Raw genomic sequence first — 61,170 nt, forward strand, 5'->3', positions numbered from 1 at the left:
CGTTACCTTCTTCCTACTGCTCCCCAGATCTGTCCCTCTTTTGAGATCCCCATCCTGGTTAATAATAATACAATTATCTAATAATACCACTAATAGCAATCATTTATAAAGCACACGTATCAGATATAATACCAGATATTTTTAAAAATCCTCTCACCTGGTCAGCATAACAACCTTATGGGATATGTATTATTCATTTTACAGATGTGGAAACTGAGGCTCAGAGACATTACGTCACTTGCTCAAGGTCTCTAGTAAACGGCAATCAGAATGAAAGAAAACAGGTCTATAAGGCTCCAAAGTCCTACCCTTTCCCATGAGCACACCACCGGCGAGCTCCCCTGCCCTAAAACTACCCATCTCTGACCCCATCTTTCTCTCACATCCCCCACCAGGTCAGCCATCACATTCTGTTTGTTCACCTCTGGCATGTCTCCCGTATCATTTGCTACTTCCTGCCACGCCCCTTCACCCCACTCCATGTTGCTGGATGGGTCCACCTCAACGTAAGCTCCATGAGGATAAGGATCATTATCTGTCCTGTTTTCTGTGGCGTCCTCAGGGCCTAGAACAGTGCCAGGTAAACACTATCTAACACTCAGTAGCTGTTGAGTGAAAAGATAGATGCCCATTGGGAGATAAATCTCCATGGGTGTCTCACATTTCTGCAAGTCTTGTGGGCAGAGGCACTGATGGCTTTTTGTTCCAGACTATCTTTTTGAGGATATTTGCATAGTGAACAGCTTTGGAAGACAGTTTCCCTCAGTGGAGGACAGGTTTGTTTGCTGTCTAAGATAATAATGTCTCTCTCCAGGGCAAAGGTTGGCAAATTTGCATGCAGTCCATTATAAAGGATTGGGGTTCCTAAACTTAGAATTCTTCAGAGTGTGCAGGAGCACCCAGAATCAGCCCCACGTCCTTCCCATGGGACTTGGGGGTCAAGGGAAACTGATTTGAAAGTGCAGCTCGCACTGCCTACTGCGTTATGGGTGATAAAATCCTTTGTCTCTGGCCCAGGAGTCTCATGTCTTCTGCCAGCATCCATGAAACCATGGCACCATGAAACCATGAAACCCTCCTTGCTCTGCAAGGGTAAAATCTCAGAGTCTTCACAGTTCATGGCACGGTGCTATCGCCTGTCAATAGGGCAACTGAGAAACAGCCCCCACCTCCGCCACCCCCTCCCAAACACTGCCTCTAATGCTAAGATCCCCTAGAGCAGAGAGAATTCATCCCAGACTCCCCACACAGCCCTCCAAGGCCCAGGAGGATAGCTCCCACCTCCCTAACCTCACCCCTGTTGCTCCACCCCTCCAGCTCAAGCAGTCACCGCCTGCACACTTCTCCACTCTCTGCTAGCTTTGCTCTTGTCATGCTCTCCCGTCCACAAGGGCCAACCTTCTCCCCTTGCATCTGTTGAAGTCCTATCCACCCTCTGAGGCCAGGATCCCAGCTCACATCCTTAAGGCCTGCCCAGAACCCAGTCAGAATTTTCCTCTCCCTTCATAGCCCCCCACTTTCCCCATCTTGTAGAGTTCCTCAGTCCTTTGGGCTGGTATTGTGGCTATCAAGGTAAAACCCCACTCTGCCGGTTCCAGAGGCGCGGCCCGCAGTTCGGCGATCTTCTCAACCCCTGCTGCCCACAGCATACCGTAGGAGCTCAACAGAGGAGTACTGTGGTGAAGTTGAAATGCACAGGGAATGGTCTTGCAAGATGGTAGGATGGAAGGACGGTGGAGTGGAAAAGGAATTGCAAGTAGGGGAAGAGTGAGCAAAGGCACGGGGGTGGAGGTGGCTACAGCAGGGGAGTAAGCACTTTGGGTGAAGCCCAATTCATGAAGGAGGGTCAAAGAGCTGCACCTGATAGGGTGACGAAATGGGGCCCAGGATCCCAGAGACCCTTGGCCATTGGGGCCCCATTCTTCTGATAATGGAAGCCACCGTGATGAAGCCCCAGGGTCTGGGTGTCCTGGGGAGGGGCCTCAAGAGGCCGCTCCTGGGTTAGCCCCTCTCCCTCTCCCTGCCCACCCCCTCCGCCTGCGTCGTCGGCCATCAGAGCCTCGCTTGCGGCCCCAGAGCCTCGCACTGACGCGGGCCCGAGCGTGAGTCAAGCCTGCGTCACGGCGCCCCGCCGCCAGGGTGGCCTTTCGGAAAGCGAGGGAACAGTGCGCGCTGCGCTCCGCCCAGCTCCGTTCCGCTCCGCAGAGCCGGCGCGGCCGGGGCGCGGGGAGGGCGACACTCGGCGCTGGCGCCTGCAGCCCCCACGCGCTCCCTCCGCCACGGAACCTGGGTCCCAGGGCTGCTCCCCAGAGAGGCTCGAGCGCGCCGCGGGCGGGATCTGAGTCGGAACCGGCGGCGAGGGAGGGAGCGAGGAGCGAGCAGAGTCGCGTGCGCGGACGCGCGGCTCCGGGTCCCCTCCCAGCCCCGGCCGGTGCCCGCCGCCGCCAGACTCGGGCTGCCCGCGGGAGGGGCTGTGAGCCGGCGACCCGTCGGGGACCGCAGCTGCTCGGCCGGAGTGCAGGGGGTCGAGTCCGCGCGACGGCTCACGCGGGACAGGTGAGTCTCGGGCCGCGCCCTGCCTGCCTGTACCCGGCCAGCCACCGCAACTTTAGCTGTTCTGGCCCCGCCCCAGCCTGGAAGGCCTAAGGACAGAGGTGCGAGGCGGCGCTGCCCGGTGCCCGCCCGGCCCTGCGCGGGCCCCGGGCTCCTCCCGCCGCTCCAGCCGCCGTTGCCTGGCGACGAAGCCCCGGGGCCCGCGCTCCTCCGGCGCATCGGGGGTGCCCAGCTCCGCGCTCATGGGTTCACCCAACGGGCTCCAGCTTCCAGGGCTCAGGAGGGCCCAAGAACTCCGGAGGTAATCCGGCAGAGCTGCAGAGGCAAACGCCCGCGGAGCACCGGGCGGGAGGCCCGGCCGGTTTGGCCGCCCGGAGCTGCGCGCCCAGGGCGCAGTTCCCGCGGGGAGGCTCTTGCGCGGCCGGAGACCCCAGCCTCAGCCGCTCGGCTTCAGGCCCATGACCTTGACAGTAACATTGGCAGGAGTAGCGGAGCGCTCACGCCCGAGATGAATATTTAATTCCGAGTCCGGGAGCTGGACCTCGCTGAATTCGGAGCTAGCGGGGAACCCATCTTCCCTCGAGGGAAGCGCATCTGGGAAGCGAATGGCTGAGATGGGGGACGTGCGCGGGGTGCAGGTCTGGAGAGGGCGCCGTCTCGGGAGAGGCCTCAGCCACATTTATACCTGTGCAACCAACGTCCTCCCAAGCTATGCTCACGGTAGTCGGGGGAGGGTCGCTCCCCCAGGGGCGCGGCTGCCGTGGAAGGAAGACTGGTGTTATCTTTTTAAAGGCCAAATAGCCCTTCGGAAATCCTGAGGCCAGTCACTTGAGGGGGCCCAGTGGCTGTCAAGTGGCGTTAAAAAAAAAAAATGTTTTTGTTTTGTTTTGTTTTTATTTATTTTTTAAAATTTCATTCCTCTTTCCTTCTTTGAGAAATTTGTAACGGATCCTTCGGATTAGGGAATTTCTAACCAGAACTACCTTTGGGGCAATTCAGCTGTGAAAGGGAGGCAGGTGGGTCGGGCTGGGAAGACAGGGTCGTGGTATAGAGAAGGAAGATTTTTCTGAGGGCACTGCCCTTGTTAACAGGAACTTCCAGGAACTAAGCAAATCCTGTAACGGCTCAAAAAAAAAAAATCAACCAAAACTGTAGTTCGAGCCTAACTGTAAGGCTGTCTTGCACATACTGATTGATGTCTGGAGAACAAGGTCAGAGTGTGTTGAGGTTAATGGTAAAGAAGTCTTGTATTTCATGCTGTGCTTACTTTACCCCATGGTCCAGCCAGGTGGACCCATCACCCAGGCAGGAGGAAGGGCTTCGAGGTCACACCCGATTGTCCTTGGCTGTGGCTCATCCATTGGGACCGTCAGAGGTCTTAGCTCCCATGCTGGCTTTTTCTCCAACCAAGCAGCTGTGGCTAAGTAGGTGGTGAGTCTCAGCAAATCCCTGCAGCTCAGCCTGGAGAGTGACTCAGTGCAGGAGGCAAATCGTGCCCACCAGCTCTGATTGGAGTGAGTTCGTTTGGCCTGAGTCACACAGAGTTGTGTGTCAGCTGTTTGTGAGCTGAATGGAGTTCTTTACCAGGGCTTGTAAGCAGCAATGGCCAGGGCTCCCGGAGTTTGGGGGCCACTGACTAGAGGTAGGCAAGTCCTCAGAGTGAGCCAAGCAAAACTCAGGCACTGGGCAGGTGTCCTAGAGCTCTGACCCCACAGGGAAGGCACGCAGAGCCAGGTTGGGGTTGGGGGATTGGAGCAGGGGCCCAGGGGGAGGCTGTGTGCTTGTGGTCGGAAGTGGGCCCAGGGCTCTGCCAGGTGCCAGGGCGGGGTGACCTTGGGCAAGTCACTTTACGTCCGGGGCCTTGGTTTCCTTGGTCATAGAAGAGGGATGGATGCCTGTGGTGCCTTTTCCTCAAGCTTATTTTGAGCCCAGTGCTGGACACGTGGCAGATGCTCTAAAATGTTAATTCCCCACCCCTTTCTTTATGGGCCTTAACCAGAGGTGGTTCTTTCTCTCCCTGCCCTTGTGCCTTGGTGTGAGAGGGGGTATGGAGACAAGTAAAAGTGTCAGGGCTTCACATGTGCTTGCGAAGGACCCCTAATTCAGCTTCACGTTGACCTCTTCCCAACCTTCAGGTCTCCCCAGGACACGCTGAGTAAGAGCAGGGTCATGGACCATGAAAGACTCTTAAATACGGAGAACAAACTGAGGGTTGATGGCGGGGGGTGTGGGGAGAGGGGAAAATGGGAGATGGGCATCGAGGAGGGCGCTTGTTGGGATGAGCACTGGGTGTTGTATGTGAGCGAAGAATCAGAAGAATCACCAGAATCTACTCCTGAAACCAAGAGCACACTGTATACGATGTATGTTAGCCAACTTGACAATAAATTATATGTAAAAAAAAAAAAGAACAGAGTTATGAAGGGTGGGGTGGAGGTGGTGGACATTGCTGTGCTGGGTCTGATGGGTGCCCTCAGCTGTCTCTGCAACAGCTCCAGGGGGAGACTCCAGCACAGGCCCTGACTCCTTAGAATTGTTCATGACCATGGCCTGGTCTCAAGTTGTGGCACTTGCCCGGTGGACTTTGGGGGCCCCTGCCATATGGCCAGATCTTGCCATCCTCCTCCCTCTTGTCCTATCCATCATGGAGTTGGAAGCTGCATGACAACCATCCTGGGGAGGTGAGGCTGGCCTTTCCTGGAGAGGAAAGGAGTGTGTCGCTTGCCTTCCCTGAGGGATCCTGGCCCCTTGCTGTCTCTTTCTGTAAGATGTCTAGGCTTGGTGCTGAGCTAAGATGTGTGTGCCTCAAGAGTGAAAGGCAATAATGGTGCAGCCAGAGAGGCCGTGCTGACCTAGGGGACTCCAGTCTACTACTGGCAGTGTGTGTGTGTGTGTGTGTGTGTGTGTGTGTGTGTGTGTGGTACATGCACCCTGGATTGATGCTCTCCCCACTGGACCTGGAAACAAATTTCAAAGATGATCGAGACAGAGATGAGAGGGTTCTTGAGAAGCAGGCTCCTACTGCCGGTGTGTCCCCCCTTCTCTCGAGCTCCTTTCCGATCTAAGTTTGCTGCGGCAGGACAATTCATCATGAATCCCTTTAAGGCTGTTAAGATAAGCAGCCACATAGTTTAAAGGGAAGGTGGATTTGGGCTTTTTTTCCTGGAAGCAGATGTGAGTTATCACTCACTCCTAGGCTGGGCTGCAAGAAGTTCTCACAGCCAAACATCTGGAGCACCAGGCAGGGAAAAGACTCTGTCACTCAGCCCCTACAAAGCCCTTGTGCATCACCCTCCCCCACCTAGCGTCCCAGACTGTGTTAGTGTGGGTCTGCGGGTCTGTGTTAGTGTGCTACCCTAGAATCAGGCAGGTCAGTGGCCTGTGGGGAAGCGCCTACTTTGTGTGCTTTTATGAGGGGCTGGTGCAGTTCTGGATTCCAGGAGCTCATGCCGTGCTTGGCAAACAGTGAGAATATCCAGGTTTTTCCTGAGGCTTCTGTGTTGCACTAAGTGCTTTATTCGTATACCACCTCGTTTAATCTTTGCTACAATCCCAGGAGATGGACATTGCTCTCTGCAGTTTACAGATGTGGGCCTTGAGGTTCAGAGAGGTTAAATCATTTGCTGAAGGTCACACCAGCAGTGAGTGGCAGTCTGAGAATTTGAACTCAGGTCTGGCAGATTCTTAACCACTTCACAGTAAGTTCTTAATAAATGTTTGCAGACCACCTAGGCATTTATACCCAAATGAGGCTGTCTAAACCTGTGGGTCTAGTTCTTTAAGCTAGCACCCTGAGGAAGGGAGAAATGGGCCTCCACCAATGGGAATTTGGTGGAGAATGAACATACCTAAACTTCTAAGGTCTGTGGTGCCAGGGGAGCTGGGATCCAGCGGGAGATCCTAGGCTCCATCATGCTGCTGCATTGTCCTATCTTGTCTTGCCCCATCCCCACCCCTACCCCGGCTCTACCACTCCTGACCTCATTCCTTAAAGTTTGTCCAAGTCAAGGGTTGGTGCTGGAAGCAGTGAGGGAAGAGTCAGAGCACAGTGGATGTCGCCCTGAGGATTTCCGCATCTGCAGAATCAAGGACGGTCAGTTGCTGTTGGGAGCTCTGGTGTGTCAGATTTCTCTGCTGGAGAGTGTGTGCCAGGGACGGGCAGCAGTTTCTGGTGAGGCCCCAGACTCCAGAGCAAAACTGCGAACACTCCAAGGTTATGCATGGCAGCCGCTGGCTGGCGTGGGCTGCTCAGAAGGACGCTGCTCGCTTCTTCATCTTGTCCCGTGGAGAGCCCACTCTCCTCACCCTTGGGGTTCTGCCACTGGAGTCTGGGGCTGTGCTGGGAAAGTTGGCATCAGATTCTTCCTGCTTCTTCATCTATTTCCTCTCTGAGAAACCACCATCCCTGGCAGGACAGGCCCGTATTGTCCTAGCCTGCGTGGTACGTCCAAACAACCCTTGATCTTGGTGGGGAAGTTCTTGTAAGTGAGGGTGGATAACTGGAATGTAAGCATTGATGTTCCCCCACCCCCAGAGGACAAAAACGGTTTTCCCAGAAGCCCTGGCTCCACAGGCAGCCATTTTGTGGAGACAGAGTCCTTTGAAAAGTCCCCCCATCCCCCACCCCCATGAGTTATTATTCAAGTTAAAACACTGTTCAACTATGGATACATCCAGTTGTTAAAAGAAATAGATATTCACCGTGCACAGAAAACTTACAGGTGAGCACATCAGCTCAGGTGCAAGATGGATTGCTGTACCCTATTGTTCTCATGTTCACAACCAGGTACATTTTGTTGGAGCATAATTCTGGGTCAGGGGAGTCCTGGGCAGCCTGAGTGTCTAACTTGGGAGTTGAGACTTAAAGCCCTATTTGCTCTGGGACCTCTTGTGGAGTGAGGGTGGGGCAGGCACGAATGGGAGGAAATAACGCCCCAGCTCCTGGGCCTTGGGGTCATCTCATCAGCTGCATTTGTGCCCCCGAGCTGCCTCTGTGCCTTCCAAGGCTACTCACAGTTCATTTGAAGATAACAAGTTGCCTCTCCGTGTACTCTGTCATTTCTAATTACTGGTTTCATGAGAATTTCCACTGGATTCTGTGCACCACTAATTTGCCACCTATTCTTTCACTTACAAATAGAATTCATTGGTCCACACCCCCAGATTCCTGCTGGTTGCATTTTCTCTTTAATTATAAGACTCCTGGGCTCCTGTGGTTTTAAATCCCACTCCAGGTCAGGAGTGCTGTTTGATAAAGCTACCTGTCAAGGGAAGTGAACAGTCACCTGCTGGAGCGGCTCCATCAGGTGCTGCCAGGTGAGTATCCAGTGGGGATGCAGACCTCCTCTTCCCTGGGGGGTTGGAAGGGAAGGAGAGCAGGTGCAACCCAGCACCGGAGTCCTGAATGGCCTGGTGGGCGCTGTCCACGGTCCTGGCACACCACCGAGACGACCTGCCTGCTAGTAATTTGGGGACTCCTCTAGAGCAGCTGGAAGGAACCTCCTTGACCAGTCCCCCAACTTGCATTGTGACATTGGCTTTGGGAAAGGACCTGGCCAGATGAAGAAGCTCCTAACCTCAGGGAGAAATGGTGGTAGATGGACTCACCTCACTGTTGACTTGCTGAATGAGATTCGGGTATATCACTTTGCACCGTGTCATGGTACATTGGAAAACTTCCTAACCAGTGCCGCAGATGGGTAGCGTGGGGTCCAGAAATAACGATGCCTCTATTCCTTGGAGTTGCCTGGAATGGCCTAGGGTGCCGGGACCACTTACCCCAGTGTGCCATATCAGTGTTCTCTTCTCCATGTGTCATGATGTACAAAAGATTGGAAAGCACTAGAATATCAGAAAGAAAATGGGCTACAGAGCTCAGGGGCCCACAGTGTGAATCTCCACTCTTTCACTTCATGGCAGGGTAATTTTGTACCTGATAGTTTTCTTCCCTCAGCCTGGGTTTCTTTGTAAAATGAGAATTACATTTTTATCCCAAGTTGTTGGGGGTATAAATAACATATGTAAGCATAGCAGCTTTTCAAAAATACTTGCTCCCTTCACTGCGATCGGCTGTCCTGTGACCTGTTCCCAGTAGCGGCACTTTTCTGCCCATCTCTCCACAAAGCTACACTGAGGGTTGATGAGGAAAGAGCCACAAACCCTTCTCATTCCCAGGAAAGAGACATCATGTTGGGACTGTAATTAAGGGTTTCTGATCACTATTCCTTCAAGTGCCCTTCAGCAGTCTGGTGGGTAACACAGGTAATTGGACACCCTTGGTTCCCTCTGTCTCTCTCTCTCTGAGGCAAGACAAAGTAGTGGCTTTAAGAAAATCCAGGTCCGGGGCGCCTAGCTGGCTCAGTCGGTTGAGCGTCCGACTTCAGGTCATGGTCTCGAAGTTCGTGAGTTCAAGCCCCGCATCAGGCTCTGTGCTAACAAATAGCTCAGAGCCTGGAGCCTGCTTCAGATTCTGTATCTCTTTCTCTCTCTCTCCCCCTCCCCCACACATGCTCTGCCTATCTCTGTCTCTCAAAAATAAATAAATGCTAAAAAAATTTTTTTTAATAAAAAAAGTTTTTTTAATTAAAAAAAAAACAGAAAAAGGGGCGCCTGGGTGGCGCAGTCGGTTAAGCGTCCGACTTCAGCTCAGGTCACGATCTCGCGGTCCGGGAGTTCGAGTCTCGCGTTGGGCTCTGGGCTGATGGCTCAGAGCCTGGAGCCTGCTTCCGATTCTGTGTCTCCTTCTCTCTCTGCCCCTCCCCCCTTCATGCTCTGTCTCTCTCTGTCTCAAAAATAAATAAACGTTAAAAAAAAAAAAAAAACAGAAAAGAAAATCCAGGTCAGAGAATTTGGACAGATACTGTGAGGACCCATCTGTTACCACCATGGGCCTCTCATGAATGAGGAAAGAAGGTAGTGAGGTTTTCACTCCTTGCTCCTGGAATTTTATTTTAACACGTGATTTTAAAAAACTTTTGTCTTTTTCCAAATTGGGACAGTCCCATAGGTTGTCTACCTGTCGGGGACCTGGTATGTTCTCCAGCACTCTGGGGCTCTATGTTTCCCTCTCTCTCTAAAACCTAAACCTCACCCACCGCCCCGGCTCAGGTCACCATCCCCTCTTACCTACCCTCCCTGTGTCTTCACTTGTCCTTCAGTCATCTTTTTAAAAACGGTTGAGTCACATCACTCTCCTGCTTGAAAACTTGAAACGGCTCCCTATGAGCCTTGAAAGGAAACCCAGTCCTTTCCATGCTCTGCAGGCCCTGCCTACTCTGGAGTCTAGCTATCCTCCTGAAGGCACTTCCCATTCTTCCCTTGTTTAGGATGCCCTAGGCCCAGGTCCTTCTTTCTAGTCCTCCTACTCACCAAGCAGGAGGCCTCAGGGCCTTTGCACTTCCTGTTCGCTCTGCCCTGAATGCTTTCTCAGGATATTCACATGGCCCATTCTCACCCTCCATCAGGTCTTTATCAGAGTGTGCCCTCCTAGTCCCTCTACATATTGTAGCACCCCTGTCTCACTCCGTCCCCTCACATTCAATATTACATATTTATGTGATATGTTTATATATACTGGAGATATATATCTATACATATGGCAGTAATTATATATTTGTCTGTTTTTAAATTTATTTATCTATCCTGGGAGAGACAGAGAGAGTGTGAGTGGGGAAGAGGCAGAGAGAGACAGAGAGAGAGAGACAGAGAGAGAGACTGACTTTCAAGCAGGCTCCATGTCACCAGTGCAGAGCCCAACACAGGGCTCGAACCCACGAAACCATGAGATCATGACCTGAGCCGAAACCAGGAGTTGGATGCTTAACCAACTGAGCCACTCAGGTGCCCCATATCTGTCTGATTTTTGTCACTTTACCCTAGAATATAAATCCCACAGGGGAGGGGCACTGCTTGCTCTGTTCTCTGCTGTGCTAGAACAGGGTCTGACACATAGTTAGTGTTCAATAAATATTGGTTGAAGGAAGTAAAGGAAGCGGGAAGTCAGTTGGAGCACCAACACCCCCTCCAGCCCCCCGCGTCCTCGGGCACCCACATGCTTGTCACACTCTGGTGCCAGGGCACCGCAGGACAGTGGGCAGCTATGCCCCTAGGCTTGGCCACACCCACTTTCCCCATGTGCTCACGTGAAGGGGCAGCTGGTGCCAGCTCACGGTATGCCGACTGCATCATCTCATCTTGTCCTCATGACCAAGAGGCCCTCACTTTTGGGGACTTCTCCATCTTTTCAGGTCCAGAAGCCAAGACCCTGAGATTCTGTGTTCTTTCCTGAAGACTCACAGCTAGTAAGTGGCAGCAGGACTCAAACCAGACCTCCCTGCCTCCAAAACCCATCTTTCTGTGATAGTGTTGTGGTTTAGAGTCAGATCCCAGAGTCAGACTGTGCTGGTGTGGACCCAGGGCCTCCAGTTTTTGACTTGTGCCCGTGGACCTGTCGCTTTGTTTCACCAGTTCCAAGATGCATTTTTTTTTTTTTTGGCACACCGTCACATCTTCAATTCAGGACACAATGTACAGTCAGTGGCATCTCAAAATGGCTGTTGATCAGGTGGCAGTGGTGACCTGGTTGGGTGAAAACCTTCCATTGAGCCTCTCCGGTAAGTTCAAGAAAGCACCAGCATCGCAGGGCCAGCGGTTCAATGAAATCAGCAACCAGTCCCGCTGAGCCTCTCCTTCTTCATCTGTAAGATAGCAGTAAGTGTGGTGCCAAACTCATACGGTTATGGGCAGGGTTTAAGGAGATAATGGCTGCTCCACACAGTGGCTGCTACAGAGCCAGCCCTCAAGAAGGATCCCTGTGTTGTTGTTTGTTGTTGTTGCTGCTGCTGCTGCTGCTGCTGTTAATGATGACACCCCCCCACCGCCTTCAGAAGTTCCCTTAGCGCCTAAGTTCTGGCACAAGGTTAATGCATCTGTGGGGTGGTCATGGCATTGCTCTTGCTTTCACAGCGACTAGGCATGCCTTTCCCCCTCCCATGAAATGGTAAAACTGAACCAAAAGATTTTGTTTGCACTGGCCCCACCCACATATTCCAGTGCCAGTTCCTCCCCCTCTGGACCATCTGCCCCTTTTCCTGCTTCCCTTCCTCCTTGACTAAGAAAACAAAATACCAACTGCAGAGAGCACGCTCGGCAAATGTAACAGGAAGGTGAGACGGGCCGCAGAAGGTTCTACTGGCTCCTCTGCCTGAGCTGCTGTTTGCAATGGTCCCACCAGCCTCGTGGAACACTCCGTGCCGAGACGGTGCCCATCCGGTGTGTACCTGTCTAAGGTGAAGGCAGACCCTGTCTACAAAGTGGAGAGAGTGAGGCACAAATAGTGGATCCTTTAGAAGAGGCAGAAAGTCAGCGAATGACGGCCAGACTTCTTAGCTTACCTTTGCTTTACACTGCCACGTGGGGCGTCTTTGGGACACTGTGTGTTTTGGGGATGGGAATATTGCACCAGAAAATAGGAAAGTTTTGAAGCTGGGGAATTATGTCAGGTTCTGGAAAACTGGGGGAATTCAGAATGCACCTGTCATTCATGCACTCATTCACTTCCTTCATATCGCATTCACTGAGCACGAACAATAGTAATACATGAGGATTTGGTCTACAACAAATCTGTGAAATGGAGTCAGAAATTCCTGTTCTGTTTATTTGGCTTCCCAAGAATCTTCTCTTTCTCTTGCTATCCATGTGGTAACCAGATGCAGTTGGTAGGTAAGCACTGTTCCCTGTTGTACAGATGATGACAGAACAGAAAGCTGGATTCCAAGTCCCAGGGTCCTCCCCACATGGGCTTCTGGGCTGCACTTCATTCATACCCCCCCCCCACGTCCCCCCCACCCCCCGCTCCCATGGCTGGGCCACGCAGGCATCTAGTAGGTTTAAATGTGACTCAGTCAAGTGTGTTAGCTTTTTGTCCTTGCTGCTGTTTCAAAGGTGAAGGCAGTGGTTAGGATTTCAACCTAGGAAGCAGGTTGCTCTTAGAGGGTGGGGTGGCAGGAGCCCTGGAACATCTGCAGGCGTCCTATTCCGCCCTGTGTGTGCCAGGCACCGGCTGGGCTGGGGGCAGTTGCGGGTGGACGCAAAGCTGGATATGCTTTGGTTCCTGCCTTCGGGGAGCTCCCTGTTTAGAGGATGAATCGGGGGTGTGCACAAGGAGTTATACTAGAAAGCCAAACATTCAAAGCGTGGAAGAGTATTACAGGTTGCGTGCCGAGAGGGGGAAAGAAAGGAGCATTACTTCTCACTTACAGCATCACAGAACGTGCGACAGAGGCGAGGTGGATCTTGAGCTGCACCTTCAAGGTCAGTCAGTGAAAGTATAGCTAGCCCCTCTGAGCCTTTGGTTCTTCATCTGTAAAATGGGAGTAAGTGTGGTTCCCTTCAAGGGAAGCTTCAGGAGGCAGACACCCGGGGAGGGTTTTCTGCACAGGGGCCCGGCGGAGAAGTGGCAGCTGAGGCTGGGGAATGGAGAAGTGGCAAATGTCTCTGGCAAGGGCCGTGGGCTCTCTCCCGTGGGAGTGGGGTGATGTGGTATTTCAGGAAGCTGCCTTTGAAGGCCCAGAGGACAGTGAGCCTGCTCCAGGCATCGAACTGAGAGAAGGGCTGAACCAGAGCACAGGGTGGGGGGGGGGGGGGGGGAGAGGACGGGCTCAAACGTACTGACGGGGCTCTGTGCCCTCGGCATGGAGGGGGAGGGAGGGAGGGGTCCAAATGGTGCTGGCCAAGAAAAACCAGGAGAGCAGCCATCACCAAGGCCGGTCAGGAGCAGTTTGCCCCAGGTGACTGCCAAGAGGTTTCAATAAAACAATTAAAAATAACTTGTAGGACAATTTGTATCTCTGATAACAGTCGACCTGCTTTAGGCTCAGCTGAAGCCCAGAGGCTCCGAGGTAATTAGGAGAATTGTTTGGGCCACCACGGCTTGTCTTGTCGCATGGAAATCAGGAAGCTGTGTAGTTGTGTGAGAGACAGAGAGACCCCGACCTTGCTTCCTTCTTACCTCTGATCAGCCTAGAGTTAGTTGGACCCTGGCTTTATGGCTGGGGCCACTGGGTGTCCTCCCACTGCTCCCCGCTCCTGGGGGCTCTTCCCAGCTCTCCGTTGTAGAGGTTTGCATTTAAGAATGTGCAGTACTGTCCCCAGAGCTGCGAGACCCAACAGTGGCAAGATACGGCGCTCCCCGTGGGGCTGAGGGAAGCAGGGCCCTGGGGTGGGGGGGGTCTGTCGTCATCTCTGCCGCCTGCTTTCCCAAAGATGGTGGCCTCACCACCCAGTCCCCCCCGGGGGGTCTGGCTTGGAAAAGAAGTGATTCCCTGGGGTTCGTCCCCGGGGTTACTGGTACAACCCTCCCGAACGAGAGAGACTGTGACCCCAAGAGGCGGGTGCTCAGGGGGCCGACTGGACACCGCGTTCCAGAAGGCCCCCACCTCGGGATGCTTGGAGCGGCGGGGCGGGGCCTGGCCCCAGTCACAGGGTGAGCGGCCTCCCCTCACCCCTGAGGTGATGGCCGAGTGCCACGCTTTGAAACTTGTGGTGGAGCCGTCAGCCCTCCGGCAGGGGATATTTTTACCTGTCTGCCTCCTAGTCGCACAATTTTTTTTTTTCTTTTTAAGGAGCTTCACTCCCTGGTGCTGCTTTTCTCACGCGAGCTTCTGAGCTGCAGGCTGCATCTGTTGCTAAGTGACAGGTCTGGCCCCAAGGGCTCTCTCAACTCTCGAGCCCCCCCTGCATTGTGCTTTGAGTAATTGAGGCCCTTCAGTGCCTCAGAGCTCCATCATCTGACGCGCTGCTCCTGGAATCAGCTTCACAGCCTACCCCAGCTCTTGAGCAGGGGCAAAATTGGAGTACGGCTGGCTGGCTGTCACAGCGTCCCCACGACACCCCAGTGAGCTCTCAACTGGCAGAGGTGGTAGGGCCTCGGAGATCATGAAGACCAACCCATTTTACACACGGGGAAACTGAGGCCTAGAGAGGTCAGGGCAATGGTGCCAGCTTGCATGGTTGGTTGGTGGGTGGTCGGGACCAGCACCTGGCCGGCCTCCTGATACCTGGATCACGGCTGGCTCCAAGCCCCGTAAAGTTAGGGGTAGAGAGGAATCCGCCCCTCCTGGATCCTTCTCTGACCCTGCTGCTCGTCCCAGGTAATGCGTCAGGGTTGTTGGCTGGGTACACGCTGGGTTCCCACGCCCTTGGTCTGCAAGCTTACCTTTCACCAGCCCAGGGGCTCCAAGGGAACTGGGGGTTGCGGGAAAGGATGATCCATACCACTGGTGCTGTGTCCTCTTTAAACCATGGAGGCAGCGGAGGCGCGAGGAGACTTGGGACTGCCAGCCATGTGATGTGAGTCAGGTGCTGTCCTGCCCTGGGGCGCAGCTGCCTCACCCGCTTCCCGGGCTGGCTGTGAATCCAGTGAGATGACGAGGAGAGGCAACATTTGTGAGCACTTGCTGGGCTCCTGCGTGGTTCTGAGACCTGTGCGACCTGTTCTGTCCACAACGTTGTGAGGTGGGAACTGCTGTCCTCCTTTGACGGCTGAGGAGATGCAGCTCTGTGGCCTTACGAAACCTGCGAAGCCAGGCAGCGGGTAAGCAGGGAGCTGGGATTCGAACCCGTGCAGTCTGGCTTCTGAGCAGTGTCACCACCCCATCCCGTGCCAGGAGACGGAGTACAAAATGTTTGCAAGTGATTTCAAACCATAACACATATGAGCTACAGCGTGACTAATAATATTGCTAGACTTTACTGCGAGGCCATGTTTTTTTTATTAGTAATAATGTTGCTGATCTTTAGACCCAAGACCAGGCCTTTACCTGCTTCTCTTTGACACCAGGTGAGGTGGGTGGGCTGGGCCTTGTGGGGTGCTGTCCCAGCAGCCTCAGGGTGGTGCCAGCTCTTGGTAACAAAACCCGACATTTCTGAGGTGGTGGTGTTGGAAAACGCTTCTCTCCATCTCCACCCCACTTCTGCCACAAACTGACTCTGGCTTTTGGCATTTATGTGACCAAACATAAATGGAGGGGGGTTTTTTACATTTTTTAAATGAAAAACAAAAAACAAAAAAGCAAACAATGCAGGGTTTCCCAGGAGCAGGGTCCTTCCTGGTGCCAGGCCCTGTGCTGGGCACTTTGGATGTGTCTGCTCATTGAGTCCCCAGGGCAGCCCTCCCTTGGAGGGGACAGCTGTCATTATGTAGACCCTCTGCACTCCCCCCCCCCCCAGAGGCCTGACGCCTGCATAATTAAAGCGAAGTGGCTGCCCACCTCTCTCAGAGCACCAGCCAGAGTCCTTACGGTCGGTTGTGGTGGTGGAGGACAGGGGCTTTGAAGACAGGCAGGCCAGGGGTTGAGCGTTTCCATTTATTCATTCACTCACTCACTCGACATCTGTTTCCTGAGTGCCTCTGCTTGAATGTCCCCTCCTCAGGGATGCCTTTCTGGACCATAAAATAACAGCCCTTCAGTTTGCAACACCCCCTCCCCCACCCCATGTTATTTGTCTTTATGTCACATATCACCACTGGCCTTTATATGTTTGTTTCTTTCTTTTTTTTTTTTTTAATTTTTTTTTCTTTTTTTCAACGTTTATTTATTTTTGGGACAGAGAGAGACAGAGCATGAACGGGGGAGGGGCAGAGAGAGAGGGAGACACAGAATCGGAAACAGGCTCCAGGCTCTGAGCCATCAGCCCAGAGCCTGACGCGGGGCTCGAACTCACGGGCCGTGAGATCGTGACCTGGCTGAAGTCGGACGCTTAACCGACTGCGCCACCCAGGCGCCCCTATGTTTGTTTCTTTCTTTAGTATCTGGCCCTTCCACAGGAAATATAAACTCCACGAGGGGAAACATTTTGCTTATTTTGTTCACTGCTCTATCCGTGAAACCTAGAACAGAGCCTGGCACAGAGAAGGCACTCGGTAAATGGATGTCAAGTGAGTGAGGGAATGAACGAATGAATGAAAGAAATGGGAGATCTCAGACCCAGGTCCATCTGATTGCGAAGCCCCTGCCCTCACCACCACTGTCTTCGTCCTGTTTCCCACCTCCCTGCTGAGTGTGACCCAGTGGCTTTGGGCAATTGGCTTCCTCTCTGGGCCTCAGTGTCCTCATACATGGAATGGGAATATTGCTAGGGCCCCTCAAGCTTTAATATTCTAAGTGTCAGACACTTTTGTCACCTGAGCATGTTCCTGGGCACAGAAGGTTCTAGTCATGATTGCAGCCCAGGCCAGTGCCTCCGCTTGTAAATTTGTGCTTTTCGTCCTGCAAACCTGACGGCACAGGGGGCCTTCTGGCACGCATCTTGGGAAGAAGGAAGAAGCTCCCATCGTGCCTGTGGTTTCTGTGATGCTGCTGTGGCTTTACCGGAATGTGCCGGTTTTGTCCTTGAGTCCTCCTCGTCTGAATGACGCTCTTCCCTCCTGCAGAACTTTCTCCTGTTGGTGACGAGAGCTGCCACTCTCTAGGCTATTTTTGGGAAAGCATGTTCTCCAGTTGGTCAGCGTCAGGATAAATTCTGCATGCTTGCGGGAATCCCCTTTGGTTTCCTCCAGTTGTGGGATGATGAGCAGTAAATCGTACTTAATGCATCGCGGACTGTTCTCATCAAATTCCACGGCAGGCAGAGTACCTGGAGACAGGCTCTGAGCTGGCACCCTGGTAACTGCAGTCTCCAGACGGACCCCAACCCTTCTCCCCAGTTCTAGTTTTTGCTTTTTAATTTTTTTAAGTGTTTATTTATTTTTGAGAGAGAGACAGCAAGTTGAGAGAGAGAGGTGGGGACAGAGGATCTGAAGCAGGCTCCGTGCTGACAGCAGAGAGCCCGATGTGGGCTCAGACTCCTAAACCATGAGATTATAACCTGAGCTGAAATCCAGAGTTGGACGCTTAACCCACTGAGCCACCCAGGTGCCCCCCACCCGCCCTCCAGTTCTAGTTTTTAATAACAACTCTTGTTTAAGGGGCACCTGGATAGCTCCGTGGGTTAAGTGTCTGACTCTGGATTTTGGCTCAGGTCATGATCTCACAGTTTGTGAGTTCAAGCCCCGCATCGGGCTCCATGCTGGCAGTGTGGAGGCTGCTTGGGATTCTTTCTCTTTCTGCCTCTCTCTCTCTCTCTCTCTCTCAAACTGCCATTGCCTGTGCTTAGGTTTTCTCCATTTGAGTGCCCTGGGGACAGGGATCTGCTGACCGGGGAAGGGGAAAGGGCTCATCCTGACAGTCCAGACAAGAACAAAAGCCTCCCCATTGCATAACTCCTAGGGGCACCATTCCCTTAGGTCGTGTGGGCAGGAGGAGGAGGGCTGAAAGGTCCCCAGACACACACTCCCTCCAGGACGCAGTGGAATGTTTGGCTGGCCCAATGTGAAGTGGAGTCCCAACAGAGAGCTGTGTTTATTTATTTATTTTTTTAATTTTTTTTCAACGTTTATTTATTTTTGGGACAGAGAGAGACAGAGCATGAACGGGGGAGGGGCAGAGAGAGAGGGAGACACAGAATCGGAAGCAGGCTCCAGGCTCTGAGCCATCAGCCCAGAGCCCGACGCGGGGCTCGAACTCATGGACCGCGAGATCGTGACCTGGCTGAAGTCGGACGCTTAACCGACTGCGCCACCCAGGCGCCCCGAGAGCTGTGTTTCTTATAGGGAATTCTGAGTTCTTTTTGGCAGGCTGGTTCTGTCTGGGTCACTGCAAAGCCCAACACCTCGACCGTTCCTGGAGTGGAAGGGGGAGTCACCAAAGACTCACGGTTTCCCTTCGGGGAGTTGTCACCTGCTGCTGTGGTCCATGGCCTGGCCCAGGGAGGACTGGCTAACCACACAGACCAGCGTGGACAGTCCCCGTCTGTCGGGTGTCCTAGCTTCACTACACGTGTAACAGGATCCGGCTGGCCAGGTTCCCTTGAAGTTTGGGGCTTTACTGGAGTCAGCCAGGAGGTCCGGGTCAAGCTTCTGCTGCACGGTGCCGTTGCCCGCGCTGTTCCGATGCTGCAGACCAGGAGGACAGACTTCCAGAGGCGGCTCCTTCCCCTAGTAAAGCGATTACCGAGCCGGGTAATTTACATCCCTAGAAAGACACAGGGCAACTGCAGGCCGGGGTGTACGTGTGTTTAATTTTAAATCCTCCAACCTCCCCTTAACGAGGAGGTGCTTTGAAACACAGCAGCATGTTGATATCCTTCAAAGGGCTCATTTCCTTGGTGCTTTATTTCTTTAAGGGAAAGCCTGAGAGACGGATGGGGAATGGCAGGAGCAGGGGAGGGTTTGCCTCCCCCGCTCGCATCGTGCAGACATTATCTGCTGTAAAACTGTCACCGGAGGATGGAGAACTGGCTCTTGGCTGCAGTGGCCCTCAGATAATGTCAGTGCTGAGCGATGACCCAGCATTTGTTGGCACTAAGCAAACACCTCTAGGGCTTTAGTGCCAGAATCCTTAGCAGAACCTGGTCAGCGCTCCTGCCTGGGGAATGAAGGTTCAGATGTGGGGCTGGTGTTCAGGGTCCCCAAGGTGAGAGCTCTAACCTTTTGGGTTTTTTTGTTTTGTTTATGTTTTATTGTTTTCTTGTTGTTGTTTGTTTGTTTTCTGTTTTTGTTTTGCAAGCATTAATGTCCCTTTTAATCACTAAGGGTTCTGTAAACATACAGAGAATGGTTCGGTAGGTCTGGGGTGGGCCTGGCATTCTGCATTTCTTTTCTTTTCTTTTTTTTAAGTTTTCTTTTATTCATTTTTGAGAGAGAAAGAGAGAGCAAGGGAGAGAGGCAGCGAAGGAGGGTGAGAGAGAGAATCCCAAGCAGGTTCCACACCATCAGCACAGAGTCCAGCGCAGGGCTAGAACCCACGAACCATGAGTTCACAACCCGGGCAGAAACCCAGAGTCGGACGCTTAATCAGCTGAGCCACCCAGGTGCCCTCTGCATTTCTAACAAGCTCCCTGTGATGCTGCTGGCCCATGCGCTGTATTTTTGAACAGAAAGACCCCAGAGAAGGCAGACACTGGTTTCCCAGGGTCCCATCAGATGGTTCGGCTACATAGCTAGAGCTCAGGAGGGCTAGGACTTGGCCACAAACCTGCACCACCTGGGAGGAGAGGGCTGTGGGGGCCTCCGAAGGGCCTGGAACACTTCAGGATATGTGGTTACGAAAGGGGGCAGTGGCATCATGGATGCCCCTTTATTTGGGTTGGGTGGGTGGGTTGGCCCCTCCTACCCCGTTATGTTTACCTTTCAGGCATGCTCAGGCAGGGCCTGTGAGAAAACGGAGTCTGCAGACTTGGAGCCCCTCGGTGGGTACCCCCTGACAGGGAGAAAGACAAACGCAACATTCCAGGCCACTCACAGCCCAGCCTCCGAGTATGTGCCCGGAGTGATGGCGGATCTGGGTCCGCTCGGGCTCCCCACCTCTGTGGGATGGTCAGCTGATCCTCCCCTGCTCACCTGGTCTCACAGGTCCCTGGATGAGAAGGAGCTGACAGCAGCTGAGCCCCACCTTCTCTGAGTGCCGGGGAGCGGGGCTGCGTGGCCCAGGCGGCACCAATGCCTAAGAACAGCAAGGTGACCCAGCGTGAGCACAGCAGTGAGCATGTCACGGAGTCGGTGGCCGACCTGCTGGCCCTCGAGGAGCCCGTGGACTACAAGCAGAGCATCCTGAACGTGGCAGGTGAGGCCGGCGGCAAGCAGAAGGCGGCAGAGGAGGAGCTGGACGCGGAGGACCGGCCGGCCTGGAACAGCAAGCTGCAGTACATCCTGGCCCAGATCGGCTTCTCCGTGGGCCTGGGCAACATCTGGAGGTTCCCCTACCTGTGCCAGAAAAATGGAGGCGGTAAGAGGCAGCCCTGCCTACCCCAGGGGGGCCTTGCAAAGGGGCCGGGCTGAGGGGTGGAAAGGGACGCCCCTTTGCTGATGCAGAATTGGAGCCCTCATAGGGTGGAGCTCGGGAGTCCAGAGGAAGGCTCCCCAGAAAGAGCTAATGGTTCATAGCTACCAAGAGGCTGTCAGGCATGATGATGCTAAGAACGTGGGCTCTGGCCCGGGACTGCCTGGGCACAAACCCCAGTGCAGCCAGCCGGCATTGCAGCCCTGTGCAAGTTGCTTGATCTCTCTGTGCCTCTCTGTCACCATCTGTAAAATGGGAATAACAGTAGATCCTGCCTTACAGCACGGTTGGGAGGATTCGGTGAGCCTTCTGTGTGGAATGCCTAACACTGTTATCTGACGCATAGTAAAGAGCAACTGTTGGCCATGACACTTAAAGGCTTAGCGGGTGCCAGGCACTGCTTAGCACTTACCGGATATTAGGCCGAAATGCATGAAACTGCTGATATTTAAGTGTCTGGGACCAACCAAAGCACCCATTTCATACAGTTCAGCCATCGAATCCCCCTAGTCCCTGTGTGAGGAAGGAGTTACTGTCATGGTAGAGACTGCAACATGGAGGCACAGAGAGGTTAGGTATCTCGCTCAAGGTCACACAGGTAGTGATAAAGTAAGGATTCTAACCAGAACAGCTTGGCCCCCAGAGTCTGAGCATACCTGCTGCCTCCCAGGTAGGAGGGGGCCTCGCACTGCCCCCCGAGTTTTAATCCGCCTACAGGATCTTGCCCCTGGAATCAAACCCCTTCTACTAACCACTTCTAGCCACCCAGGTGGGTAGCAGCCCCCCGGGCCCTTATCCTCCGGCCCGTCTGAGGCAGGCTGGAATGTTTCAAAGGTAATTTGGTTTGAAACCAGGGGAAAACTAACAGAAAATAAACACAGAAAAACCTAGCAGGCTGAAAACAAGGACATTTACAAGCTCAGACATCTGGTCCTGGGAAAGTGATTGGAGCCAGCAGAGAGCCCTTGTGCCTCCTAGTCCCTGTGGCCTGGGACTGCCACACTCCAGCCTGATGGGTGGCCACGGCTTTGTAGGCATTCTCACCTGACTCCTTTTCTCTCTGCTCTGTGGGACTCTGGCCATGTAGCCTCTCCCAGAGGTGCAGCCCCATTCAGGGATGCTCCCTCCTCTGCAGAACACTCTCTCGTCCAGAGGCCGAGCCTGGCTGGAGACTTCCCTTCTTTCCAATTTCTGTTGAAGGGTGGGAAGTGAGCATGCCCCCTTGAGCCGGTGTAACTGAGGCCAGAGGCTTTTATCTTGCCACTATGGCACCATTTATTCACTGTATGCTCTCCATGCTTTGCAAGGTCTTCCCCCCACCTCTAATAACTCAATAAATAGCTACCAATTAGAGCTTTTCGCCTATATGGCATGGCCAGACTCAGGTCACTGAGTTGATATAACTCTCAGGATTTTGAGCTCCCCATGACTCATTCCTGCCCCCATCCTTCCCCCCTCTCTGATTCCTAGAGTCCCTTTCTATCTCTGCCTTTGACTCCAGTATTCTATGGGGTTTATGATAAGTCATCTTAAATATTTTTGGAAGGAGATAAATTATCATGTTTCACATACAGGAAAGAGACAACTATTCGGTCCAAGAGTGGAAGCTCTGTGGTTCCGAGCCGTGAAGGATCCAGTTCGACTTTGCTTAAATCTGGGTGGGAACTCTGGAACTCTGCTTAGCGCGGCTAGATGCTGACCGTTTCTTTATTCCGTGTCCTCTTAGTTTGCTTTTTTTTCCTGTTTATCTTTATGAAAAGAGGCAAATGTTCATCAAGTGCTTACTAAGGGGTAAGGAAGTCAGTGAATCCTTGAAACAGCCCTGTGCCATAGGGGTAGAGTTGAAGCATGTGAAATGACCGTTTTTGTAAGTCAAAAATGGTCAGAGATCAGCAGTTTCATGTGGTTCTACCTAATGTTATTATCCTTTTTTAGGCAGAGGACAAAACAGTGGTGTAGAGAGATCAGGTAATTGGTCCAGAATCACACAGCTAGTAAGCGGCAGAGCTAGGATTCAAGCCCAGGGGGTCTGGCCCCCCCCAGATCTCAGCCCCTACTTAGTACGCATCTCACCAGGCTGAGACCAAGGTGGTGCTTCAAAGCCCAGAAATAACCTCAGGGTGTGCCGGAAGCAAGACCTAGACTATAGACCAGGACAGAGACTGGAGAGATCCAGGAGGCCTCAGAGATCACACAATCTTACCTTCCTAGAGCCATGTTCTGTGGAACTTCTAACACCGTGCACAGCACTCCTGGCTGTTCAGGCTGACGACCTGAAGCTCCCGAACGTCCCTGAAACGTCAAAGGAGATCAATCTAGTTGTGCCTCCAGGTTGTATTTTCTAAGGCGGTAGAGGGTGCGTTTCCAAATGATCTCAGCAAAGGTTGGTAAGAACAGTACCTCTGCCTAACCAGCAATTCTCACCCAGCCCCCAGCCCCCGAGCGCTGCGCGTGGCTAGGCCGTGGCCCGGTCAGGAGAATTGCAGCCAAGTCAGTGCCCTGGGCCTGGCGCAGGCGACCGGCCCGAGGGGCAGGTGGCGGGTTGCCAGGGACCGGTCTCTGCTGTGGGGCCGCTCTTTGGACAGCACGGATGTGGAAGCTTTCCCTGGTTCTTTGGGGCAGAGGAGAGAAGCATCCCCAGAGGATGCCAGCCTACTCTTCTGCTACCCCGAAACCCATCTTTCTGCACATCTTGCGCCACCCAAGGGTGTGTGGGTGAAATACGAAACTAGGGAGGCTGTGTCCCTGTGCTTTTCTGCATGTCACTTCTCTCCTCTCTCATTTCCCCGAACCCCGGACCAGGAGACAGAACCGCGAGTCCTTCGGGCCCACCCTCTTTTCAGGCTGCTTGTTAGCGACACGTGGAATTTACGTGTACGTGTGACTGTATGCGTGTGGATGTTTAACGAATCAGATGCTGTTGTGTAAGGTTTGGTGGGTAAGTCCTCCCCTGGAGGACTTTCCTGATGAGTTCTGTCTGACCCCTCCCTCAGCATGCGTGTGCTCGGTTGGCTGTGTGTGACTGGTCCGTGTGTGTGTGTGTGTGTTCATGTGCTGACGTTGCTCGTGTGAACCTGAGGGTCTTGCCTTCCAGACTGTGAGCTCTCCTGGGATAGCGGCTGTGCCTTCTTTCACCCAAGTACCCACCCCCCGCACCCCGCACATGCCAAGCGCATGGTAGGCCTACAGTCAACAGCTGACTGTTGCCGAGCGCTGGGTCTTGTGCCCAAGAGACGCCTGATCCCCCGGGGTTCTTTGGCAGATGGGACACATACGGATGTCATGTTATGGGGGCCAGAGCCATGTGGCTGGGGGTCTTCTGGATGCTCCAAGCTGGCAAGGCTCGGTCTGGGGGTGCTGGGTGGCCCTCATGGCACTGGTGACGGGGGCTGTGTGACAGCATTGCTAACAGGACTGGGTTGCTGGCACATCGCTCAGCAGGGATCGCTCATCTGTGTCCAGACACGATTTTAATTCTCCTGCTAACTGCCCTGTCACTTGGAATTGAGATTGTGTCTGCAGTGAGGCCAGGGACAGTGAGTTTAATTTCTCATCTGGAATCTTTATCAAGATCCATCCTGTCTATCCGTTATGATCCTCTCGGCCGTGCTTTTCTGAACTGCTAATTTCTCCCTCGTTCCTCCCAATTAGCTGTAGATTAATGGTGATGCTGGTCAGACTCTCTCTCCCTGGAGAGCTTCCAAAAGCTCCGCTTCCTGGAGCTAACCGGTCTGCTGTGTCAGCATCTGCTTCAGATGCGGGGAGGGCTGTGCCCCGGGGCTGTGCCTCTGGGGGACGAGGGAGCAGGGTCCACTCCATCTGGGGCTGCCTCTCTGTGGGCGGGAGGGGGTGTGAACAGGTGTCCACAGAGTACGTCGGGAGGGGAGAGTGTGTCTATTTGTGATTTGACGTGTGGATTCCTGAGAGTGCGGCATCTGTCTGTCTGTCTGTCCATCTCTGAATCCAACCTTGTGAGCGAGAGGCACGGACCTACATCTAGATCCCCCCTTAGCATTTCAGGGCAGAGGAGTCAAGGGGGGAGAAGGAGGGCCTGGGCGGCCAGTGTGTGGTGGGCCACACGTATGAGCCAGACCATTCCTGGAGGAGCACAGGACCGCTGGCACTTTGGGGGTGATCAGAGATGTGGGCAGGTCTGCAGGACATGGCCGTCCTCCTTTGCCCTGGTGCCGTGCTCCGGACACCCCGTGATGCTCCTCTCTCCTCCCCAGGTGCCTACCTGGTGCCCTACCTCGTGCTACTGATCATCATCGGGATCCCACTCTTCTTCCTGGAGCTGGCTGTGGGCCAGAGGATCCGCCGTGGCAGCATTGGTGTGTGGCACTACGTGTGCCCCCGCTTGGGGGGCATCGGCTTCTCCAGCTGCATAGTGAGTCGGAGGCAGACACTGGGCACTTAACCGGCAGGCAGAGGGGCCGCTCTGGGGTACGGGGCTTGTAGACCGGAGTCTTGGGCCAGGGCGAGGGCAGGAGGGAGACCCTCAGCGTGAGAATTGTTTCCAGCCGGTGTCTCAGGGCCACACAGTGCCTAAATTACTGCCCGAGGCAGGATATAATATTGGGAATTGTTGCCAAGGAGGAGAGGCTGGGACATCGTCTCGAGGGGGTGCCTGGGACATCTCAGCCGAAGTTCTCCGTGGACACGTGGACCAGTCCCAGATGCCTGTGCTTCCCAGCCCATCAGCTCCCCGTGAGAGAGGCCCTTCCTCTCTCCTTGACTGAGGAGTATTTCAGTTGGGCAGGTGTGTGGCGGGAAAAGGCAGTCCTGGGGCGTGGGGGTTCCTTGTCACTTTGCTGTGCACATGAGCAGCGTTGGAGAAGGTCTCAGTTGAGAGCCTGTGGCCGACCCGGCTTTGGAACAGCGGGAGCCGGGGACACCCCACGGGCCTGGAGGGGGAACTCCGTGAGGCTCATTTACGGGCCTGGAGGTGAGGTTCCGCTTAGCTCTCGAGGTGAGGAAACTGAGCTTCCTTTATGGGCAGAGCCCATGGGTGCACGTGTTCACACCTGCCTCTGGAAGGAACTGAGCATTCCGTTAGGCCTGGTAGCATGGCCAGCCCAAACCTGTCTCAGGCAGAGACTGGGGAGGGTCTGTGTGGCTCCCACAGTCATGGCGGGCATTACCTCTGCCCAGGGAGACACAGCCAAGTACAGCATACCCTGCCGGGGCTGGCCATGTGTACGCATGTGAGTGTGAATGGGTCTCCCCTTGGCCTGAAAGCACCCAAGTGAAAGAAGTGCGGGTCCCTCTCCCTCGATATTGCGGTTAAGGTGTGCCGCCCGAGCATCTGCTCCTGCACGCCAGGGCTTATGACATTGATGCGGTAAAGGGCCCTCGGTGCTCACGCCGATCAGCATTACCGAGCAGGCCGCTGGAGGCGGAAGGGGCCTCTCGGCATCCAGAGCGGATACGGCCAACCCCCGTGCGTGAAAGCATTGCTTTCTGAGAAACCACTCGGACCCTCGGTCAGAATCCGTGTACTCCTATCTCAAATGCAATTCTGCCAAGGGTAGCGATCATGTTTCCGAGACATGGAAAGTGACATCTTTCTGGAGGCGGGCTGCTGACAGTACCGAAGAGTGGGGTCCTGAGACGAGGGAGGACGTAGGAAACCAGGAAGAAACATCCACGAAAGCTCAAGGAACACTGCAGTCTGGGGCCATTGTCTGTAGAGGCAAAAAGCGAGCGGGCCTCCAGGGTCCCGGAGGGCGGCTCTGGGATTGTAATCCTGAGTCATCAGGAAATGATGGGGAAGTGCTTTAAGCATTTTTAGAAGAATTTCAAACTGGAAAGGATTACCATTTTAAGAGTTCATTGCTTAAAGGAGAGATCTTTAATATCTGAAACATTCTTTTGTGGATTCCCTGAATACCAGATGAAGGGAGGATTAGGAAGAGGCCCTCAGTGCCTGTGTCTCATCCCTCCTCCCCCTCCTCCTCCTCCTCTTCCTCCTCCTCTTCCTCCAAGACTGTGAGCAGTGTTGTGTGCAGTCAGCCGGAGCCTGGGCCTAGGATGGGGAGTGGGGGTGGGGTGGAGTTGCCTGCAGCCTTCATGACCCCTCCCCCGACCATCGACCATTGTCCCCAGGTCTGCCTGTTTGTTGGGCTATATTATAATGTGATCATCGGCTGGAGCATTTTCTACTTCTTCAAGTCCTTCCAGTACCCACTGCCCTGGAGCGAATGTCCTGTCACCAGGAATGGGACTGTGGCAGGCAAGTATAGGACCTCCTGAGTATGACCAACTGGGTTCTCCAGCCAGCCTGTCTCAGGAAGGGGTGGAAGGAGCCTCAGAGGCTCAGGCAGAGATTTGAGACTTCATTGACTTGCTGTGTCGCCTTGAATAAGACACCTACCTGACCCACGTTTCCTGTTCTGGTGATCCTTGCCAGCCTATCCCGTAGAGTTCTTATGGGGACTGAATGAAGTGAGTGTAGAGAAAACTCTAGAAATTGTGACTTGTGTTTAGTTGTTACAATCCTGTGTAACTCTAACACCATCCTGTCTGGAAACAGCCTTATTTTGCATGCCAGTCCTATAAAAGGCCAAATGATGTATCCCACCTCACAGAGGGGTAAACTGAGGTCCAGAAGCAACTTTCCTGTGGTTGCACTACTGATTTAACCAAGGATCTTGGATGAGAATCCAGATGTCTGGCTCCTAGCTCAGAACCTTTCCCAGGGAACTTGAGGCCAGTTCTGCCTAACCCTTGCTGTCCTCCACCGATGGAGGCGGGCAGGGAGTGGCATGTGTGAGAATGCAGCCAGGTCAGTGTGTCCCAAAGCCTCCTGGGCCCCATCTGGAGCCCCATCTGGAGGCTTCAGGGTCTGCCAGATCCTGGCTAGCCCAGAACGAGCACAGTCCCTCCCTGCTCCCCACACTCAGCTGGCCCCTCGCCCACTGCTGCCCTCGTTGGGGGTCAGGCAGAGGAGGGGGACCCAGAGCCCCGACTGAGGCACTGTGGCCTTTGCTGCTGTTTCAGTGGTGGAGGCAGAGTGTGAAAAGAGCTCAGCCACCACCTACTTCTGGTACCGAGAGGCCTTGGACATCTCCAATTCCATCTCGGAGAGCGGGGGCCTCAACTGGAAGATGACCCTGTGCCTCCTGGTGGCCTGGAGCATCGTGGGCATGGCTGTGGTCAAGGGCATCCAGTCCTCCGGGAAGGTGAGTCAGGAAGGGACTCGGGGCGGGGGGTAGAAGAGCATGGAAGGCAGGGGTCTGAGGACACTGGGATATGCTATGCAGGGTCTGTTGGGTGGGCTTGGCCTCTGAGTGGCTCAGGATGATGACACAGCCCCCCCCCCCCCCCGCCATGGAGGCGACGGGAGTGTCACTGCTGGATTATTGCCCACCAGGAGGGGGTTGGAGTGGGCTTGTGGAAAATCGTTGCTTTGAACGCTAGCCGCCTCTGTGCTCAGATAACTCAGGCCTGCTCTGCAGACTTGAAAGGAAGAAAAAGCTGGGAGTGCTGACCCAGGGACATTCGTCTACATCCTAACCCTTAAGGTTCCCAAGCAAAAGCCCTAGAAGCATCTGCTCTGAGCACTTTTTGGTAAAACTCAGCAGCTCGCCCTGTGGAAACGAAAGGGCTCTTTGAGCAGGTGCATGCTGTGAGTGCAGGCACCTTGGGGCCTCGAGGACAGCTCTCCGTGGCTCTCTCGAGGTGCAGTCCAGCCAGCCCCACACACCTTCTCCCAGGAGCTCAGACCCCTTTCAAGTAAGGGCCCTTTCTTCTTTGGCATGTACAGTATTCATGGACTGTCGGGGCCACAAAGGACATTAGGGACCCCGTGGCCTAATCCATTCATTCTACAGATGAGTGAACTGAGGTCCAGAGCGGGGAAGGCACCTCAGCTGCGATCAGGCGGCCAGTGCGTCCCAGAGCTGGAACTAGAGCCTTGGCCATCTGTCTGAGGCTCCAGGTGTTATAATGGACTCAAGAGTAAGGAAGTTGAGCCTTGGAAAAGTAGAGTGTTCTCCACCTCTTCCCTCTCCAAAGGCCACAAAAGTAGCTGAGACTTCGTGGCACTTATCAGGCACTGCCACATGTCTGACTGCTTTGGGTCCACAACACTCTTATGAGTTAGGAAGCATTACACCCATTTTATAGATGAGGAAATGGAGGCACACAGAGGTTAAGTGAATCGCTCGAGGTCACATGGTTGACAATGGTAGAGCCAGGATCAGGACTCAGGTGGTCTGGCTCTGGACACACCCGCTCTTTACCTCCAACACCATCCTGCCCAAACGACCCTCTTGATTTGTTTCAGCGCAGCAAACATTCCGTGAGCATCTCCTTTGTGTGAGGCTCTCTGCCAGGCACGTGGGGAATCTAGAAGTGTGCAAAAAATGCACATGCTAGAAAACAGCACACAATTTATGGTCATAAGAGGCAGGACCTTTTCTGATTTTTTGCTTGGGAGCCATGTCTGTAACCTCCGGGAAGGCTTCCGTCAAAGGAGTTCCAAGGACACAGGAGATCCTTAGGGGGTCCCCTGGAGTCAAGGATAGAAAAGCAGGCAGGAGACATGAAAACAGGAGGAGGGGAGAGGAGACGGTTCCTCACCCCCGTGGTGGCCCTTGGGGGCGGGGAGGCCACAGACCCAGCCCTACCAGCTCTTGAAAGGAGGAAACTGGCCCCAGGCACAGCCGCGCCGACTCCAGCTTGTCTGTGCTCCTGCCTTGGCTCGAGGCCAGATGTGGGGTGGGTTTGGCCCTGTGCCCAGGGGTCCCAGGGCTGCACTTTCTTCTGCCATCAGAGGAGGGCTCCTGTGCCCCAGCTGTGAGCAGGGAGGGGGGTGCCAGCTGCGGGAGGCATTCTGCCCCACAGCGGGTCCCTGTCTTCTCTGCAGGTGATGTATTTCAGCTCCCTCTTCCCCTATGTGGTGCTGGCCTGCTTCCTGGTCCGGGGGCTGCTGCTGCGAGGGGCTGTCGATGGCATCCTACACATGTTCACCCCCAAGGTAAGGGTCTGGGAGACACTGACCACGCCACTGAGCCCTGCCGGCTTCGTGCAGTTTGGCACTCACTGAGGCCCTGTTACGTGTCAGGCATAGTCACGGGCCCCGGTTCCAACAAGAGGGACATCACGTCAATTTGGGTGAAATCAGGAGAAGCTTCAGGGAACGGATGACCCGGAAGCAGATCCGATTTCAGCGAGTGGCAGTAGGACATTGCAGTGAAGGGAACCGCATGAGCAATTGAGGGAAAGCACTGGGCATGCTTGAGGCAAAGGTGGGACATCAGGTGGGACTGGGGCAGGGGGGCAGGGAGCAGTGGCAGGCTCCATCAGGTCAGCGCATCTGTGACAGCAGGAGCCAAGAAGATGCCTAAGAAAAGAGATCTCCCCCGCCCCGGGAATCACAGCTTGTACCCAAATCAGGGGAACGGTGTCACTGTTTAACTCAAGATAATAGGCCGTGTGGGTAGCGATTTTACCCTGACCAAATCCATCCGTATCTTCTCTCCTTTAATCCTCCCCATAGCCCAGTGGGGGACCACTGTGCACATGTCACAGGGCACTAGCAGGGCAGTAGACATCCCGAATGTGTACACACGGGTTTCTTAAGGGTGGTCTTTGCCCACCATGTGGCCTTGCCTCTCTGTTCCCCTTCAGACCACTGGCCACAGCTGGCAGAGCCAGTCCCCTGAGGAATAAGGGGATTTCAAATGCAGATTGGGATGTCCTTCAAGGTGCCCAAGCAATGTACGTTAGTAACTCCAGCTGGCAAGGCTGGGGAGGTCCACCTCCAAATGCCAGCTGATCAGTGAGCACCCAGCTCGTGGGTGAGACTCCAGTCTGTAGGCATGGGTCAGAACTCCACCGTGTTGAGCCCCTAACACTGCCATGGCACACACATGCTCACACACACCAGGGCTCACACAGACAGTTCATACAGATGAGACTGGGAGAAGAACCCAGATCTGGTGGGGATTGAGATCCCCATTCCCTCCCAGCTCTGCCCTGCAGCTGGGAACAGCCCCTGATGTTTGGAGGGTGGCAATGGGCAGGACACACACGGCTCTATATTCATCAGAGAGGGACTAAATTGGCCCCCAGCATTCTTAGCGGTAACATCTGAGGTTTCTATGTGAACAACCACAGAGGTCCTCTTTAGGAAGAGCTTAGCAAACCTCCTGAGGCAGGAGTGTGCCTCCCGAGCCACGTGGCTGGCATAAGGTTGTTGTGAACATGGGATGTCTGACAAAGAAGACAATAATGTGAATCTGGTTTCTTTGGGAGGGAAATGGCCGTGAGAAGAAAGCCAACAGTTTCTATGAATTACTTCAACTGTATTTTAGAATGATGATCTGTCCAACGTTTTCACTTGAATCTTTTAGTTATACTTTATTGAACCTTATGAGGAAACTGTATACTCTGGAGATGTTCATAAATGGGGAGATTCACACAGGTGTCCGGATGGGCCCCTGGGTGGGATCCATGTTGAGAGAGCCCAGTATGGAACAGATTCATGAGATGGGCTTCTGGTCCCAGCATACACAGTACCGCTCTCCATTTGATTCAGATGCTTTTTAAAACATCCTTTTTATTTATTTTGAGAGAGATAGAGAGAGCAAGTGGGGGAGGGGCAGAGAGAGAGGGAGACAGGATCCCAGGCAGGCCCTGGGCTGATGGGGGGCTCGAACTCACGCACCGCGAGATCATGACTTGAGCCAAAATCAAGAGTCGGATGCTTAACCAACCGAGCCACTGAGGCGCCCCTAAAACACCTTTTTAATTATGAAATATCTCAGGCATGTAACCACACATATATAATATAATAAACATTTTTAAGAGATCAAAATTACAGAGGCCATAAAAAATGCCCGTATAGCTTGACCTGATCCCATTTCTTTCCTCCCCTAAAGAAAACCACTATCCGGAATTTAGGCTTCATTCCCCTAGTACATTTTTTAAAACTCGTAATACATATTCGTGTGTGCATAAACAACGTATAGCATTTGTGCGTACTTTTAAACTTTACGTAAGTGGCATCGTATTTTATGCAACTTCCTGTGACATGCCTCAGCTTTTATTTTTGTCCCATGCTGTTATTTGAGGTTTATTTATAGTGCTGTTTGTAGTTTTGGTGTCTCCATCTCCCCTGGTGGACAGTATTCCACCATAGCACGGAACTTTATTTGTTCATTCTCTAGTTGATGATCACTTCTGTTGTTTCCAGCTTTCGCTATTGCTAGTAACACTACAGTAAACATTATCACACAGGTCTTCATGTGCACAGTTTTTTTCTAGGGTGTCTAGAAAAAATTCAGGAGTAAAATTGCCATCCCAAAGGATATGCATACCTTCAGTTTTACTAGATGGTGGCCAAATTGCTCTCCAAAGTGGTGGCAACAGGGCACCTGGGTGGCTCAAGTCAGTTAAGCATCCACTTTCAGCTCAGGTCATGGTCTCACAGTTCATGGGTTCGAGCCCCGTATTGGGCTCTGTGCTGACAGCTCAGATCCTAGAGTCTGCTTCAGATTCTGTGTCTCCCTCTCCCTCTCCCTCTCCCTCTCTCTCTGTCCTTCTCCTGCTCATGCTCTCTCTCTCTCTCTGCCTCTCAAAAATGAATAAACATTACAAAAATAGCAGCAAAGTAGTGGCAACGGTCGACACTCCCACCAGTTGTAGACAAGAGTCCTTGTTGCTCCACATTTGTTAGACCTCAATTTTTGCCAATCAGATGGATGCGAGATGGTTGATGTGTACTTTGCATAACAGAGGACATTCCTCTCCAAAACCTTTTGCTGGATGTTCAGGAAATGGTGTGATGTCATGTTAGCATGTATATGGGCCAGAGCCTCCGTGAAGTGCAGTTTAAAGTAACCTGGAGGAGCCAGGTTACCAAGACCCAGCAGGTGTGGTGCCTGGCCCATCTAGCTCTTGTGACTTTCAGTCTGGAAAGAGCCTGCAAGTTCATCTTGAGATCTTGCTCACTGAGCAGTTCTTTGGGGCAGCTCCCACTCTTGACCTTGGACGGATGTGTTGAATGGGGAAGGGGAGACCTAAGGGCCTCAAAGGCCAAACTCTTCCATCAAGGATGCCCTTCACACCCTGTGCTGCAGGTAAGGCCAGCAACGACGGCTGGGTGAGGGTGGACAGTTGTTCGACTGTCCATATGTGGCAGACCACTGTTGCAGAGCTGTGACTGTTCCAGGACAGGATTGGTGAGATGGGGAACCCTGAAACCATTTCAAGTCCTTGACCTAGAGCAGTGTTATAGAATGCTGGGGTCCTTGCACAGTCCTTCCCAGGCTATGCGCTGCTCCATTTAGACCGACCACCGTGCGAATGACATCTCCAGGGGTCATGCCATTTCGTAGCCATGGCAGAGTCCAAGAAGAGTTTTGGCCAGGGCATCTCAGAATCCACTCGAAAAGAGCACAAGCTGTCTGTGGATATGCTGAAAGTCCTCTTCTGAAGTCTTCCAATACCAGAAAGGATCCAAGCCATAGGATCTGGACTTTCAGTCCATGCCCCCAAGCAGTCACTGGACGTATGGCAAATGCAGTGTGGCCAGGATACCGTGATGACCCTCTAGCATTTTTGATGGGACAGTCATTCATGTTGACGGCTAGTTAACTTCTTGGATTCCTTGGGCAACATCTCTCCTGATTACTTTCTTTCCATTCAGTGAAAAACCCAAGTCAGCGTGGCGTGCCACACAGTTCACCATGTGACTTGCTCAACACAAAGTGGTAGATTGTGGTAGACTTACCACCAAAACTTGCGGAAAGTGTTTCTCAAAATCATAACTATTCGTGTCCTTTGACCCAGCAATTCCACTTCCAGTTATTTGCCCTGAAGATATATTCCCTCAAAACAAAAATGACCTGTGAACCATACTGGCCATTGTAGTACGTGTTTTAGTGGCCAAAGGTGGAAAACAATCCAAATGACTGTCATTAATTTATCCCTTCAGTCCTCAAAGGTTCGCTGAGTGCCTGTTAGGTTCCGGACTCTGTGGTGGGTCCTGGGATCCAGTGGTGAACCAAGCAGACGAACTTCCTAGCCCTCATGGGAATAATAAGATAATAGAAGATTAAGGACGTGCTGGGTGGTGTTGCTAAGGAGAAAAATAAAGCAGAGAAAGGAGGAGTAGGGACGCCGGGGAGAGGGGTTGCTTCAGGTAGTGTTCAAGGAAGACCTTCCTGAGAAAGCGGTCTTTGAGTGAAGAGGGGAGGTGGGAAGCAGGCTGTGTGGATATCTGAACGTAGCGCATTCCATTCCGGAGAGAACAATAAATGAAAAGGCCTCGAGGTTTGGAAGTGTTTGGCATCCAATTCAAGGAGGCTAAATGAGTCCGGAATGGGAGGGGAGAGAAGTAGGACATGCGGTCAAGGGGGCAGTGGGGAGCCAGAGCACGAGTGTGTTATGAGCCAAGTAGGCCTTTGGTGTCTACTCTTGGTGAAACGGGAGCCACTGGAGGTGCCGAGCAAAGTAGCAACGTGATCTGACTTCCATCTTCGAAAGACCCCTCTGGCTGCCGTAGACAATCTGAGGGAGCAAGGGTGGAACAGAACGACCTGCCAGAGGGCTCCATCCAGGTGAATCCAAGTTCTAGAATTCCTCCAGGTGAGAGGAGACTGTGATTTCAGCCCAGGTGATGGCAATAGGAGTGATGAGAAGTGGTCAGATTCAGGACATATTCGGGAAGCAGGGTCACACGATTTGTTGTGGAATTGGATGTGAGGGCTGAGAGAGGGACAGTGGTCAATTGGGGGATGACTCCACGGTCTTTGGCCTGAGCGACTAGAAGCACGGAGTTGAATTCGTGGAGATGAGGGCAGACGGTGAGGAGAGCAGACTGGTGGGGAACATCAAGACTACTGTTTTGGACACAGCAGGTCTAAAATGTCTAGTAGGTATCCAAGCGGAGATACTGAGTAGGCAGTCGGACAGCTGAGTCTGCAGGCCAAGCGGAGATATAAACTTGGGAATCAGAGACTTTAAAGCTGTGGACTAGTGACGGTCGCCTGGAGAGTGAACGCTGAGAAGAGGACTGAGCAGTGAGCACCAGGGCCCAGCATTTAGAGGTTGGGGGAAGGGTAGCCAATGTGGGAGGAGAAAGAGGAGGAGGAGGAGGGGAGGGAGACATGGATACATCAATCCCAGAGGCAAAGCAGAGAAACGTCTTTAAGGAGGGAATGATCTGCCATGTCCAAAGTTGCTGAGGTCAGGCAGGCGGTGAGGACTGGGAAATGAGCAGTGCACCTGGCATCAGGGGGGTCCCTGGAGAGAAAGAGAGTGCGCGCGCGTGCGCACACACACACACACACACACACATATGAGCCAGTGGGGGAGGGGCAGAGAGAGAGGGAGAGAGAGTCCCCAGCAGGGTCCTCACTGTCCGCGCAGAGCCCGATGCAGGGCTCAACCTCACAAACCGTGAGATCATGACCTGAGCCGAAACCAAGAGTCGAACGCTCCACTGACTGAGCCACCCAGGTGCAAACCCAGGCGTTTTACTATAAAAAAAAAAAAAGCAGAGAAATGAGAAATGGGTGGAAACTGGAGATATCCATGGGATCGAGGGTGTTATTTCAGAACTCGGTACTATGATGACAGAACTCCATCATACGCCGCTGGTGGGAATGTGGAATGGAGCAGCCGCTTTGGCAAACAGCCTGGCAGCATCTCCAAAGGTTAGACAGAGTTAGCGTATGAGCCAGCAACTCCACTCCCAGGCGCGTTTCCAAGAGAGCTAAAAAACGTGTTCACACAAAAACTTGTACACAAATGTTCATCGCAGCATCCTTCACAAGAGCCAAAAGGTAGAAACAGCTCAGATGTCTGTCAACTGACGAATGGAAGAATCGAGAGTCGTGTGTTTGTACGAGGGTGACTTCTTAGGCCATAAAGGGGAATGAAGTACTAACAGGTGCCACGACATTGCACGAACCTCTTTGGTCTTTGGTCTTTGGTCTTTGGTCACCAAAGACCACATGTTGTGTGATTCCGTTTACGTGAGATGGCCAGAATAGGCAAATCTGTAGAGACAGAAAGCAGATTAGTGGTTCCTTAGGGCTGGGTTTGTGAGGAGGCTGGGGGGAAAAGGGGAGTGACTGTTAATGAGGATGGGCTTTCTTTTCGGGGTGATGAAGAAGTTCGAAAATTGTGGCAATGGGGACACAACTCTGTGATGTGCTAAATACCATTAAACTTTATGCTTTTAAAATGTTTATTTTTGAGAGAGAGAGAGTGGGCATGTGGGAGGGGCAGAGAGAGAGAGACAGAGGGTCTGAAGTGGGCTCTGTGCTGACAGCAAAGTGCCCCATGCGGGGCTCGAACTCAAGACTCATGAACCGCGAGATCATGGCCTGAGCGGAAGTCATACACTTAACCTGCTGAGCCGCCTAGGTGCCCCAAATGGTACACTTAAAAAAAATAAAACAACCAAGAGTGGGAAATCAATGCTTTTGGGTGGAGGGGAACCAGAGTCCTTGAGTGAGCAGGGAGGGGGCACCCAGTGCCCACGTGGAGGAGTTGGTCTCATCAGGGAGGAACAGGTGGCAAGGGCCAGCCGGCGGGCACAGGGGCTGGCAGCTAAGAAGCTGTGGTGAGGAGCTCCTCATTGTGAGAGCTCTCTCTTCCCATCGTGTCATTTTCTTCTGTGAGGGAGGAAGCAAGGGCCTCAGTTGAGAGTCCGAATGGCAGAGCGTGGTGGACGCCTAAGGAGGAGCGAGTGTGAGGTGACCGTGCAGAAGACAGGGAGTGTGGGCAGCACGGAGGACAGGCTGGCGGTCAGGGGGCACACGAGTGTGCGGTGAAGCCAGCCAGCATGGCGTGGCTAACACTTCTCCAGTCCCAAGCTGGACAGTTCCCCCTAGTTTAACACCTCTGAAAGCACGCTATTTCCCACAGTTGGAGGGATACTGAGAACAATCATGTGTTTTACAGTGGATGATGCTTACGTGTGCCAGGCACCGTTACGTGCACCTGACGTACAGTCACTCACTGAAGCTCATAATAACCCTCAGGGCAGGTGTTATTTTAGCCAGTTTGCAGGGGGCGGGGGAGGTACTGATGCACAGAGAGGTTAAATAACTCATCAAAGGTCCCAAGGTGCGCCTTGCGTGATTTCTCCAGCTATGCCTAGCGGCTTGGGGGCAGGCCCAGAGTCGGTGGAAGGTTGGTTGGACTTCACCAGGGTCAGGAGGTGATAACAAGGGATGACCATGGGGAGAGGCGGCAGGCGAGTTAAGAGGGTAGCAAGGGAGCAACCAAATGATGGACCATCAACCAAGCCAATGAAGAAGGGAAGTTACGCTACAAACAGGATGGGGGTGGTGAAGGGCAGATAGTCCCAGTATGGGTGAAGAATTTTAGGAGTCAAGATACTAGAAGGAGTGAGCTGGGAAGACAGTGCTCTGGGGTTCAGGGTCCTTGACTTGGAGGTCCTAGGTGGCGCACCGCTCTTAGATATGACAGGGGCTATGGCACAATCCTAGGAGTGGGGTGAAGGACGATCTCAGTGGAAGGGAGGAGCTGAAGGGACCCAGAAATATGATAGCTGTAGAGCTGGACAGAGACAGTGTCCTTGGAATAGCGACAACGACCTGGAGGAACAGGGAGCCCGCTCTCCGCCTCCAGGCCCGATGGCAGCCTGGGCGTGTAAGAGGACAGCCTCTACTCGAGAGGGCTGCAGGGGAGGCCTCCGGATCGGGCCCACCCTCGACCAATCAGACTCCAGCCAACAGACTGAAAAATCAGGATCCCCAGGTGTGGTATCCAGGCAGTAGGAGCTCTTGAAAGCTCCCAGTGATTCTGATGTGTGGCCAGGCTGGAGAACCACCGAGTCGGAGCAAGAAGGCATGGGGGAGGGGGGCATCCAGGGAAGGCTTGTGGAGATGGGGGAGTGGGGGTGACAGACTGTGAGTTCCAGGGGCCGGCGGCAGGGTGCAGGCAGTTAGGGAGGGGCAGGGCGTGAGTCAGAGCAGGGGACAGACCCAGCCATCCTGAGATGAAGTCCGGATGAAGGACAACCCAGGAGTCGTGGGACCCTTGTAGCAGCCGAGGTAAACGGGGCCCTGGGACCGAGGGACCAGGCCCAGTGGTCCCTTAGGCACACTGTGGGAACAAGGCTGAGAGTGGGCAGGGGCTGAGGGGGGCAGCTTGCCAGAAGCCCCAGAACTCTGTGGGTTCCTAACTCAGCACGACGAGGAAGTGTCAGACTGGGGGCAGGAATACACACACACGCAGATATATATGTTGGGGTGTGTGTGTGTGTGTGTGTTACTGATATACACATAAAATGTCACTGGAAGGGCACGCAAGAATACGAACTGAGTGTCTGGATACGGGGTGGGGTAAAGGAGCCCTTACAGTGCCCTTTTGTGCCTTTTGAGTTTTAAACCATGTGTCATCGGTTGAGATGAGAGCACACGGTCTTCCGGGACAGGGGCCCGGCACAGCCTCAGCTACGTGCAGCTTTGGACATCTGCCTCTCGCTTCACCGCGTCTGGGGTCTAGACACATGAGCAGTCTTCACCAGTGAGCCAGACTGGCCCAGGGTCAAGGGTACGTGTTAACCCTTAGAGAAGTGGGGTCCTGGGAGGCACTCAGGCCCCAGGGGCAGAGATCAGTGCTAGAGCTCCTTGACCTCCACAAGCAGAGGAGGGCTTCTGGGCAGGATGACCAGGGCAAGCCAGCCTTGGGCGGGCTCCGGAGCCAGACAGTCTGGTTCCCGGCTCATCACTCAATGGTCGGAGGGCAAGATCCCTGTGGGAACTCACTCCGTTTACTCGGCTGCGAGATGGGGCAAACCATGGTGGCTTCCCCACAGCCTTGTCGGGAGAGCACGGGGGACCTGCTTTCCGGTGCGCAGAGAGCGCATGGTAAGCCTTAGCGATTATTATTCTCTCCCTCGTGAAGGTGACACTGTTCTTGGGCGCTGGGAACCCGGCGCTCCAGTGCCATCTGGTGTCTCGCGGCCCCAGCTGGCTGTTGCACCGGCAGGTGCCCAGCAGGGCTGAGGAGCAAAGGTGTGTGTGCTCCAGTCACGCACCAGGTCAGGCCAGGCGCTCAGGGGCTGCTTGTGGATTCCAAAAGCATCTTTGTGCCGCTGAGTCAAATGCGTGAAACACCTCGCTCTCCGCGTGACGAAGTGACTCAGCCCTCGTGCCAAGGAAATGGCAGGAAGCTCTTGCCGTATTTTAGGGCAGGCACCCCAAGGACGGCGCGAGCCTTGTCTTTTCGTAGGGAGAGCCCATTCCCCACCTCTCCTCTTGCGGTCACATCCTGATGTTTGGCAAGGACATTGGGCTTCCTGAGGTCTGGCCGCAGGTTCATCCTCTGTAGACCCCATGATCGGGGCCTTGTTGGAATTATGCACCAGCACCCCAGGAATCCTGATAGAGCCCCTTTAAATTCAAGGAACAACAGGCTTTCCTGTTGTTCTGAACAGTCCTGAAGGTGCCTGCCTCACTTTACCGCCAGGTGAACATTGGGCATCTGGTCATCTCCATCAGCAAGAGAGCCCCTCCAAGCTACAGGCTGGAGGGGTGTCCAGGGGCTGCTCACACAGGGCACGTGTGTCCTCAAAGGTCAAGCTTTGGCACAGACTATTTCCTGGGACCTCATTAATATCAGATTTGGAGCCACCAATTTTCTTCAAGATAATCTAGGGATGGGGAATGGGGCAAGAGGAGGTGAGATTGGCCATATGTTGGTAAATTGTTGAAACTGAGTGATGGGTACCTAGGGGCTCATTATATTTTCCTCTCCACCTTTTGTACCTTTTACAATCAATGTGCCATAATTTTTAAAAATTAGAAAAGAACAGCAAATAGATACAGTCTTAAAAACATAAACAAAATTCTTGTTCCCATCCCAGATCGTTGCATATAAGACTTGCCTACCCTGTCCTTGGAGAGTCTGTCCCCCAAGTTACAGGGTCAGCTCTGATGGTGCAGTTTGGGATTATGGTGGTCTCCCTAGGGTGTGGCTGCCTCCATTTATGGAACTTGGCCCTGAAAGTGGCTGGGCCTAGGAATTTACCCATTTTGAGGCTTAGAGAGTGATGAAAATCCTGACAATGACATGTGGTTGGACCTCACAGATGGTCCAGACCCTTTTGTAAAAACTTCGGTAATAACTGATGTAGATGAAAACTGAAAGAATCACCAGAAGAGGAGGAGGAGGAGGAGGGAGGAGGGAGGAGGGAGAGAAGGAAGAAGGAGGGTGGGGATGGGGGAGGGGGAGAAAAAAAGCAAGAGAGAAGAAAAGGAAAGGAAGCCAGCATTAAAATAGCCACGTTTGAGAAAGCAGAGGTTTAAAGCCCTAAGGATCTTCTTGTCCTAGAAGCCTGATCCTAGCACAGAAAGGCCGGTACAATTTCACAGCGCCTGGTGTGGTCCCTCCCGCGCAGTTCACCTTGAGGAAGCAGCCTTGTCCGTCTCTCTCTCTCTTGCTCCCAACGCTTTCCTTCTCTCCTGTGTGTCAGACACTGCTTACACAGTGGACAGGAGATGGGCTCCACCCCTAAGAAACACAGAGTGTTGAACAGAAGGCAGACATCTAAACCTGGAATGCAGGTATTGACTGGAGCTACAAGAGCCCGAGGGCTGTGGCTAGCTCTGCCAGAGGCATCAGGAAAAGCTTCAAAGAGGAGGTGATATTTATGCTGGCCTTTAAGAAAGAAGTAGGAGTTTCACCGGTGTGTGAGTAAGAGGAGCGGAATTCCAGGCAGAGGGAACAGCCTGGGCAAAGGCCAGAGGTATGAGACTGCGGGGCTTTGGAAGAGTTAGTTCGCTGCATTCGGAGTGGAAAAGAGTGGAAAAAGGTTTTTCAGCACACAGTGGGGAACCATCAAAGATTTTTCAGCATGCAAGGGGGACGGCCAGGGCGGTGTCCATCTCAACCTACCCTCTGTCACAAAATCTGGTGCTTCTTCCTGGTGGGAACTCACCAGACCGCCCAGAGCCCTGCCATCGTGTCTAGGTTCCTAGCCTGAGGGAAGTGCCCAGTTTCCAGCTGATTGGTAGAACTGTCATGAATGATCATTGGTGAGCGTCAGTGAATGCCAGCATACCTCCCAGGCATAAGTAATCCCCCACCCATTTCTAGAACTTTCTGGGAGGATCTTTTAAAAACCCACCCAGGAGAGGGGAGGTACAAAGGTCCTTGCCCCGTCGGGACAACGATTGTTTTGTTCTCCTGTTTAAAATAATCTTCAAATTTCCATGCAGGCCTCTGTCTCCTTACTCACAATGCCAAAATCCAAATAGCCCTGAAAAACAAAAGTTGTTTTTTCTTTCTCCCGGAACTCAGTTGGCGGCAAAATGACCTGAACAGATGTGAAGCTATTTATAGTCATTATTGATTCACTTGGTGTGAATTTTCATATTCTGCTACAGAAATACCAATGCGTTTGATTACAGGGTGCTGCCCCAGACCCTGCTGGGGGATTATGTAATTATGTGGCATATGCACCATATTACCTTTCTAAAATAAAGTTAGGAAGAAGAGCCCGAGTTCCAAAACCAGTCTGGCCTTGGGGCTTTTAGGTAAGGAAACGTGGGCCTGTCCTACTTTTTGTAAAGACGACATTGCAAACACAGTGGACCCTCGACAATGTGGGATAACGCTGCTCCATTTCTCCGTGCTCCACTGTGACCGATTTAAACCTCTTCCGCCTGTCTGAACGTGCCGGCTTCACCCCTAACAGGTGAGTCAGTCTTCTGCGTTACGGGGTGAACAGAGCCACCAAGACAGAAACCCCCTCAGAGACAGACGCGGAACATACAAACCCACCCTGCAGCTGCCCTGTCCTGTTCTCTTGTCCTGCTCCCTCCGTGAGCAGCTCCAGGGTTCCCTGTGGAAGACAGCCCCCCTCCCCTCTAGATCCCCTGTCCTCCATCGGCCTTTACATATCAAGTCACTGCATTAAAGACAAACACATGGGATGCCTGGGTGGCTCAGTCAGTTGAGTGTCCAACTTCGGCTCAGGTCATGATCTCATGGTTCGTGGCTTTGAGCCCCGTGTTGGGCTCTGGGCTGACAGCTCAGAGCCTGGAGCCTGCTTCGGATTCTGTGTCTCCCTCTCTGTCTGCCCCTCCCCCACTCGCAGTCTGTCTCTCTCTCTCTCTCTCTCTCAAAAATTAAAATTAAAATTAAAAAAGCAAAAACAAGATACCAAATAAAAAAGCCACACTTCCTTGATGGCCCGAACCTGCCACGTTTCTCCTCCCGTTCCAGGGCTAGCTTCTCCAAGGAGTAGATTATCTGCTTTGCCTTCATTTCTTCCCCTCTGCTTCTCACTTTTCCTGGCATCTACGTGACTCTGGCCACATCGCTTCCCGAACAGCTCTGACGGAGCCCACCCATGACCTGCTCACCGTAGCATATTTCTCTCGGTAGCCTCGGTCCCCCTCCAGCCAGGCTTGTGTCCTGTGACCTCCGGAGCCAGCCCTCTCTCGCGCTTCCTCCCGTCTGGGCTGCTGCACCTCCCTCTCTGCTGCACTGAACTTGGAGATGTTGCCCCGGCCCCTGGCTTGCCTCTTGTCCCCACCCCGGTGAGCCCTTCAGTTCCTTCCTGCACACCTACACCTCACGAGTTACATCTCTGGCTCAGCCTCTCTTCTCTGGGCTCCAGGCTCACTTGTCTGCCCGCCCACTTGACATCTCCTCTCGCCTATCGTAAAGACACATTAAACTCAGCATTTCTACAGCTGACGTCTCGATCGGCACCGTTCCAACCCCATCAAGACCTGCCCCTTCTCCTCGGTGTCCATCTCTACCCTCTCAGGCACGCAGGCCAGAAGCATGGCTGTCACCTTGGCATCTGACTCTCCAGCATCCCCCCACCACCAGTCCAGAGCGAAGGTCGACTTGGTTTTTCCTGCTGAAATCTCTCCACCCTGACCCTAGGCAAGGCCATCATTACCCTGCCTGGACCCCAGAGGTGCTTCCTAACAGGGCTGCCTCATTGGCTTTGGTTTCTGTTAGAAATGCACATCTGATCACTCCCCCCGCCCCCATTAAGTGCATTCTTGGGAGCCCTGTAAGACCTTTGATCTGACTCCTCTGACCCCTAGCCTCACCTGTACCTCTCACGCCTCATCCTTTCTGCTTCAGGCAGCCTGGCCTCTTTCTGTTCACTCGCCCTCCTCTATCCTGCCTTGCCTTGGGGCCTCAGCAGACGCTGTTCCCTCTGTCCGAATGCTCTTCCCTGCCCTCTTAACTTCGCTTTCTACCTCTCAGATGTCAGTTCGAGGATCCCTTCCTCAGGGGAAGCTGTCCCTGGCCTCCTGACTGGCTCAACCCCCCGCTTCCCCCCACCCAGTATTGGGTCCTGGCCTTCACAGCCCTTGTCACCTTTGCAACTTAACATCTGTTTGTGGGGTCATTTGACAATTAGAATATCAGCTCCACAGGAGCTGGGACCTTGCCTGCTCTTACTCTCTGTGGGTCCCCACACCTAGCCCCCGGCCTGACCCCCAGTAGGTGTTCCATGTTTGATGGATGAGTGGCTGCGTGTCATATTCACAGGGAGGCCACAACACATTACTATTGAGTGTGCGGAGACAAGGAGGGGATGGGGAAGGTGTCCCCTTCTCGTGGAAGTTGCGTACTGTTAGCTCCTTAAAGCCTGGGTTCTGGGTTTTCTTGGTGGACCAAAGATGACTTTATTTTGTGCAAGGAGAGGGGACCTTAATCTCCCCCAGAACACACATACTCGCCAGCCAGGCCTCCCTTTGTGCACTGACCCTGAAGACTCTACCACCGTGGTCCTCCTCTTCCTCCCCAGGCTGGGGCGAGGCTGGGGTGAGCCTGAGGGCGCCTCTCCCAGCCCTCCAAGCTTGCCAGCATCTTCTCAGCCAGTGGGGTGACTCCAGGCGCTCAGCTATGCCTAGGGAGCTGCTGAGGTGGCGGGAAGATGGGCCTCCATCCTGGGCGTTAGGGCTGTAAGGTAGCACTGGGCGGAGCCTCAAGTCCAAGGCCTCAGTACGCACACGGGGAGTGGACTTGGCCACAGGCACACAGCGAGGGGCGGCCAGGACAGGACCAGTTCGGGCTTGTGCCTGCAGGGAGAGCAAACTCTCTAGAACCTCCTTGCCTCCTCGGTCACTTGGGTCGACCTCAGCAGCACAGGCGCAGGAGGATATGGTCTGGGAAGGGGGGGTGCTAGGAGGGTGTCAGGGGCCAGCATCAGAGCATCTGTACTCGAGTCACTCGGAGCGAGTAATTTTCACCTTGGGGTGTCTGTTCACTCTTTCAAAATGTGAACAGTAATTCCTTCCCTCCACCAAAAAAAACCACAAAAAAACCAAAAACCTGTCCTGACCAAGTCAGAGGCACTTTGTCAGGATTAACTTGTTATTTATGTGCCAGGCATTACTTGTTGCTGCACATCTGATCCTCACAACTGCCGTGGGAGGGATACTCTATTATTGTTCCCATTGTTCAGATGAGAAAACTGAGGCTCATAAAACAGGCACTGTCATTTTTCTAACCCTTCTAAGCTATTTAAGGATGGGCGTCAGGTTTAGGCCTGGGTCCATCTAACTCTACAGCCCCGTGCTGGGTCCAAGCCACGGTCCCTGTCGTGAGGGGCAAACAGTAAAAGGAAAATGGCTACGAAAAGCACTTTGGGAATTGCCCTGTACCCTCTACAGGCTGTTGTGGTGCAGGGTTCCATCAGGTCTGAAGGCAGATGGAAGGTCAGGAAGGGGGTTTCCCCTCTCTAGGAAGTGTCTGGGTTCTGTGCTTCAAGTTGGTTGGGTGGGAGGGGGGAAGGGTCTTTCTGTGACCTAGAACATGTAGAAGTGCAAGAATGAACACGGGGCCCTTCTTTTTTTCCTGGGAAAAGAAGATCAGGTGGGCAGGAGGGAGGAGCTGGTGTCCTTTTTCATGGTTTGAAGTGGAGAAGGTATCGGGGAAATACTCGTGTTCTCAGTTCTCTAGTGCTGTTGTGCAGGTTGTACACTGCACAACTCAAAGAGGCACCATTCACACTATAGTCCAAGTGAATGGCCCTCCCTCGAGCTGTGCACCACACATCATACCTAATGGCCCTGAAGATATTCCTCAGCATAATAGCCCCATGGTTAGCAAAGGTGGCAGTTCAAATGAACTGAGAAGTTACTAAGCACACAGCATTTATTTTATCTCACTTAAGCCTCACAACAATCCTCTGAAGTTAATGCTCTTGTTATCTGTGTTATACACGTGGGCATCTGAAGTTCAGAGGGGTCAGGGGAAAACCCAAGGTCACCCAACCACAGCTTTCCCACCATGCCATGCGGCCTCTGAACTCCGGTGAGGGTGAGGAAGGGGCCGAGGTGGGAGCGCCACTGTGCGTGAATAAAACCATCGTCTGTGTGTCTCTCGTCCTCCCCCGACAGCTGGACAAGATGCTGGACCCCCAGGTGTGGCGGGAGGCAGCCACACAGGTCTTCTTCGCCCTGGGGCTGGGCTTCGGGGGTGTCATCGCCTTCTCCAGCTACAACAAGCAAGATAACAACTGTCACTTCGATGCTGCACTGGTGTCCTTCATTAACTTCTTCACCTCGGTGCTGGCCACCCTCGTGGTGTTTGCCGTGCTGGGCTTCAAGGCCAACATCATGAACGAGAAGTGTGTGGTCGAGTAGGTGGCATCTTGGCTGCTGTCCCTTCTTCTCCCTGTCCACCTTACCCAGGCGGGGCAGGTGGGTTACGGAGGCAGAGTCCCCATCCGCCCCGGGCTGATGGCTGGACATCAGAGGACCTCTCTCCGGCCCCGGCCCTGGATCCCAGGGATGGGTTCAGAGATGTCTCTGTCAATGGCCCGTGTGGGCTCCTGCCTGGGTGTCTGGGAGGGGCCTCAGGGACTGTGCCCACTCCTGCCTCTTTACCTGGCCCTCCCCTTTTCGTGCTGCAGGAATGCCGAGAAAATCCTGGGGTACCTCCACACCAATGTCCTGAGCCGGGACCTCATCCCTCCACACGTCAACTTCTCGCACCTGACTGCCAAGGACTACACGGAGATGTACAAAGTCATCATGGCCGTGAAGGAGGACCACTTCTCAGCTCTGGGCCTCGACCCCTGCCTCCTGGAGGACGAGCTGGACAAGGTGTGAGGCAGGCTGCCCTTCCTGGGGTGGGCAGGAAGGCATACGTGGGAGTGTGGGACCCAGAGACAGGCCAGGGGTGGCTGGAGCCTGGATGCAGGCCTCAGAAGGCCGCCAGGGACTCATTTGCTTGCTTGATAAACCAGGACCCACGATGTGTCCAGGGAGGGAGAGAGGAAAGGTTTCAGCCAAACCTTTGGCACGAGGCACACACACACATCCCAGAGATCACAGGAATCGTGCGGAATGACTTTCAGATGCGTTGCACAGGCTTCCTGCACGTGGGTCACGGTCATACATGATGTACTTGCAACAGGGCTTTGTACACGGCTCACAGAAAAGAAGCGCTTCCATTACTGAGTGCGCTCTGCTGTCTGTCCCCTCTGGCCCTCACGACAGTGCTGTGAGTGGAGTATTAATACGGCCCCCTATTTTGCAGCTGTGTAGCCTGTAAATTGGGAGCTTGCTCCAGGTCTCACAGCTAGTAAGGGGAGCCAGGGTTCAAGTCCCCATGTTCTGAGTCGCCCCTTGATGCTTCGGTTCCCTCCCCCGGCTGTCCCCACTCACTGCAGCTCCCACTGCTGCAATGACCCTTAGTCCCTGGGACAGAGCAAGTGACTACCCCTCCCTCCTTAATGCTCAGGCCCAAGTTTGGTCGCCTTGCTTCTATTCCCACTTGCACAGCTGGAAACTTTCAAAGGGACTGTTCTGTTAGTAGGGGTAACAGGATAGAGACATGCCCACAGGGTCTTGGGACCCAGCTGGTGCCAAGATTTCCATGGGGCAGAGCCAGCTCCCTTCAGCCCAGGCCAACTCTGCCCTCTTTATGAAGCTAGGGAAGATGAGCTTTCCCTGTCCTGATGCCTGAGCTCGATGTGAAGTCCTCTGCATGCTGCTGGCACTATACTAATGCCAAGGGAGCCGTGTCCTGTACCCTCTGCCTCTTTCCATGTGATCGAGAGCAAACGATCCAGTCTGGTTTCTGCCCCCAGGTGACTGGCAGCACAAAGGGCCCCTCCCTTCCGTGAGATCCCGCCCCATTTTCCTGGGCATGGCCCAGTCCTCTGAATAAAACTAGGATTGGAGCCAGGTTTTTTTTCCTTATACGATCCGTCGTCGATAACATCCAAGTGACAAGAATTATACACTCACGCAGTTGGGGGAGGTGTTTCCCCACGATCACGGGTCCCTACGGGACAGCGTAGAAGTGATGTCCATGGGCAGTGTGTGGTCACTTGCCCCATGAGCAGGGGCCCAGGCATGGGTGCAGTGGCTCTCCACCTTGATACCCATTGGAGTCCCCTGGGGGCTTAATAAAACCCACATACCCAGCTTTTAGCGCCAGACCAATCAAATGATCATTTCCGGGGGGGGGGGGGCGGGGGGCGGGGAGTACTCAGGCATTGGTGTTTTAAAGGCTCCGGTGTAGTTCCATTAGGCACTGGAGGCTGGGCCCACTACCTTAAAGTCTGGAGCTCAGAACGGGGTGCTCCCAAAGTTGTGGCTGGAGCCATCAGGGAAGACTTTTTAGAGGAGGAGGGTCTCAGGCTGGGCTAAATATGAGCATCTTCATCTAGATCACCTGGGATCCCTAGACAGCTCATAGCTCCCAGATCCCACAGGTGAACTTCTTGAAACGGTACCTTGCTCCCTGGGGGAGGGGGGGCTGCTGATGCTCACTCAAGTTTGAGACCCGCTGGCCAAAGACGAGATTTAGGTGGGGGCAGGGATTCCTGTGAAGGAGGGAATCGTTATTCTTAAAGCTGCAGGGGCAGAGATGAGGAAGCAAGGGGCTCCCAGGAGTGGTGTGGGCTTCGCTGAGCCCTCGCCCTCCACCCCGTCCTCAGTCCGTGCAGGGCACAGGGCTGGCCTTCATCGCCTTCACTGAGGCCATGACGCACTTCCCGGCCTCCCCGTTCTGGTCTGTCATGTTCTTCCTGATGCTCATCAACCTGGGTCTGGGCAGCATGATTGGGACCATGGCCGGCATCACCACGCCCATCATCGACACCTTCAAGGTGCCCAAGGAGATGTTCACAGGTAACTCTTCCGGGAAAGCGCCCCGGCCCCGGCCCTGTGGGCTGCCCTCAGGGGCGACCATTGTGCCTCTGACTTTAGGAAGACTCCATACTGAGAAGGCTCCCTGCTGCCCCCCAGGATGCAGTTGGGGCCTGGCTTACCACCCAGAGGAGAGCACTCAAGAGCCAGGAGAGGGCTGTTGGGGAATCTGTGCCAAACCCGAGCTGGAGGATGGCCTCTTTCTTGGGTCACGTGGCCCTCTCTCTGAGGGCCTGCTGAACCCCCCTTGGGGGGTGCCCTCCCTCCACGTTGGCCTTGCGCCCTGCTCTGCCTCCGCCACTCCCAGCCCTGGGCCGCTCCTCTCCTGGTAGAGTGGGAGCTCAGAAGCTCAGCATCTGGATCCCTCCCTTGAAGGCCTTCAGGGAGGAGGGGTGGGAAGGGAGGGGCCTGGGTGCCCCCCAAGACCCCTGGGCCCCGCCCACCCTGCACCTGTGCCCCCACACCGGCCTCCCGGCTCTCTGTAGTGGGCTGCTGTGTCTTTGCATTCTTCGTGGGGCTGTTGTTCGTCCAGCGCTCCGGAAACTACTTTGTCACCATGTTTGACGACTACTCTGCCACCCTGCCGCTCACCGTCATCGTCATCCTTGAGAACATTGCTGTGGCCTGGATCTATGGAACCAAGAAGTAAGGGGGGGGGGGGGGGACATGGGGAAGGTGTGGGACAGGAGGAGGGGTCTGTCCTATTATGACCTCCTGGAGAGTGCCATGTCCCCAGGGCTGCTTCTGAGTGGGCTAGGAGATCACAGAGTCAGAATGTTAACACTCAAAGTGCCCTTAGAGATCTGGGACTCAGAGGGAGGACGTGACTCCCCAAGGCCACTTGGCTGGTAAGAGGCAGAGCCGGGCTGAGGGCGTGAGTCTCCTGGGTTCAGGTCCTGGCATCACCCTAAACTGCCTTAAATTACTGTAGCCCCTTACCTGAGTACCAGCTCTTCAGACTTCTGTTAAGCTTGTTAAGCACTTAGCGGCTGTACAAGAGGCCCCCCCCCCTCAGAGAGAACTGTAGGACTTCAGCAGCCCGACTCAGTGTTGGGGTGAGCAATCTGGGGGTGCGAGATGAGGTGCGGTTGGGGACCTGTCTGGGGGGTGAGGTAAGGGAATTCAGCAGTAAGGAAGCAGTGGGGCTCGTGGCCCGAGCCCACGGCAGAGCCACATCCACCGTCAGCCCCCCGGCCTCATTCCTCGTTTAACAAATCTGTGGGCCTGGGGAGCCCCAGGACCGGGCCCCTCCCACTCTGTCCACAAGGCCAGAGCCTCCGCTCATGTCTGGACCTGGTCTTGGAATCAGGCTCTGTCACGGCCCTGCTACAGCCATCTTCTTCCTACAAGAGCGCAGGCAGGGACGCGGGGTAAGACAGGAACAGCCCTGGGAGCCGGGGCTGGAAGAGGCTGCTCCTGCAGAAGAGGCTTCTGCAGTCAGGTGAAGCCCCAGAATATTATTCTCAAGTGGATAAGATAAAATATGTAAGATACAGGAAATGAATGAAGTTGAAAACTAGGAAAGTGCTGTTGAAAATCGGATACAGTGACGCACAGGTACCTTATTTTTACTGCATGAAGTTACACGACCTAGCTATGGCAATCATCGTGAGATAGCGGTGGACATAAATGGCGTTTGTAGGCGGCTTCGATTGTAACGTGATGGGAAGGTGTCTGTGATGTAATGATTTGGTGACAAAGTCTCAGGTACTGCCAATTCCGCTGTGGTGGCTTGCATTTACGACAGTAAGAAATGGAAGATAGCACTTAGGTGTTATTGAAGTAGAAATGATGTTTTTTTCATGACATTCATGTACACAGCCTGACGGCTATTGTAATTCTACCCACAGACCCAGGCGTTAGAACCCCTCAAGTCAGGGCCCCTGGACGCTAGAGAAGCGCCCTTCACCTCTCTTCCAGCAGGGGGCGTGTGGAGCCAGACCAGTGTGAGTGGGGTGGGGTGCAAGGCGCACACAGAAGTCCTGCGGCGCCTGTCCAGCTGCCCAGGCATGTCCCGTGAACAGCAGCAAATCCCTGGATGGGGTGAGCTGTTAGGTATTCAGGGGAGGTCAGCAGAGGGCACCAGAGCCTGCGCAGAGGCCAGCTGGGCCACTGAATAATAAACTGGGAGCGCTGGATGTGAAGAATGGAAGAGCCTGGGAGGGAGGGACTGGTCACTGAAGGCTTCCTGGAGGAGGCAGTTGTGGGGGGATACGCAGGCGCGGTGGGGGTGTCGAAGCTGGGCTCTCTGTGCACCTGGCAGGTTCATGCAGGAGCTGACAGAGATGCTGGGCTTCCGGCCCTATCGCTTCTATTTCTACATGTGGAAGTTCGTGTCTCCACTGTGCATGGCTGTGCTCACCACGGCGAGCATCATCCAGCTGGGGGTCACACCCCCCGGGTACAGCGCCTGGATCAAGGAGGAGGTGAGGGGGGACCTGAAACCCCAGGGTCACTGGCATCTCCCCAGGCAATAGAGATAAACCCTTCTAGGGGAGCTGCTGTGTGCCAGGCCCCTCCAGGGCCTTTGCACACCTGATCTGTAATCTTTACAATGGCCCAGAGAGAGAGGTGGCATTACCCCTAGAGCACAAAGGGGGAGACTGGGGGTCGGAAAGTTTGGTGCACCTGTCCAGTCTTCCCAACCCGTGTTCTCTGTCCGTGTCTGTAGAGCAGAATTACCCATCCACTTTCCAGATGTAGAAACCGAGACCCAGGGGAGCTCGGGCCCTTAACCAAGGCGACCAGCTAACTCGAGTAGCCACCCCGATTCCTTCCATCTCTGCTGGCACCTGGCCAGGATGGCGCGTGGGGATGGGAGAGGGCAGGAGGAGTCAGGCCTGGAGGTCCCGGGAGGGTGAGGTGGTCACAGCGTCGGACAGCAGCCCTCGCCCCCGTCCACCCCTAGGCTGCGGAACGCTACCTGTACTTCCCTAACTGGGCCATGGCGCTCCTGATCACCCTCATCGTCGTGGCGACCTTGCCCATCCCCGTGGTGTTCATCCTCCGGCACTTCCACCTGCTCTCTGATGGCTCCAACACCCTCTCCGTGTCCTACAAGAAGGGCCGCATGATGAAGGACATCTCCAACCTGGAGGAGAACGATGAGACCCGCTTCATCCTCAGCAAGGTGCCCAGCGAGGCGCCCTCCCCCATGCCCACTCACCGCTCCTACCTGGGGCCCGGCAGCACGTCGCCCCTGGAGACCAGTGGCAACCCCAATGGACGCTATGGGAGCAGCTACCTCCTGGCCAGCACCCCCGAGTCGGAGCTGTGACCACCGCCCCACCCTGCCCTGCCCACCTCTCCCCCGACACCCATCCAGCCTGCTCGTCCCGGCCTGGCCTCGCTTCCTAGGCCAGGCCCTCTGCCCACGGAGAGGGGGGGTGCCCTCCCTCATCCCCCACCCCAGTCCCGGCCAGCTCCTCCCTAGACCTGAGCAGGGGCCAGGAGAAACTCTGTCCCCAGTGCAGGCTCCCAGCCCATCTCACCTCCTGAGATCCGCTCACCAAATTGCAGCTGATTAACGAGAACAATCCAGAAGTCCGGATTCCCAGCACAGTGGAGACTGCAAGTGGCCACTGTAGGGGTCACTCTCCCTACCCGCTCCCTGTAACCTGGCACCTGTTGTTCTTAGGTCCTGGGCATCCCTCCGTGCCGCCAGGTGGTGGTGAGAGGCTCGGCGTCGGGTAGGACGGGGTGTGGGGCAGCCCAGAGGCTGATGAATTCAAGGTTGGGGACGGGACGATTGTGTCAGGACTCAGGGCTCAGACCTGGGACGGAATCTTGTGGAAGTCCCCAGGTTCTGTCTTGTGGGCTGGGCACGGGGGCCCTTGGCCTGGGCTCTAGGTGGAATCTCCATGTTCCCGACCCTGCCTGGGGCAGCGTGTGTCCCGCGTCCTGCCTGGGAGGGTGACAACTGTCCGGAACCCTTGCCCGCCTCCATGAGGGCTTGGCCGGCCCTCTCCGTCCCCACCCTGGAGCCCACAGTCCTGGCCTGTGCCTCTTTCCTCTAGAGAGGAGGGGACAGTACACAGAGAGGTTTCCAGAGCACACTTGATGGTTCACAGCACAATTCAGATGGTTTGGAGCACAATTGCGAAGCACACTCCCTCTCTCACCCGGGGGCCCAACTTTCTCACTAGCGGCAGCTTCTCCCCTGGAATGGGGGTCCCTGGAGTTCAGGGGCTCGTACCCAGCAAACCTCATCCCTAGGGAAAGACGGATAACTTCACTGCCCCTTTGGGCTGCCACTCACTCTCCTTGTTCGAGCACAACCAGCGCCGTGTGCATGTCATGTGTGAATATCTCGGGAACCTTCCCCAAGCCGCCCGGCCCGTGACAGGGAGGGCACGGGCAGTGCTGTGGGCACCGGGTTGCCCAGGAGAAGGGCCGGGTCTCTGTCCTGGGGCCCAGCCCCCGCCGCATCCCCACCCACCCCTACCTGAGGCCTCCCCCAGAAGAGGGCTGCCCTCGGAGTGCAGGCTGGGAGGACTGGAGTCTGGCTGGAGAATAATGTCTGCAGAGCGCTGGATGGGCTCGCGGAAGGATGGTCGCGTGGATGCACGGGCATGGATGGATGGAAGGCAGGCAGCCTGGCGGGGATGGCAGAACTCCAATTGTGAGAGCTGAGGTACACGGGGCAGCAGCGGGCCACAGTGCTAGGCCCGGGCACCTTCACGCAACGTCCCGAGTCACTCCCGTGTTCTCAGCGCTGGGAGGGACAGGCCACGCCCAGGGTTCCCTCCTTCATCACCTAGCACCATGGTCCCCCCCACCAACTTGCCAAGGGGTCCCTCCCCCCGCATCTGCTCCCATTTCCAGCCCTCTGGCCACACCTGTCCTTTCTCAGTGTGAGGGGGGGAAGGAGACCCACATGTCCCCGAAGACATGAGCTTTTGGGGCACAGCATCCCGCCTCAGGCACCTCACCAACACCTCCTACCTGGCCCCATGCCCAATCCCAGCAGACTTAGCAACAGGAAAAGCAAGGCCCCAGGAGAGACACTCTACTATATATACTCCTCTATATATTCTATTTCTATTGTATATTCAATCTGTACATGTGGGTGTAAATGCTGTTAAATGACAAACCCAATATTATACTGTGGCTGGTGGACTATTTTCATCCTCAGTGCTGTACAGATCTATTTTCATTGTATATTTGATATATTTTTAATTTTGTAGCGTGTGGCTGGGCCAGGCCCCAGCCTGCCAGCCTGCACCAGGGCGGTTGAGCGGGGCCGTCTGCTTGGTTCTTACGGGCTGGGTAGTGCTTGTAGCCTTTGGCTGCAGGCCGGGCCCCGTCCCGGCTGTGGCTCTGCTGTGTTAGACGTAAGGCCTGGAGCTTGGTGCGTGCGTGTGCGTGCGTGTGTGTGTGTGGTGCGTGCCCCTACCTGGGTGTGGGTGCGTGTAGGTGATTCGTGCCGGCCCGTGTTCACCACATCCCTGCAGACCACACTGGCCCTCTCCCTGCCTCCCCCCTCGGCTCTGTCAGGCAAGGCCTCGGGGCAGGGTGCTGTGGGGAAAGGCAGGTGTTTCTTGCTGGTGGCCCATTACCTTCCTACCCCTGGGCTTGCCAGAAACAGGGAAGGAGGGGCTTTGGGGTGGGGGGGGGACAGCCCCCAAATTTATTTTCTAGCCAACTTCTTGCTGTTCCCTCTGGAGCCACAAGGTTTTCATCCTGAGGAAAAGTGCTGGGTTTCTTGAGATGGGGAGACCCCAGGAGAGCCTCTCCCAGCGCCTCTGTCCCGTGTTCGTCCTTGAGACAGTCCTGAGAGGGCTCAGAAAGGAACAGCTTCCCTTTCCCTGCGCTTTTGACACACACTCCTCACTCCTCAGGGGGGCTGGGAGCGGTTGGTCGAGGCCAGAAGAGGTGAGGCATCTGACAAGGTGAGCTCCAGCCCCAGATTCCCTGGAGGAGTGGGAGGGGCAGGCCCCCACATCCCTGTGCCGGGTCCGCGTCCCTTACTGGCTTTGGTGCTGTCCATGCAGTGCCCACAGGAGACAGCGGACTCAGGGCAGGCAGGGCGGGGGGGGGGGTGCCTGAAAGTGTCCCCCGGTCCCTGCTCCTGCCTGTCCTCCAGCCCCGGTCACCAGCTTCTTCCTCGGGGAGCCCTACTCCGCTGAGGCGATGCGAAGCCTGGGCTCCAGATGGGGGTGGACAGGTGGGGCATACTGGCGAGGGGTTGGCTTTTCCCCTCCAGCAATAAATCTGAGGGGACGTCTTTCCTAGTGCCAGGAGAAGCCTTCCTGAGTCAGCCTGCCATAGGTGGTGAGGCTGGGGGCCACAAGCTGCGTGGTGCCAGGCCCTCAGCAGGCCTGTAGTATTATAGGCAGGGGGCTCCCCCTCTGCCCTTCCTCACAGCTATACCCGCCTGTCCCCCCAGAGTACTCCCACGGTGGGAGAGAGCAGAGACATGAAGTCCGTGTGCCCCGTGACTGGCCAGGGCCCTGGGTCCAGACCGCTCAGCCCAGGGGAGGGGCCGAGGCATCGTCATCCCCCGACCCCCTCCTTCCTTTCTACTCCCCCCACCCACGGTGTACAATAAAGTGTTCTTACCAAACCCCTCTTGCCTTTCTGACCCGCCTCAGGCTCAGGGAGAGGGGATGGGGGAAGCCTTAGAGGCCAGCAGCAGCTCCGGGGGAGAAGCTTGGACAGGATGGGGAAAAGAGGGTTGCCGTGGGTTGTGGGTGCTGGCTGGCTGAGGAGTTTGGGGGAAGGCTGAGGAGGGATGCGTGTTTCTTTGCCTAAGCGTTGCCCTGGGTGTTGAACACACACGCTTCTAGGAGGCCTTATTGGGGTCCGAGTACTCCATACATCTAATCTCATGTGAACAGCACGCTCTAAATTCTGATCTTTTGCAAACTTTAGTGGAAGGTAAAGGCCCCCCTACCGCACCCCACTCCAGTCTGAAATGCTGCTGCCTGATCTGCACACGCAGCCCAGGCCCCCAGCCACCCTCTATTTCCTTCTCCTTAGAAGTAAAAGGTGTCATTCCAGAAACAGCCACTAGATGGCAGGAAAACCTTTCTCTCCAGATCTTTGGTCCCCTACCCTCCTCTCCGACTCCAGCACTTCCGCCTTGTGGGTTGTTAGTGAACAATTAAGCGTCCACGGTGACAGGTTCTGTGCCAGCTATGGACACGCAAACATAGGTAAATCAACCCCTGCTGTCCTGAGTTTTCCAGAGGGAAACCACCCTCTATGTCCCCAGACTCTATATCACCCCATGTACCTCTTAATTGAGAAAGTCCCTGTGCTGAAAACGTCCCTCCTTGTAAATTCATTCGATCCTTTGGTTGAAGGTAGTGTTTTGGATTGAAATGTCAATTTTCCTGCCACGAGGCACGCATAAACCCACTAAGAAGCAGTGGGTTTGAAGGAGCTATGGAGTCACAGACTTTCCAAGTCCAAGTTCAAATGTCAGCTACCCCCCCCCCCTGGTTCCTAGGAGACCTAGAGCAAGTTATTTTATCTCTCTTATATCTCATGATTTTGGGGGTAAGGAATTCAGGCAGGGCATGTCTGAGGGATCGTTCTGGTGGCAACTGAGGTCACTTAGTGGTGTTAAATTGGCAGAAGAGCTGGTCTGGAGGGTCCAAGGCAGCCTCACTCACATTCATCCGAGTGGCTGACACCTCAGTAAGAATGGCTGGAAGGCTGGGCTCAGCTGGGACTGTCACCAGAAGAGTGTCTACACCTGGCCTCTCCAGCATGGTTCATCTCCGGGTGGCCAGACTTCTTTTTCTTTTCTTTTCTTTTTTTTTTTTTTTAATTTTTTTTTCAATGTTTATTTATTTTTGGGACAGAGAGAGACAGAGCATGAATGGGGGAGGGGCAGAGAGAGAGGGAGACACAGAATCGGAAGCAGGCTCCAGGCTCCGAGCCATCAGCCCAGAGCCCGACGCGGGGCTCGAACTCACGGACTGCGAGATCGTGACCTGGCTGAAGTCGGACGCTTAACCGACTGTGCCACCCAGGCACCCCTTTTCTTTTCTTTTTTAATGTTTTTTATTTATTTTTGAGAGAGAGACAGAGACAGAGACAGAGAGAGAGACAGAGCACAAGTTGGGGAGGGGCAGATAGAAGGGGAAACACAGAATCCGAAGCAGACTCCAGGCTCCAATCTGTCAGCACAGAGCCCAACGTGGGGCTCAAACCCACGAGCTGCGAGACCATGACCTGAGCCAAAGTCAGCTGCTCAACCGACTGAGCCACCCAGGTGCCCCTATTTATTTATTTATTTTTGAGAGAGAGACAGAGAGTGAGCGGGGGAGGGGCAGAGAGAGGGAGAGAGAGAGAATCCCAGGCAGGCTCTGCACTGTCAGCAGGAGCCCGATGCGGGGCTCAAACTCACAAACTGTGAGATCATGACCTGAGCTGAAGCCAAGAGTCGGATGCCTCACCAGCTGAACCACCCAGGCGCCCCGAGAACAGCTTCTTCTGAGTCACGGCTTTGTCACCGATCGTTTGACCTTGGGCAAGTCACAAACCTGTGAAACTTCATTTCCTAATCTGTAAAAGGAGGATGACGATCAAATCTCTTCCTTGCGGAGATTGCTGTGAGGAAAAACTGACGCTTCTGGAACCCCTCCTAGAACACAGTACAGAACTCTTTCCGTACTGAAATATAATAGGTGCTCATTAAATAGTAGCTCCCTTCCTTTTTGCAGCTGGAGTAGGTCCATGGGGCCTGTTTCATTCCGAGGGCCCCATTACCCATGCAATGAGCCATTCTCGCAGAGCTATTCAGAAAAGACGGATTCAGCCTAAAACCCAAAGAAACTAAGAAAGGAGGGGAGAGAAGGCGTTGTTTCCAAAGAAGGGAGTATCACAGATCCTGTACACTGCTCCCCCCCCACCCCCCCCCCCCCCCAAAAAAAACACCAGCCTCAACAAGCCACAGAGTCTCAGCCAACCATAAGGGCTTGGGCCAGGGTTGAAGGATTCTACAAACCACAGGGATGTGGTGGTTCAAAAAAAAAAAGCCCCCAAGTTCTTTAATGCTTCAAGTGGAGTCCATGCTCCTCCCCTGGAATCAGGGTGAGTAAACGTCTCCTTCGACCAACAGAGTATGGTAGAAGTGACACTAGATGGCTTGTGAGGCTAGCTCAGGAAAAGTCATGCCATGTCTAGGGATGCATTCTAGGGATGGTGGTCCTGGGGGATCCCAGCTGCCGTATAAGAAGTCTATCCGCCCTGAGACTGCCAGTGCTAGAGAAACTGTGTGTTTGTAGGTGGTCCCATGAAGTTTCAGCTCAATTCCCAGCTGACAGCCACTATCACCTGCCAGCCACATGAACATACCACAGCGAGCACTCAGTCGAGCTGAGCTGGAGAGGTCTGAGGCTCCAGTGGACATTGGACTGCAGCTGCATGAGGGACCCTAAACGAGAACGGTCCCACTGAGCCCTTCGGATCTGCCGGACCAGTAGTATCCGAAGCAAAATAGGATGTTCTTTGTATTTACACCGCTAAATTTGGGGGGTAATTTGCTTCAGAGTGATAGCAACCAGAACATGAACCCTACTGATTATGTGGCCCAAGCTCCTCATAGGACGATTGGAGAAACTCGAGCCCAGAGAGGGGAAGAGATCTACCCAGACTTCCCACAAGCAGACAGGGGGAAAACCAGGGCCAAAGCCTAGACTCCCAATCTAGGTACTGCAAGTACTTACAAGGAAAGCTTCCCCCCTTGCCCACCCTCATCCCACCAACATTAATTCCCTGCCTCAAGCATGACCTGAGCGTCTGAGTCCTAGGGGTGTGCCAAGCGCTGAGAAGATACAAATAAGGGTCAGGCGGGGGCACCTGCCTCATGCAGGGTAGTCATCATGTGACTTGGAATGTCCTGCCACTGTCATGCCCGCTGGCTGGTTCCAGGCACATGGATGCATTCTTCACAACACTGTCTTATGTGGGAGGAAACCCAGGAAATGGGGAGAAGATGACGTCTGTCACTCAACAACAAACAAACCATTATTACGATTACTCCGTGCCAGCCACAGAGCCAGCTGCAGAGCAGAGAGACTCTGCGGAGATCCCCCCTGTGGCTCCCTGGGGCAGAGTTGGCTGGCTTCTGGGTCTCTCTGTTCTTCCCAAGACTGACCCAAATGGGGAAGGATCCCTGGGCTTCATGAGCATCCAAGAGGAGCGAGTGTTTGGTCTGCCTCTCCAGACGACTGCGTCGTCTTTCCCCAGGACACTGCTGGAGGGGGCTGGGCCCATAAGAACTAATTAACCACTCTAATGGAATGAACCAATTTTGCTGGAATTTAGCCCAGGTGGGAGGAAACTGTACTTTTCTAGATGGAGAGATGCTGAGTGCCAAGGAGTCCTGCCAGGTGGGCCCTGATTTAGGGGGTGTGTGTGTGTGTGTCTGCATGTGCACTTGTGCGCTCTGTCTCTGGACACAGGCGGAGTGTCTATCCCAGCAACTTTGAGCAAAGAGAGCTCTGGGGGTCTACTGAGCTGGTCCTGGTACTGTGACTCCCATGAATACTGTTCTACGGGCAGAGGCCACACTCGACCCCATATCATTCTGTACCCCTGGCCCAACCACAGGCCCAGCTCAGTCTCCCAGAGCTCATTGCTGCTCCTTAGGCCAGAAATCTCTCAAGGAGAATGTACGTGTGAGGTAGCACTCAGGTCCCTGCCAGCCCTATGACTCGGGGTCCATGATTTATGAGGCTCTGAGTCTTGGCCAGGCCTGAGCTTGTGGCCTGCACCCTGTTGGCACTTTAAGAGCTGGGACATTAAAGTCCATCTTCTGAGTTCCCTAGGGCCCTAAACACACCTTCGCTGGGATTATCACAGCCACCCAACCCTGCCTCCTGCCCCTGTGAGGAAGAACCATTACAGCTGACCTCCACAGGGCCCCGAGGGCTGTCCTCTATGCTTGGCTCTCCCTGGATCCCACTTGGGAAGGCTCTCAGCATTTCACCTGGAGCCTGTTAGTCTCTGCAGGCTGCCTGCGGTGGGGGTGGGAGGCAGGGTTAAATGAACTGATAAGCAAACAAGAGACTTCCAGCCTCCTCTGGCTCTCTTCCCTAGTCCCTCCATGAGAGCGAGGGAAAGGCTCTGTCACCCTCCCCGCAGTGATGAGATGATGGCTGATAAGACAATTCAATTAATTGGGCTGGGGAGCAGAGCAGGCTGGGAAAGGATGCTGGCTCCTTGACCTGGGCCTCAGGGAGAAAGGGTCAGTCCCTGGCCAGAGCTGCAATGCCAAAAGGGGGTCATGTGAGTATCATTGGAGAGATCCTTGCTTGACAGCAGTGGGACTTGCTCCTAGGCCTGGAACCCTTCAACACAAGTGGAGTCCAAAGCAAGAAGACAGAGAGGATATTGGGTGGCTCCTGTCACCCCAAGGTGACTGAGCCCCACTCCAAGCCGCAGTAGGGAAAGGGGAAGGGCAAAGGGCTTTGATGTCAGGCTCTCCAGCTTTGGGTCGGCGGGGTCAGCCTCAGCTCTCAGAGACCAAGGGCCTTATTTGAAGGGCTATAGAAAGGCTTGCCAGCCCTCATCAGTGTCACCCTGGAAGCAGACATTGCCCTGTTTTCCTACACTTTTGCCACACCTTTTATTGCTGGTGAGGGAAGCCCACTGTGGCTGCCACTTTCGTGTGAACTAGCACCCAGATGGGTGCTCTTTTCTGACTGCTAGAAGAAACCACAGGGCCCAGGGAAGGAAGGTGGAGAAAAGGTGACACTAGAGGGAACTAGGCTTGTAGAATTAGGAATTTCCAAGCTATTTCAATCTTGCTTCAACCTGCTGGTTATAGAGGTCTTGGAGGAATGGGAAAAGGCAAGAGAATGCAGGGTCCCCGACGGGAAACTGGAATTGACGGGAAGCCCAGAATCTGTCCTCACCCCAAGCCTTTAAACCCCTTTTCTCCTCATCCCCACAGGCCAGAGGTGCAATCAGGAGCAGGGACTCCTAGTACCACCAGGGGGCAGCACCCACCCATCCAGAGTAGGCCGTCACAGGGCGTGCTGGGGTGGGGGCTCTCCTCTATCCTGGGCTCTGTACTTTGGGGAAACAGCATGAGCTCATGCACACAGAACCAACGGAGACAAGCCAGCTGCAACGTACTGAATCCCCCAGAAAATTCCAGAAAGGCTAGGTAACAGGTTAGCCCAGAGCTCTGGGATAAAACCTTCAGCAAAGTGGTGAGGACTGCTCTTGGGGGCCTCCGGCCTGAGGCTTAGTTCCCATCTTCAGGAGCTGGTCAGCGCGCTGAGTCAGGGACGCTACCCCCAGTGCACATTTACTCACTGCCTCTCCCAGGCTGGGCCCTCTGTCTTACCTGGCTCTTCCTGGGTTTCCCTACCCCCACGCCAGCTTCTTGACTTCCCCTCCAGGCCTTTTATTTCCCTGGCAGCTTTCTCCCTCCACCCGTCTCCCCACATGCTTATTACTGTCCACAAACATTGCAGAAGCCCCAAGAGGGCAGAGATTTGCTGGGATGAGGTTGGGGGCAGGGGCAGGTAGGGCTCTGTTTTATTCATTGATTTCCATTGCCTGAATGGCACACAGTAGGTACTCAAGAAATATTTACTGGATAAACAAATGACTCAGCTGTGGGATGCTAGGATGTTTGTTTGTTTGTTTTTCATTCCCCCCCCCACCCCACTCCCACCAATTTCTCACTCTTTCTGGAATGACTGAGTTCAGCCAGCCTGAAAAATGCAAAGTGGGGGAGACCCCAAGGGAGTCTGCCAGGACACAACCAGATAGCACTTGAAAGCTATTCATCAGTCAATTCTTTAACATCCTTGCTATGGCTCTCCAGCTTCTGGACAGTCCCAGGTCTTCTCTTCCCAGTCACATTTGGGATATTTCTTCTTTGCTGCAGCAAACCCAAAGCCAGCCAAACTCTGAAATGCAGATATTAAGGACTGGACACAAAAGAGGTACCAGCAAATGTGTGTTTCTGGCTACAGTCCAGGATGGTACCCACCTCCTCTGCATATTAGTACCAATCATCAAAGACCACAGTCCCTTTGTTTTTCTGCCCTCATTAATGAGACTTTTGCTGACAATCCCTTGCATTTGCACCGAGCTTTTAACCTTTCTTTGGAGCACACCAGGACCTTGTCTTGTTTTCCCACCGTAGCCAGGTACTACCTGATCTGGAAGTTGGATGGTACACGGGTATCCGAAGAAGGTGTCAATCCCCTTGTATTTCTGCCTTAAAACCCTCCGTATATCGTCCCGATGGACATGGAGGCAGCCTGAAGCTGCAAAAAATGAGAATTAACTTAAAGATGTAGAAGAGGCTCTGGACTTAAAAACAAATAAAAACAAACGAATCTGGAAATTGCTCTTGGGATGAGGCCAGTAAGATGGGGCTGGTGCCTAATGTTTTGGGTATGGCAGCTTCTCAATCACTTAGCAAACAGGTTCTCCATGCAGGCCGTGTGGGAGGTATCAAGATGAAAAAGCAGTGCAGGCTGGAAAGACCTCAGGGTCAGAGAGGGGAGAGGAGACAAATTGCAATGAGTGAAACAACACTGAACCAGGAAGGAGTCACACGGCAGGACGGCAGGCTGCGGCCACTTTCTATGTGCTTTCAGGGCAACAAGGAGCCATGGCTTTAACCTAAT

General features: G+C 54.1%; 1 protein-coding gene across 1 annotated transcript; it reads left to right on the top strand.

Annotated features, from left to right (window-relative positions):
• Positions 1 to 2,158: 2,158 nt before the first annotated feature.
• Positions 2,159 to 54,125, top strand: SLC6A17 (solute carrier family 6 member 17). The gene is made up of 12 exons (XM_043575804.1): positions 2,159 to 2,556; positions 20,003 to 20,375; positions 24,659 to 24,816; positions 26,535 to 26,661; positions 27,429 to 27,610; positions 29,299 to 29,409; positions 44,798 to 45,039; positions 45,313 to 45,505; positions 47,350 to 47,542; positions 48,046 to 48,205; positions 49,824 to 49,986; positions 50,469 to 54,125. The coding sequence occupies exons 2-12, from the start codon at positions 20,090 to 20,092 to the stop codon at positions 50,835 to 50,837; spliced, it is 2,184 nt and encodes a 727-aa protein (XP_043431739.1). The 5' UTR covers positions 2,159 to 2,556; positions 20,003 to 20,089; the 3' UTR covers positions 50,838 to 54,125.
• Positions 54,126 to 61,170: the final 7,045 nt, after the last annotated feature.

Source organism: Prionailurus bengalensis, chromosome C1 (genome assembly GCF_016509475.1).
Source record: "Prionailurus bengalensis isolate Pbe53 chromosome C1, Fcat_Pben_1.1_paternal_pri, whole genome shotgun sequence".
Classification (NCBI taxonomy): Eukaryota; Metazoa; Chordata; class Mammalia; order Carnivora; family Felidae; genus Prionailurus; species Prionailurus bengalensis.

Coding starts and splice junctions, on each gene's coding strand:
- SLC6A17 (XM_043575804.1), top strand. CDS start 20,090: ATGCCTAAGAACAGCAAGGTGACCCAGCGTGAGCACAGCAGTGAGCAT. Junction 27,611..29,298: donor GCATCCAGTCCTCCGGGAAG/GTGAGTCAGGAA, acceptor TCTTCTCTGCAG/GTGATGTATTTCAGCTCCCT. Junction 45,506..47,349: donor TGGAGGACGAGCTGGACAAG/GTGTGAGGCAGG, acceptor CCCCGTCCTCAG/TCCGTGCAGGGCACAGGGCT.